Raw genomic sequence first — 72,089 nt, forward strand, 5'->3', positions numbered from 1 at the left:
AAATTCAGAGGTTCATGGTGACTTGATGGCTGGGGCTGCTGTCATCTGAGCGCATCTAGTTGAGACTAGCTGTGGGATGGGACCTGAGCAGAAATTGCTGATCAGAACATCTGCATGTGGTATCTGCACTGACCTGAGCTTCTTCACAGCATGGCGACTAGGTTCCAAGGGCAAGTAACCCAAGATTTGTGCCCAGAAACTGTCACTGTCACTTCCGCCACATTCTAATAATTAAAAGTAGGTTATAAGTACGCCCAGGTTCAGGGAGAAGGACCACAAACCCCACCTCAAAGAGTTTGTGGACATGATTTAAAATCACCATGTTTCTTTTTGTTTCTTTCTATCCTACTGACTTTTCACAATAAATGCCAACAAGTAGTAGTATTTTAAAATTCTTTTTGTTGTGGTGGTTGATCTTTAAATAAGTGCCCACTGGTGTTTGCAAGGGTTGAAGAAAGTTTACATGGTCCATATACTTTGGGAAAACCAGGGCACTCTACATGACTGCTCTATGCCAGGCACTGTGCTTGCTCCTTGACAAAAATCATCCCAGTTATTGCCTACAGCATAACAGTGATGTGAAGTATTAGCATTTCCCTGCATTAGATGAGGTCTTGCGTAACATAGTCACTGTATGAAAAACTTGATATCATAATCCAGGTCTCTATGATATTATATTCAATGCTATTGCCTTTAGCTTGGCTCTGTCTTTGAAGAGAACTCCTAAGGTACGATCAATAAAAATTTGAGAATTAACTCCATAAGTCATCTGTGCTATATACATAAATGTCTAATATGGTGGTATATTAATAGAGAAAGGACTATGAAAAGGCATTGTGTTCTATAAATTATATGTGTTCTGGAAATGGAAAATACAGTTTGGTTTTGTGTTGGAAAAACAGTTGAAAAAAAGGTTGAGTGGATTAGCTATGTTTTTGTGATCCTGGTGCTCCTGTGTGGGTCACACACTGGTTGTCCTGGGATCGATGTCTTGATTAATGACAATTTTATTGCATTAGTGTGTGGTATCATGGGAATGGAAGCCTACTTGGAAGAGCAATCTTGGTTTGCATGTTAAATTCTGGTGTTTGGTGAAGAAGGATAGAAATGCATTTCATTTCACTACATTGTTACTTGAGTGTAGTGAAAGGGCTTCCAGCTGAAAGAAGGAAGATACCATATATAATCCAGGAGGGAAGCTGATGGCTCTTAAGGCAATGGACACTTCATCATTTGATGGGGAATTGTGTGGACTCTCACTGGATACGATGCTAACTGGATTTCATTTTTGTAGGAAAATGATAACCAGTATGTTAATTCATGGTGCTTTAAACCACTTCCACATTTTTCTCATAAAGTGGAGCCCTACCAGAGCTACTGAACCCAAGGCCTCTGCTCTTGGTAGTAATTGTTCCCTATCAGCCTCTTGGTGCCACCATGCTTCAATGTCATGAACTAGAGGCATTTAATTAAAATCATTCAACTAATTTTCATGTTCTTCTCCTGCACAAACCTGGATATATGAGAAGCATGACAAGTGAAATTCATACTGATAGGTGAAGTAAGAAGAGAGGTGATGGGATTTATGCAAGGCTGTTAAAGAGTTACAAGGTGAGCTGCTGGTACCAGGAGCTAGAGAGGTCTCCTGAATTCACTCCAATGGCCTCTCTAGCAGCCAGTGTACTGGTTTTATTCTCTACTGGTTTTGTTCTTTGCTAAATGGTATCTCATCTCTCAAGGAAGTTGTGTGTGTGTGTGTGTGTGTGTGTGTGTGTGTGTGTGTGTGTGTGAGGGTGTGTGTGTGAAAAGACAGAGAGAGAAAACCTAGTGCAGTGGTTGAAGTCTCAGACTTTGAAGTCAGACAATTATGCATTCCAGTCCCAGTTCACATTATTTTCAACATTCAGTGGCTATAGGATAAATTACCTAATAGAGTTGGTAAAGAAAAGAATGATTATTATCATTTTCTTTTCTTTCATGTTTTTTCCTAACCCCTGATTTTATTGTATAGTATGATTTGGGAGAAAATTTCCCATTGATCTCCAAAAGCAAAAGATGGTGCAGAGAGACAGAGCATCATAGTGGGGCTGGTAAACAGAGAAATGGATTCAGGAGACAAATACTGTTGGGCCCATGCATAGCCAACATCATTTTTATTAATGAACACTAACTATATTAATTGATTGATCTAGTTCATTAATTATATTAATACCCCCTTCAAGTAACCATTTTGCCTTCACTATAGTAGGCTTCTAACAGGAACTGGCTAGGGCCAGCTGGCTTGTTTATTCTGTCTACGTGATTGTTTAATATTTCTTCTGTGGTAGGTGCTGTTTGTGTTTGTGTACATGCATGCTCAGTTGCTTCAGTCGTGTCCGACTCTGTGAGACCACATGGACTGCAGGCTACCAGGCTTCTCTGTCCTTGGAATTCTCCAGGCAAGAACACTGAAGTGGGTTGCCATGCCCTCCTAGAGGGGATCTTTCCCACCCAGGGATTGAACCTGCATCTCCTATGTCTCCTGCATTAGGAGGCGGGTTCTTTACAACTAGCGCCACTTGGTCTTCCTTGTTGTTGTTCGATTGCTCAGTTGTGTCCAACTCTCTGTGACCCCATGGACTGCAGCACGCCAGGCTTCCCTGTCCTTCACCACCTCCCAGAGCTTGCTCAAACTCATATCCATTGAGTCAGTGATGCCATCCAACCATCTCTTCCTCCCTCATCCCCTTCTCCTCCTGCCTTCAATCTTTCCCAGCATCAAGTCTTTTGTAATAAGTTGGCTCTTCATATCAGGTGGCCAAAGTATTGGAGCTTCAGATTCAGCATCAGTCCCTCTAAGGAATATTCAGCATTGATTTCCTTTAGGACTGACTGGTTTGATCTCTTTGCAGTCCAAGGGACTCTCTAGAGTCTTCTCCAACACCACAGTTCAAAAGCATCAATTCTTTGGTGTTCAGCCCTCTTTATGGTCCAACTCTCATATCCATACATGACTACTAGAAAAACCATAGCTTTGACTAGATGGACCTTTGTTGGCAAAGTGATGTCTCTGTTTCTTAATATGCTGTCTAGGTTTGTCATAGCTCTCTTTAGTGGGTGTTAATGTGCAATACAAAGAGGTTCACTTTGGGCCTGCTCCCATTCGTTCATCTGTCATCCATATGCCCCCTCTCCAGAATTTTTTGTATTGGATATTCTAGCTTTCTCCTTCCAGGACCCTGACCAACTTGACAAGTCATCTTCCACTGCCTCTGAGTTCATATATATTCTTACCCTGGGCCAATTCTCTTTAAACCAAGATGAATGACCAAGATACTCTCCCCATGGTGCTGCATATTGGGAAGCTTTACCCTTAAAATGCACATCTTTCAAGGCTACCTCAGAGCAAAGCATAGTGCAGAAGCATTCTATTTTCAGCTTCTACCCACATACTGGGCCAACCCATCCATGAATCAGTTTGTTTCTCCATCAAGCTGGTCATAAGGAACCTTCCATGGCCACAACTATGAATTGAGACTTGAGGCTCTGATGAAACAGATTGATAACTTGGGAGCCTTGGCACCCACATCAGTAGTTTAACTATGCTTTTGTGAGCTGCCCATGCCTAATACCAGCCATACCACTTCCAATTTACAATGAATCATTGCTGCATCCACTCAAGTTTATGATTTTGTGGGCCTGACAGTATTCAGCTCATGATGGGAAATTCTAGCTGTATATTCACTTGGTGTCAAAGGACCAGGTGCTATGTATCTATCAAGGCTCAATAACATGCCTGGGGTCTTTTTTGAATGGTATCTAATTCTTCATTGCAGGTGGCATGGCTTTGCTTCAGGACATTGCGATTATGTTGTAAATCTCCTGCCAAGGCTCGCCATAAATTACACGTCATCTACTTCCTCTACATGTACCTACCTTTAATACAATAGGATTCATTGGGTCATATGGGCCAAGCAGCAAGGCTGCATACACACAAGCTTGGACCTACTACAGAGCCTTTTCTTAATTAAACCCCGCTCAAAGTTGGTATTCTTGCATTGCATTTACCATTCTTGATAAATGGGTCAGAACAGTATTTCTGAGTTGGAATGTGCTGCCTCCATAGCCTGAAGAGGCCCATCAGGTGTCTCATCCATCCTACTTGACTGGTGGATGGCCAAAAATGCTCTAATTCATCCTGTGTGTTCATAAGATTGTCTGTGTATGTCCAAGATGACTAGATCCCTAAACACTTCACTGATGTGAATCTGTGATAGTTTTATCTCCCACTATGTGTTTTACTAAGGACTCAAATGTACCTTTCTCATCTGATCCAGTTAACATGATATCATCTATATAGTGGCCCAAAGCAATATTTTGCAGAATGTCCACATGTTTCATATCTCTTCAAACTATAACAGAATTGGAAAGTTAACATATCTCTGGGACAAAGCCACACATTAATTCGGTTGTCCAAATCATGTGAATGTGAACTGTGCCTGGGCGTTCTTCATGATAAGGTTGGAAAGAAGTCATTTGTTAGATTAGTGACCATGTCCTTTGTACTTAAAATCTATTCTAGCAAAGATACCACAACCAATATGGCAGCTGCAAATGGATCTAATACTTGTTTGAGTTTGTGGTGGTTTATTCTCGTCTTCTTTAATCCCTTTGGATTTTTTATGATTCAGACTCATAAGAGGGAAAATGATAGGCATTATTACCACTACATCCTCTAGGCCTTTAAGGATGGGACAAATTTCTGCCACTCCCCACAGGATTTTGTATGTTCTTTTTAAATTTACCCTCTTGGCCAGAGTGGTAGCTGTTTCAGAGGCTCCCACTTGGATTACCCCAGAATGATAGCTTTTTCCTTACAGGCTAAGGAACCAATATGGAGATTCTGTCACCTGCCATGTATATCTATTATATATTTGTGGATCAGGGAGATGACAAGCAGATTGTCTGATAGACTTATTAGAAATACAGTAAGTCAGATCTGGGATAACTTATATGCTCCCTCTCAGAGAGCCATGAATATACTTTAGGTTTTCAGGCAGCAATGTCAAATAGACCTCAGTGTCCAAGAGGCTAAATATGCCTGGGTAATTGTTCCCCAATGTACAATTAGCTAAGTAAAAGGCTATAGGTCCCTTTGGGGAAGGACTCTGTGAACTATTACCATATAAACTTGCTATAGAGTTGCAATATCCTTCCTTCTGGGGACCTCACATCTGTGCTGTCCCTAGAGGCTTACAAGACAAAATATTCAGGGGAGTAGGTCTGTTGGATTGAGTGTTAAAGTGAGAGTCAGCAGGTGTGTGTCCCATAGTCCAACCCATAAGTCTTTGTAGGACCTGAGGTAGGTCACATCCTCTGTCATGTCCAACACCCAATAAATGTCAACTCAATATTTTAGTGAAGTAAATGTCCTATGGTGCTTTGAGTAGTTTTACAAGATGCTGTAAAGATATTCAGATCCTCATCCAAACACTTATACAATGTAGCTATTTTAAAAGAAAATCTTTCTTGAAGAAAAGACTTGTGGTGAGTGCCTCTGTATAAGAGAAATTCAAAGACTGGATCTGGTTTATTTAGTACACACACAGACACATGCACGCATAGTAGGTATCATCAAGTAAATTCTCAGACACTTCCTGGAGCATAAAATCTCTCTGTAATAATACTAAATATTTTTTAAGTGCCCACATGGAATACCCCCTTTAGTAATAACAAAAAATGGCTAGCAGTGACATTTATTCTGACATTCTTTACATCCAGAAAACAACTATTGGCTGGCTGGTAAGATTAGTATTAAAATTTTAAAATTTGCTAGCATACACTATTAATATTACTTATGCAATTAATTTTTTAAAACTCCATTGTCATTTTAATCCTGAGATGTCTATAGCTGAAAGAACAACTCTAAATAGGACCTAAGAGGGCAGTGGATTGATGTCTCTGAAAGGAAGAACTGCATGGTAATGTAAAGAGGATGGATAACATAAAACGTAAAAATCAGAAGTCAGGAAAACACAGGAAACAAGTGGAGATGGGGTGCTGAAATTTGTCCCTGATTCCAAACTCCATTGTGTGGTTATGCGACCAACACTTAAGCTGCTCCTCCCTTAACCAATCACAGAAGATAAACTTGCTGCTGCTGCTGCTACTAAGTCGCTTCAGTCGTGTCCGACTCTGTGCGACCCCAGAGACGGCAGCCCACCAGGGTCCCCCGTCCCTGGGATTCTCCAGGCGAGAACACTGGAGTGGGTTGCCATTGCCTTCTCCAATGCATGAAAGTGAAAAGTGAAAGTGAAGTCACTCAGTCGTGTCCGACTTCGCGACCCCATGGACTGCAGCCTACCAGGCTCCTCCATCTATGGGATTTTTCCAGGCAAGAGTACTGCAGTGGGTTGCTGTTGACTTCTCTGAAAGATAAACTTAGGTTTAGGAAAACACTTCCCTATAGTTCTCAAACAGTGAGAATCTTCTGAAATTTTCTAGATGTTTATGTAACATAAAGAGCATTGTGTGATTCTGTTACATATCTGGACGCTGTCACATGGTAGGATGTTCCTCTCAGACCCTCTCTAGGCTGACAAGAAAGTTGTGTGTGTGTGTGTGTGTGTGTGTGTGTGTGCATCTATGTGATGGGGGTAAGGAGCAAAGAACAAGAATTAGAATACACAAAAGTGTATCCTGTGAGACCAAGACATTAGACATAAACAGATATATTTCCTGTAAAGTCTCTGTATAACTTCCTTTTCATTTAACTGTATGGATATTTGACAACTTTCATGTTAATAAAAATACAATTCCATAACATCAATTCTTTTTTAAATTAATTTATTTTAATTGGAGGCTACTTTACAATTTTGTGGTGGTTTTTGTCATACATTGACATGAATCAGCCACAGGGGTACATGTGTCTCCCCCATCCCAAATCCCCCTCCCACCTCCCTCCCCATCCCATCCCTCTGGGTTGTCCCAGTGCATCAGCTTTGAGTGCCCTGTTCATGCATTGAACTTGGACTGGTCATCTATTTCACATATGGTAATATACATGTTTCAGTGCTATTCTCTCAAATCATCCCACCCTCGCTTTCTCTCACACACACACACACACACACACACACACACACATACTGTTCTTTACATCTGTGTCTCTTTTGCTGTCTCACACATAGGGTTGTCGTTACCTCTTTCTAAATTCCATATATATGAGTTAATATACTGTATTGGTATTTTTCTTTCTGACTTACTTCACTCTGTATAATAGGCTCCAGTTTCATCGATCTCATTAGAACTGGAAAAATGCATTCTTTTTAATAGCTGAGTAATATTCCATTGTGTATATGTACCACAGTGTTCTTATCCATTCATCTACTGATGGACATCTAGGTTGCTTCCATGTTCTAGCTACTGTAAACAGTGCTGCAATGAACACTGGGGCATACAGGTCTCTTTCAATTCTGGTTTCCTCAGTGTGTATGCCCAGCAGTAGGATTGCTGGGTCATATGGCAATTTTTTAAGGAATCTCCACACTATTTTCCATAGTAGCTGTACTAGTTTGCATTCCCACCAACAGTGTAAGAGGGTTCCCTTTTCTCCACACCCTCTCCAGCATTTATTGTTGGTAGACTTTTTGATAGCAGCCATTCTGACCAGCATGAGATGGTACCACATTGTGGCTTTGAATTGCATTTCTCTGATAATGAGTGATGTTGAGCATCTTTTCATGTGCTTGTTAGCCATCTGTATGTCTTCTTTGGAGAAATGTCTGCTTAGTTCTTTGGCCCATTTTTTGATTGGATCATAGAACATCAATTCTTAATGAGATACATCTTGTGCTGTCATAATTTTATCTATATTACTGCTTCAACAATGGAGAAATCTAAAATAATCAGTATTTTGCAGATACATTGTATGTGTGTTTGTATATAATTCAATTCCTATATCTGTATATTCATATGCATATATTTTTGTTTAAAACTTTGTTACATTATTCATGCTATTTTATGTCTCTCTTATGTGTAAATATCAATGTGTCTGTTTGCTTTTCTTTAATTTTACTGGTACTGAGCAACTTTGGATATTTGATTGCAATTGTTTTTCACCTTTATTTGTTGATAAATGTGAATATTACTGTTCTGAGTCACGTTCATTTTTATGTAAATCACATTAATTATATGCCACCAAATTGTATTCTAATTATTTCTTCCATTTATGATACCTTTAAGTGTATTGTGTTTGGCAATAGAATTTTTAATTTCCCCATATTATTCTAAATAATGCATATTATGTTTCACCATAGAAATAGTGAAATAACTATTGGTATGCTTTTCTTTATTGATTTCTCAAATATTCAAAGATATACTCCTTTATTTATTTATTTATTTTTTTGGCAACTCTAACCTACGCCTTAGACCCACTTCCACACCCCCACACCCCCATCTTCTGTCTGTGATTTTAGGAGTCAGTAGTTAAAACTCATTTCAGCCAATACTGTCCCCCTCCCTGTGGTCCAGTGATATAAGCAGACCATTTCAATCACTAAATTGAAAACCAGGGAAAAGTTAGTTATATCCATGAATCTGAGTGCATTCTTTAAATGAGGTTAATGAACCCAATTCAACATCACTGTTGTGAGATGACTGGGAAATTATGGGAAAAGTCTAGCCCATAGGAGGCTTTCATTAATTGTCACTCTTTGTTACATTCCACCTCCTCTCTCTTGTGAAAGAAATTATTTTGCCATTCACTTAATATCATAACAGTCATAGAGAACAATGAGAAGTGTAGAGGAAGACAGGAAAGTAGGTGCTTATTGTCATAGTGTATTACTCAGATTCGGTGGCATTTTTCTTTTCTGGCATGTCACCAAACAGAGTTGGGGAATGGGGAGAAAACTAACTACTTTCTTTTATGTCATGCAATATCCTCTCCCCTCTTTTTACTGTTTGATTGAACAGAAAACACCAAAGTTTCCATTGTGCCTAAGAAGGAAGAAGTAACTGTATCTTAATTAGTATTTGTTGGCTGCTATAGTCCAAAGACAGGAAATTGTTAACTACCACACAGAGGTCAGCAGGTTCAAGTAAATCACTGCTAACCTTACAGATCCTCCAAAGCCTTTGGGTATAAGCTGTGCAGAATGTTAAGACCACTACAAAAACTCATGTTTTACATCTATTTGAGTGCATGTAAAGAATGGCCTCCATTCTATTCTAAAATGTGTACCACTGGTGAGACCTAAACCATACTCAGAATCCTAAACCATATTCAGAATCCTGCTGACCAAAAAGTCTGGGAAATGTCCCGCTTCTGCAACACAGAGGAGAACACAGAAGAGGATGGAAAGACTGTCCAAGACTAGTTGACAATATCTGGGAAAGTCATCTGAGTTTTATTACTCTAACCTTCCTGATTTTTTAAAAATACCTGATTCTCTATATTAAATAATTTCTGTTTGAAATACCTAGTGCAATTTCTCTTTTGCTGACTGAATCCTGAGGGATGCACACTCCCCAGATTCTGACTGAATAGTTCTTATACAGTTATATAGTTACATATGAACTGTGATTCATATTTTGAGAAACAATGCTTTTGAGGGATTCTCCCTCCCATACTGGAAGGGATATATTACACTCTTTTTTATGCATGCCTTGTCCTACTGGCTGTTTCAGCGGAATATTTCTTGTGTGTGATCTTTCCAGTAATTTCTTCAGTGAGTAAATGCTGCACTAACTTAGAGAAGGACAGGAAAGAACATTAGAGAAACCCAATGACTCAGGTAATCTTGGGTAAATTACTGAACCACAAAAACAACATAAAAATGTCCTTAAGAACCTAGCACTCCAAGTCTCTGAGTTTGCTATGCAGCTCCAGCCAGTTGTTGGCAGTTAGGAATGCACAACAAATACTGCTAAACCTTCAAATGTTTTTAAGAGATTTTTTTTCTTTTGTAAGGAATGCCAAATGTTTCAATTGTTGACAGGGAAGTAAATAAATAACTGTGCAGTTAAAACACATCTGTGGGCCAGACCTAAGGACTTAGGGACCTAGGTTTAGGGACTATTGATTTTTGACCTTTGCCTAGGACTTCACTGTGCTGGATTATGAGAAATCAGAAATAAACCATCTTTTGTTTCTAAATGGTCCCAGTCTATGGAGAAGAGAGGCACACATTCAAAATATGCACATGATATAGGTGTAGCACAGAAGAGGGTGGAATTAAGGCTAAGTAGGGACAGGACATGTTACCTGGGAGAAGTGATATATTATTTGGATTTCAAGGGGTGTATAGGGATTCAGTAGGAAGATGCCTAATTATAGGGGAAGGGGACATTTCAGGAAGAAGACGCAATATATACAGTAGCATTACATCATGAAATAACAGCTTTTATAGGAATCTGTAAGAAGATTTTAATCCTGCTAAATAAATTAAAAGCAGTGTGAGGAGGTGGGGACAGTGGAAGGGGAAGAGAATAGGAAGTGAAGGGGGAGACTACTAGTCCAAAACTGTGTCCTTTGACTATCTAACAAGCAAAGGCGAGACAGTGATAAATGGCAGGAATATGGAACTAGATTGGAGGGCTTGAGATCAGAGGAAAGGAGACCAGTGAGGCAAATTCTATAGTTCTAACAAGAGACAATGAGGATTTGAAATAGGGCTGTGGAAGTGAAAATGCAAAGGAGAGCTTACCCAAGAGAAACTTTTGCACAGATGCACCATGACACATACCCACCAACAGAGAAATGGATGGATATTTTACAGCATTGACAGCGAGTGAACTACAGCTACATGGATGAATTTCAGAAACAAAATTTTAGCGAAAGTAACAAGCCCCAAAATGCTACCTAGAAAAATACATACATTTTTGTCAAATTTGGAAACAAAACTAAACATGGTTTAGGCATATATCTATGTACTGGAACATATGTAAAAAGAGTATGGGAATAATAACTAATATGAATCAAGATGATTATTTCTTTGGAATTTGGGGGAAAGATGGTGAGGAGATTCAAATAGGTAATATTCTAGTTTTATGGTTGGGTCCTGGATTTCCAGTTTTTTAATTGTAATTTAGATAGGTAGATCCATAGTTAAGCAGGACTTTCGGGCTCGTGATGAAAATGCATCGTGACCAAGGCTTCTGCTATTTTTCTGTTCACTGAGGGCTATAAGAAAGGCGGGAGAAGATATATTTCAGAGCGATTTTGGTGATGGAGTAAATTGGTTTCCAGACATTCTTTTCTTTAAATTGGTTTTAGGTTAGCTTCTCCAACGGAAAAGACATCACCGTGTGAAGACCACGTGCTTTTACATCCCGCGCTTTTTGCCCTTTGCCCTCGGCCGCTGTCGCTTCCCCTCCAAAGGGAGGTTGGTTACGCCAAGCCGTGGGGGGAAGGGAGGGGTGGCCCGCGGGTCTGAACCGTTCCTATTGGTGGAGAGAAGGAGCGAGAAAGAGGCTTGAGCCGAAGCAAGGAAAAGAGGGGCTAAGGGGCGGGGCTAAGCGGGAGGCGGGGCAAGAGGAGCTTAACAGGAGTGAGGCGCAAGGGCCGTTGGCGGCGCCTCGCTGCGATGGCGGCGGCGCCGAGCGCTGTCACACCGCTGGCAGCGGAGTCTTCCCCTCAGGAAGCTACCGTCTCTGTCGCCTCCTCCTCCTCCTCCTCCTCCACCGCCACCGCCTGCGCGGCGGCGGCGGCGGCGGCGGCAGCGGCAGCGATTGTGCCTGCCTCCTCCGCCACCTCCACGTCTGCCTGCCCGCCTGCCGGTGACTGTGGCGGCGGCGGCGGCGGCGGCGGCGGCTTTGGCGGCTCCACTATGGCGGCGGCGGGGAGGGGGGGCAGTAGGTTTAAAGTAGACACCCGCCCTTGCCTGAGAGAAGGTGAGTTCCCGTCCCGGGGTGTGGGGGAGGCCCCGTCTCCTTTGCTGCCTCTCTTCTGCCTGTCCCAGAGCGGACTGGGCGCGGTCCGCCGCCGCCCCACCCCCCACCTGCTGTGGCGCAGTGAAGGCCAAGCTCGCCCCGCCCCGCCCCGCCGTTGTAGCCCCGAGTGTGCCAGAGGGACGAAGCAGAGAGGGCCTTCCCCACCTCCTTCTGCCCGAAAAGGATGGGGCCCCCCAGGAAAAGGAACGCAGGTACTCACAAGCCAGGAGTTCGAAGGGAAGGAAAAAAAACCCAAACACTTAATTTCTCTCCCAGCCAGGGCGCTTTAGTGTGCTCTCTCTAGGAATCCGAGGTGTGATTTGGCGAGAGAGGGCGAGGTAGAAAAGTGCGCTGGAACTAGAAGGTCAGGGAAAGGGAAGGGGGACTGACGGCGAGAGGGGCCAGAGGTGACAGAGAAACGGCCAAAGAAACGAGAGGGAGGAAATTTCCCTTTGGGGAAATTCAGCATCCTTCAGTGTAGAAACTTAGAGTAGTGTACTTAAGGAGAGCCGGGATTAGACGTTTGGGGAGGTTAGAGTGTACGTTGAGCTTTCAGGTAGGATCGGTTGGATTTTAGAGTCGTAGGGTCTGGTGGAGGGGGTTGTACTGAGGAAAGGAAAGTGGCAGAGGCACAGATTTCAGAATTTTCTCTGGCTATTTGAGGGTGTAACCTAAAGCAAGGTTTTCGTGCCCATCTTTAAGGTGGTTTTGGCTTTAGTAAATAATGTACATACCAACACACATTACTCCTAACATAAGATATTTCGTGACTATTTCGGCCGAAGTGGTATTTAGTTCACACGAAGTACTATATATTTGTGAACAGCCTACTAATAGCAAACTGTAAAATTTGCCATTGAATTGTGTTTTAAAGCAATTTTGGAAATGCTTCTTATCTGGGCGAGACCGAGTCCACCACAGAAGATCTCTGTAAAGCATTTTGCCATCGTAAATTTCGTTATTAATTTCCAGTATATTCTGTGTTACCGTTTGCTGCTAATTTGCCTCCAAAGTGAAAGATCGTGGACCCCAAAATAGAGTAAAATAATCAAAGTTACTTTTTCCTAGAAGTAGAAATAAAAGTATTCCATAAAAATAATTTTCACATTCTTAAATGATGTATCCCGTAACCTATGACATCTTTCAGTTTGGAGGAATGGCAAAGCAGAAGAAAATCCCTTACAATGTTTGTCATAGGCACATTACATAAATGGCACTTACTAAATATAGAAGTTAGAAATACACTGTACATGATGTTTTTTAAATTTATGATCTCTTTTACTGAAGGCAGCTTTTGAAAGACTTTTATTTAGTGTCTTCAGTTATCCTGAACTTAAACACAATTGCTTAGGGATGAAAGTATGAAACCTGGAATTTTTGTTTTTATACCAAAGTTTCTGTCTATAAGCAACACGAAGGAGAGAGCAGCTTTTCAGGAGTCAAGATCACAGTTCAGTTTGATTCACGTGGCCTTTTCACAGTAAGGTTTAGGACCAGCATCTTATGGAAAAGATGGCTTTTTGCCTGGCTCTGTGACTGACTTGGTTGCAGTATCTTTGAATATATGCAGGTATTAATGACTTTAAGAGTTATAAATTAAGAAAGTAGTGGCAATACCCTGTCTATACTACTTCTAGCTGGTAAAAATGAGGAGAGCCCTAAAATAGGAGTCTGCTGAATCTAGGTTCTGGTGTTAGTTTATCTGCTAGATTTTTCTGACCCTGAACAGATCTCAAGCTTCCTGGATTTGGATCTTGACATTTATGAAATACAGGTATTGAACTAGCCAAACTCTAGATCAATTTCAGATCTGAAAGTATGAACCGTGGTTTTGCAGTTCTGCATTGATATTCTTTCCATAGCATTTCCATGGCTGTGCACTAGAACAGTGGTTCATAAACTATAGAAACCCTGACCAAGATTTACGACCTGACATTCAGTGAGTAATACAATCTTTGTTGTTAGTGTTGATAACAGTTTACTAGGATATGAGAAACCAAATATAATTGCTACCTAAAAATTATCTCTTACCATTTCATTTTGGGTAAATATCCTTCATTAACGGTTCAGTCCAAACCAAAACTCCTGATGTTTCACTTAAATGATACATAGTTGATACACTGTCCAAAATGCTATTTAGATATCAAGTTATTTTTGTTTAGATATTTATAGAGGCCATAAATTGTCACCAGTTATGATAGTGGATAAAGGAGAGGAGAGAAAAATGTTTCTTGGTGGTGTGCCAATATCTTTTGCTTGTTTTGTTTTTGAAGTCCTAGTTAGATGACTAACAAGTGGCAAAGAATTGTCAAGATTCAGATTGACTTAGCAGCTGCAGCAGATAATTACAAATCCACTACAGATAGGACCATTAAAAGTTATTTGATAAAACCTTTGTTGATCCATTTTCAACTATAGTCAATACTCCTGAGGCTTTCATCTGTCTTGGGGTTGGTAATGAGCAAATGTCAGTGGAGATTAGAAATTGCTAAGCAGGGAAGATTAGAAGCTTTGAAAGGCTCCAAGTGGGAAATTGGACAATCAGCTTAAAAACAAATCAACAAATAAATGCCAAGTGAACACGTATGAAAAAACACATACAAAGAAACAAATTCATGGAAAGGGGCAAGTCATGAGATTTTCTAGGACCCTTCATATTTCATTCAGTGAAGTTTTTTCAAAAATGTATGAATGGCTCAAAACAGTTTTCATCCAGTATTGATGTTACCATGTGATCATAGTAAAAATCTAAACGAAAATAAACAGAAACCCTCTTGTTTATTTCCCTCTTCCTTTTAAGAAAAAGAAATTATTAAATAGATTCTGTTTTAAATTGGAGGACATCCTGGCATTTTACTTAATGATCTGTTTGCATAGCAATTACCTAACAAGGCTTTCCTTTGTCTTAATGTTCTTAAGTAAAGTTTCAAGGCCAGCATGAGAAAACCTAGTTAATAGCCTTTCTTTCATTTATTCAGGAATAATTTATTGAATGCTGTGTGTGTGTGTGTGTGTGTGCGTGTGTGTGTGTGTGCGGCCTGTGCCAAACGCTTGGCTCAGTGCCCAGAATATACAAGCAAACTAGACGTAGCTGTATTATAGAGCCCTAGATGTAGCTATATTATAGAGCTCAATAGTAGTGCTTGATAGTAAAATTATAAAGTAAAATAATTGGGGAAAAGACAGTTTTAAGTGTAACTAGTCAGACTTCTAAGCTGTCAAGACTGTGCCATTGTTCATTGTAAATCTGTACTTTGCCCACATTGTCTCAAATATTATAGGCACACTAAAGCAAATCATATGATACATCTAATGTTGGTACTAAGGAAGAATAATTAGCCACCTGTTAGAATTAATTTTTAATTCTCTGCTTTTGGCAGGGTGGGAATATCTGGAGAGAGGTTAATGACCATTTCTAAGTTTCTGATCCTCTTCTTTAGTGTCAGTATGTGAAAATATTAACTAAGCATCTAGATTCATAAACATTTATTAATATTATATTCATCATATATATCTGTTAGGATATGAACTTTGATTCTTTTCCACCTGAAACCAGTCTTGCAGATCCATTCTCATTTACTAACCTATTGGAATGAGGGGCATGATGACTTTCTGATGCAAAGTAGTTTTCATGGATCAAGTAAATTAGTGAATTTAGACAGGACTTGAATTCAGTTTCTAACTTCATAAGCATGACTGCTGGGCTAGCTGGCCACAGAGTGCTTATGATTTTGAAGGTCAAGAATTTAGTTTCAATATTCAATAAATATTAAACATACAACAAGCACTCCCAATTATTTTGTTAATTCCATTACATTTTATAATTGTTAATATGCCCTGAGAAAGCCTTCATTATTTTTTTATTATGATAATCTGTGTAAATAAAACTTGCCAAACTTGCCACCCTTGCCAATAGGTCAGGTACTAATTTTATAATCTGAGAAAGTAAAGGTACTAGATAGCATTATAGCTATGAGTGTTCATAATGCTGACAGGTACAGATCTGCATTTCTGGCACAATTAATCTATCTGAAAACTCCTTATATGGAGTGTGCCCTTTAGGGAAATAAAGAGTTAAAAAACTCCTTGGCAAGGTTAACATCAGTTCCCTGGTGTCCTACAACTTACTGTTGAGCTCTGCTTATTCTTTCCTAAGATAATGATGGTATTTAAAGATTGCAAGGGTCAAGTCAGCTATTTCTTAAAAATCCGTTTTAATCAAGAATGAGAAAGATTATTTCTAAAGGTACAGTCATGGAGAATATAGTGCATATACTCCTGGTAGAATTAAAATGTTTACTTCTTAGCTTTCTTAATGGCTCCTGATTTCAAATCTGTGACTTAAGAATGAGATATATGTTCATAATATTGCAGCCAACCCTTTTGAGGTTTGCTGCATTCTTGTCCCTATTAAAATAGAACATGTAAGGCATTCTTTACAATGCTGCTTTTTTTTTTTTTGCATCAAGATCAGTTGGACTATGAAATTCTTACTTCAGCAAAGCATTAGAACAGTTAGTAGCTAGTTCTTGCCATAAACATCTGATGAATTGTCTTGAGGAAATTTGATGTTTTGTACAACTAAATCTATGGTCATGTAACAAATGCAAGTAAGATTCATTTTAGTAAATATAGCCAATTATAAATGTCACCTAATTTGAATAAGCATAAACTTCTTATCACATTGTGGTGTTGTTCAGTTGCTAAGCCCTGTCTGACTCTGTGACCCCATGGACTGCAGCATGCCAGGCTTCCCTGTCCTTCACTGTCTTCCAGAGTTTGCTCAAATTCATGTCCATTGAGTCAGTTATGCCATCCAACCATCTCATCCTCTGCTGCTCCCTTTTCCTCCTGCCCTCAATCTTTCCCAAAATTAAGTTCTTTTCCAATGAGTCAGCTCTTGGCATCAGGTGGCCAAAGTATTGGAGCTTCAGCATCATCCTTCCAAAGAATATTCAGGGTTGATTTCCTTTAGGATTAACTGGTTTGATCTCCTTGCTGTCCAGGGGACTCTCAAGAGTGTTCTCCAGCACCATAGTTTGAAAGCATCAATTCTTCGCTGCTCAGCCTTCTTTATGGTCCAGCTGTCACATCCATACATGACTACTGGAAAAACCTTTGTCAGCAGACCTTTGTTACTACAGACTTTGGTGAGCAAAGTGATGTCTCTGCTTTTTAATATGCTATCTAGGTTCATCATCGGAGAAGACAATGGCACCCCACTCCAGTACTCTTGCCTGGAAAATTCCATGGACAGAGGAGCCTGGTAGGCTGCAGTCCATGGGGTCGCTAAGAGTCGGACACGACTGAGCAACTTCACTTTCATGTTTCACTTTCATGCATTGGAGAAGGAAATGGAAACCCACTCCAGTGTTCTTGCCTGGAGAATCCCAGGGATGGGGGAGCCTGGTGGGCTGCTGTCTGTGGGGTTGCACAGAGTCGGACACGACTGAAGCGACTTAGCAGCAGCAGCAGCAAGTTCATCATAGCTTTTCTTCCAGGAAGCAAGCATGTTTTAATTTCGTGGCTGCAGTCACCATCCACAGTGGTTCTGAAGCCCAGGAAAATAAAATCTGTCAGTTTCCACTTTTCTTCCATCTATTTGCCATGAAGTGATGAGATTAGATGCCATGATCTTAGTTTTTTGGATGTTGAGTTTTAAGCCAGCTTTTTCACTCTCCTCTTTCACCCTCATCACCAAAGAAAATTTAATTGGAGTGAACAAAGTTTCTCTTACCTAGAACTAAAGACATGTGATGATCTGGTTCTCTTCCTCAGAGGAAAGAGAAATTCTTTGCAAGGTTTTTAATTCCATTAGAGAGAATGAACCAAATTATAAGCACAGATTTCATTATTCTTTTCTGATTCAAGCCATATATGTTATTATTTTGTCACAAAAAAAATCTATTTCATCCTTAATTGTCTGGTGGTGTCTGATAGTACTAGAAGGAAATTTCAAGTATGATCATTTGGATTTCACACTCAGTTGCATTTTGTATACAGGAACTTTAGCATAATATTGCAGCTATTTGTAGTAGACACAATCCAACAAAGTCCCTTTAAAAATGAGTTTCTGGCAAATGAATCCTCTTTGCTTCCCCCCCCCCTCCCCCGCCCAAAGGCAGATATTGGTACAATCTAAATTGCATATATTTGTGTCAACACAGGGAATTTTAGTAATGCTCAAGTCCATGGTCCAAATGCACCTGTATCTAGAATCATATCTTTAAAATATTAACTTCTCCAGTCCTTTATTTCCTATAATCTTCCTGGGCCTTAGTTTCATCATTTAGAAATGAGGACATTAGACTAAATCAGTTATAAACTAGAGATAATTTTGCCCCACAAGGGACGTGGCAATATCTGGAGATATTTTTGGTTGTGACAACTGAGGAATGCTACCAAATTCTATTATAGTTAATAGAGGCCAGAAAGGAAAGAAAGAAAGTGAAGTTGCTCAGTCGTGTCTGACTCTTTGTGACCCTGTGGACTGTAGCCTACCAGGCTCCTCTGTCCATGGGATTCTCCAGGCAAGAATACTGGAGTGGGTTGCCATTTCTTTCTCCAGAGTAGAGGCCAGGGATGCTGCTAAATATCCTACAATGCATAGAACAGCCTCTCACAACAATGAATTATCTGGCCCAAAGTGAAAATAGTGCCAAGATTGAGAAACTCTAGACTAGATTATCTCTCAAATTACTCTGATCTGAAATAAAGCAATTATATGTAATATTAAGTAAAAGGCTCAAAGCTCCTGGAATAGTAAACAAGCATACTTTGAGTGCCTTTGTGTATTAAACACTTAAAATTTTTTTTATTTTATTTCATATTCACCACATCCTGAGAGAGGTCATATATTTCTAGATGAAAAAACTGGCTCAGAGTGACTAAATAATTTTCTCAAGTTTATATAGTTATGGGTAGAGATAGGATTTGAATCTGTTTGACCAACTCAAAAGCTGTTTTTTTTTTTACTACTACCCAATGCTCTACTACTTATTGTTTTACTACTACCTAGTACTGTAGGTCGTGGTTTTTTCTCCCATTCCAAGTTATTATGAAAGTTTTATTTTCTAAAGTCATGTAAACATTCCTTGTAGGAAGGAAGTAAAGAGATTAAGCACATTCATTAATAGAAAATTGGTTGATTGATTCTGTAGCCAAAGGCTAAACTATACATAAATATAATAAAATTGTAGGAGCATCAAATACATGAACTCTTTTTTATAAGATCCCATTTATAATTTGTCACAAAATCACTGTTTCATTTAAAATAGCCTTCATAAATGTTATTCAGTAGAAGATCATTTGGGTCAAGAATCTGCCTGCAATGCAGAAAACCAGGATTCAGTCCCTGGGTTGGGAATATCCCCTGGAGAAGAGAATGGCAATCCACTCCAGTATTTTTGCCTGGAGAACCCCATGGACAGAGGAACCTGGCAGGCTTCAGTCCATGGGGTCACAAAGAGTCAGACACGACTGAGCGACTAACACTACGCTACACTTGTGGCACTAATGGTAAAGAATCCATCTGCCGATGCAGAAGACATAAGAGACGTGGGTTCAATCCCTGGATCAGGAAGATTCCCCTGGAGGAGGGCCTGGCAATCCACTCTACTGTTCTTACCTGGAGAATTCCATGGACAGGAGCCTGGCAGGCTACAGTCCATAGGGTCACAAAGAGTTGGACACTACTGAAGCGACTTAGCATGCAGGCACACTACTGCTAGCAAAACAAAGGTTTATTACTTGTTTATGCAGTTTCTTGAGTGACAGGTTGGCTCTGCAGGTTGTCAACTGCCTTTCATGCCATAGTTCAGGGAGAAGAAGGATGCTTTGAATTTTTTTCAATATTTTATTTTTTATTGTCATATGCATAATATAAAGGTTTCCATTTTGAGCATTTTCAAGTGTGCAATTCAGTGACATTCATGTTGTTATGCCACCTGCACCACTATCCATGTCCAGAACTTTTTCATTGCCCCAAACTGAAACTTTTGTTATGTGACTGTATTTCTACACTCTATAGAACTTGCTGATTCTGGAAAAAACAGATATTTAAAAGTTATTCTTAATCTTTTCCATATCTATAAGTTTAAGCTCTCACTCCATTATCAGACTTAGGTTCTCTTCGCATATTGAACCTAGTTTTTGACAGTACTTCTTTATTCCCCATTGCTTTTGTTTTATGTTAAAACACAAAGAAATGGTATCAGCATCAGAAATTCCTGTATGCTTCAAAGACACTATATCCCAGTCCATATTTGAGAGTATACCAGTATATCATTAACATCTCACTACCAATCTGCCCTAAGGTGTGCTTCGACTCAAAGTATAAATCTTACAAAGCTATGGTTTTTCCAGTAGTCATGTATGGATGTGAGGGTTGGACTATAAAGAAAACTGAGTATCAAAGAATTGATGCTTTTGAAATGTGGTGTTGGAGAAGACTCTTGAGAATCCCTTGGACAGCCAGGGGAGCAAACTAGTCAATCCTAAAAGAAATCAACCCTGAATATTCACTGGAAGGACTGATGCTGAAGCTGAAGCTCCAATACTTTGGCCACCTGATGCGAAGAGCCAACTCACTGGAAAAGACCTTGATACTGGGAAAGACTGAAGAAGGAGGAGAAGGGGACGATAGAGGATGAGGTGGTTGGATGGCATCACCGACTCAATGGACATGAGTTTGAGCAGGCTCCGGGAGTTGGTAATGGATAGGGAAGCCTGGTGTGCTGCAGTCCATGGGGTCGCAAAGAGTCAGACGTGACTGAGCGACTGAACTGATGCATATTTTTTCCAGGATTATGATAGCAGGCAAAATATGTCAGGGAATGAAGAACATCTCAGAAGTGCTATGTTAGGAATATTAAAACAGTATACTTGAGATTAACTGGGAGATGTTTACCATCTATGTTTAAAGCATCTTATTTGCTGCATACAAAAGAGGAAATCACATTTCACAGCATTCAGTATTTTTCATTTGATATTCTAATATGTAATCTATATATATTTTAATCCTTGCTCTCCAACCAAATTAGATTGAAAGATGCAGGACCATCTGCTGTGAATATGGTGTATTCTTTGTAATTGAAAACTGAGCCACTTATACCTAAATTATAACTAAAATAATACTTCAGTTTGCTAAGAAGACGTTTTCTTTCTGACACTAGCTATAATGACTAAGACCTTACACTCAGAAGTATGTGTGTATTGCCAAGAAATATTTGAGAAAGAACCAGCTTTTGGGTTAGGACATAGACAAGGAGATGCTAATAATGGAGGATTAGGGGAAGAAATACTGGGACCTTTTGAAGTTTTAGGCCCATAAAGTGTGTATGAACTGAATAGCTGCTTAATACTTCAAATCATCTTTTGTGCTTTCCTGGTAGGCTTATTATTAGGAAAAAGCTAAGATATTTGGGTCCTTCTGTAAGTACCCCACCAAAATTTTGCTTCTGTATGTATTCTAAAATACAGTCTTTTCCCTTGACCATAAACCCATGATATAGTCAAGTACAAAAGAAATTACAGAAATGGTAACCTGATACATGGTATGTCTGTGATATGTTCTTAGTTATATGGCTAGTTAGTCACAGGGTAAAGTCTGTAATACAGTCTCCCTCTTTCTAGTGCTTTTTACAATCTTATTGCTTTTGGAATTAAAAATTTATATAAGCCCATATTTTAGCAATCAACCAATAAAAATACATTTGTTTCCTATTCTAACCAGTTTAAAAAAGACATGGTGAGAGTATAATGAAGAAAAGAAAAGAGAGGAAGATAGAAATCTCCAAGTTTCTTCAGCTATACCTTGGTTCTGCTTCCTATCAGAACCAGCTCTTGAAGTCTAGTTCTTTGAGAGAACACTTGAGTTCCTGGCATGTAGTGATTGTTAAGTAAACATTAGTTTCTCTCTCAGCCATCTTCCTCACAGCCAATGTCATTTACTCATCTGACCCCTAATTTAACATCTGCTTCCTGAAGTTGGCCTTCCCCCTGAAAAACATCTGTACTATCACCAGTTTTCTCTCCTATTTTCAGAGCTGGCTATAGGCCGTTTTTTTCTGGATGTCCCAAAATCATGTCTCAAGGAGTGGGGATTAGGGTAAAGCAGGGCCTAAAGGAATATTTATTTAGCATCCTGTGTGAATCAAACATATGTTTCTTATATATGCCAAACCTAGAGAGGAAGTTTCTCATTCAAGACTTCGGTCTTTTTAAGAGCCAGCTCGCAGGGAAATATTGGGCAGACTTAGGTTTGAATCCTGACTCACACTTACTAGCTGTGTGACTTTGTGACAATTGCTTGACTTCTCCAAGCCTCACATAGCACCTTTAGAAAGTAGATATTACATTTGTGTCAGATTTAGGGGAAATGCAGCTTGAGGAGAATTGGTAGTATGGCATGACCTCTGAAAAACAATACCCTATCATTTGTAATTGCCCTCAGTAAAAAGCCACCTTCCACAATCCTCCTGAGATAAATCTGAATGTATACAGGATCTGTTTGGGGGTCCAGAAAAATTCCTATCTATATAACTATGTCCTGGATGTACAGAGGTTATTCACTTTCAGGTGGAAAAGAAGTTTGTATTTTAGTAAAAAATTAGCATGAGTTAAACAGTATGATTTGACCACCCAAAGATGGTAAAGCAATATTAGGCTGAACTACTAGAAGAAATATTCAAAATAAGGAGCAGAATATACTTAATATTAGTGAATTGTACACTGAAGAATGATTAAGGTGGTAAAATTTATGTTATATGGGTTTTTTGTTACCACAGTTTAGAAGATTAAGGTGATTTCATTTTATTAGTTTGTTCTGAGTGTTTGTGTTACACTTTATGTATGACATGGATTTACTCAAACTAGTTAGAGATCTACAAATCATGCTGCATGACAGAACTGGGGTCAACTCACAAAGAGGCTCAAGAGGAAGGGAAGGAATAAAGATGTTATGATTCTCTAAAAATATTTAAGAAGAAAGTGTATGCTTTCAGTGACTTAAAGGAATAGAACTAGGACTAGTGGAAGCTCTAAGATGGTGATTCTCAAAGTGTGGTCCCCGGACCAGCAGCATCAGCATCACTAGGGAACTTTTTAAAAATGTACATCCTTGAGCCCCCTATCCTGGGACTATGGAATCAGAAATCCTAGAATGGGGTCCAACAGTCTCTTTAAACAAGCTTTCCAGGTGATTCTGATAGCATACTAAAGTTTGAGAACCCCTACTGTAGGAAAACAGATTTCAGTTCAACAAAAAGAAGTAAAAATTTGGCTGCTAAAAAAGATAGCAGTGATTCTCAACCTTTGCTGTGCAACAGAGTCACACACAAAGCTTTGAAAAAACGAAACTATGGCCGGGAACCACTCCCAGAGATTTGAGTTAATTGGTCTGGGATGGAGCCTGGGCATTAGTGTGTTCTGAAAACAACCAAGGTGATTATAATGTGCAGCCTGGGTTGAGAACTACCTTGGTGGAAGACTCAACAAGGATCACTAGGTTGGCTGTTTAAAGATATTACTTAGGGATCCTATTTACAAACACAGATTCTTGGTCCTCAATCCTAGAGATTTAAATAGATTTGAAGTAGTGCCAAAGAATATTTTCTTTTTATTTCCTCCCTCCCTTCTTCCTTCCTTCATTAAAAAAAATCTCTTCATGTTACACTACAACTCTGTTAGCTTGATAAGTATTCTAGATGACCAACCTTTGTATAAATCATCTTATTTACTAAAAAGATATTGTACAGTCATTATGGGTAAGGATCTGAGCCTGTCCTCTCGAGCATGGTTGATCATGAGAATGGCTTGTGGGTGGATGGGACCACCCACAGAGAGCTTTATTTTGATTCAGCATGTTTGATTTTGAAGCTGTGCCTGTGAATTTGATGTGAAACCCTGATTCAGAATGATTCTTACCTGAAGGTTTGTTTCTGAAATTTTGAACGTAGATTTAATCATCTTTGAATTAGGAAAGTGTGCTATTTAAGTACACCTTTTAAGTACACTCTAATATGCAACATCACTCTGATGTCGTCTTTTTGAATTTTAGATTTTTTTGTGTTTTAATTTTTGATTCACTAAAGTTAACATATTCATTATATTATACCCAAAAGGAGAATTTGCTTTTGACAAGTAATTGTAGATGAATGAATTGGATAAAAGGTCAGAGGTCTACATCTTGGGTCAGCAACAGCATCACTTAAGCTTAAATGCAATAAATGCTTATCATATTCATGGCAAGTTTTAAGCTCAGGCTATAATACCCTTTAGTTTCCCATAGATATGGGTGGCTCTAGTGGTAAAGAACACACCTGCCAGTGCAGGAGACATAAGAGATGCAGGTTTGATTCCTGGGTCGGGAAGATCCCCTGGAGAACATGGCAACCCACATCAGTACTCTTGCCTGGAGAATCCAATGAACAAAGGAGCCTGGCAGACTACAGTCCAGTTCAGTTCAGTTCAGTCGCTCAGTTGTGTCCGACTCTGCAACCCCATGCACTGCAGAACACCAGGCTTCCCTGTCCATCAACAAACTCCCAGAGCTTGCTCAAACTCAGGTCCATCGAGTTGGTGATGCCATCCAACCACCTCATTCTCGGCCATCCCCTTCTCCTCCTGCCTTCAATCTTTCCCAGCATCAGGGTCTTTTCCAAGGAGTCAGTTCTTTGCATCAGGTGGCCAAAGTATTGGAGCTTCAGCATCAGTCCTTCCAATGAATATTCAGGGCTGATTTCCTTTAGGGTTGGCTGGCTTGATCTCCTTGCAGTCCAAGGGACTCTCAAGAGACTTCTCCAACACCACAGTTCAAAAACATTGATTCAGCACTCAGCTTTCTTTATAGTCCAACTCTCATATCCATACATGACTACTGGAAAAACCATAGCTTTGACTAGACAGACCTTTGTTGGCAAATTAGTCTCTGCTTTTCAATCTGCTGTCTAGGTTGGTCATAGCTTTTCTTCCAAGGAATAAGTGTCTTTAATTTCGTGGTTGCAGTCCCCATCTGCAGTGATTTTGGAGCCCCCCCCCAAAATAAATTCTGTCACTGTTTCCACTGTTTCCCCATCTATTTCCCGTGAAGTGATGGGACCAGATGCCATGATCTTAGTTTTCTGAATGTTGAGTTTTAAGCCAACTTTTTCACACTCCTCTTTTGCTTTCATCAAGAGGCTCTTTAGTTCTTCTTCACTTTCTGCCATAAGGATGATGTTATCTGAGTATCTGAGGTTACTGATATTTCTCCCAGCAATCTTGACTCCAGCTTCTTCTTCATCCAGCCCAGCGTTTCTCATGATGTACACTGCATATAAGTTAAATAAGCACGGAGACAATATACAGCCTTGACATTCTCCTTTTCCTATTTGGAACCAGTCTGTTGTTCCATGTCTGGTTCTAACTGTTGCTTCTTGACCTGCATACAGGTTTCTAAAGAGGCAGGTTAGGTGGTCTGGGATTCCCATCTTGAAGAATTTTCCACAGTTTTTTGTGATCCACACAGTGAAAGGATTTGGCGAAGTCAGAAAAGCAGAAGTAGACGTTTTACTGGAACTCTGTCGCTTTTTTAATGATCCAATGGATGTTGGCAATTTGATCTCTAGTTCCTCTGCTTTTTCTAAATCCAGCTTGAACATCTGGAAGTTCACAGTTCATGTACTGTTGAAGCCTCGCTTGGAATTTTGAGCATTACTTTGCTAGCCTGTGAAATGAGTGCAATTGTGTGATAGTTTGAGCATTCTTTGGCATTGCCTTTCTTGGGGATTGGAATGAAAACTGACCTTTTCCAGTCCTGTGGCCACTGCTGAGTTTTCCACATTTGCTGGCATATTGAGTGCAGCACTTTCACAGCATATTCTTTTAGGATTTGAAATAGCTCAACTGGAGTTCCATCACCTTCATTAGCTTTGTTCATAGTGATGCCTCCTAAGGCCCACTGGAATTCGCATTTCAGGATGTCTGGCTCTACATGAGTGATCACACCATCGTGGTTATCCAGATCGTGAAGATCTCTTTTGTATAGTTCTTCTGTGTATTATCTCCACCTCTTCTTAATATCTTCTACTTCTGTTAGGTCCATACCATTTCTGTCTTTTATTGTGCCCATCTTTGCATGAAATTTTCCCTTGGTGTCTCAGATTTTCTTGAAGAGATCCTGTCTTTCCCATTCTATTGTTTTCCTCTATTTTTTTGCATTGATTACTGAGGAAGGCTTTCTTATCTCTCCTTGCTATTCTTTGGAACTCTGCATTCAGCTGGGTATATCTTTCCTTTTCTCCTTTGCTTTTTGCTTCTCTTCTTTTCAGAGCTGTTTGCAAGGCCTGCTTAGACAACCATTTTGCCTGTTTGCAGTTCTTTTCCATGGGGATGGTCTTGATCACTGCCTCCTATACAATGTCATGGACCTCCATCCATAGTTCTTCAGGCACTGTATCACAGCTAATCCCTTGAATCTGTCACTTCCACTGTATAGTTGTAAGGGAATTTGGTTTAGGTCATACCTGAATGGTCTAGTGGTTTTCCCTACTTTCTTCAATTTAAGTCTGAATTTGGCAATAAAGTGCTCATGATCTGAGCCACAGTCAACTCCCAGTCTTGTTTTTGCTGACTATATAGAGCTTCTCCATCTTTGGCTGCAAAGAATATAATCAATCTGATTTTGGTATTGACCATCTGGTGATGTCCATGTGTAGAGTCTTCTCTTATGTTGTTGGAAGAGGGCATTTGCTATGACCAGTGTGTTCTTTTGGCAAAACTCTATTAGCCTTTGCCCTGCTTCATTTTGTACTCCAAGGCCAAATTTGCCTATTACTCCAAGTATCTCTTGAGTTCCTACTTTTGCATTCCAGTCCCCTATAATGAAAAGGACATATCTTTTGGGTGTTAGTTCTAGAAGATCTTGTAGGTCTTCATAGAACTGTTCAGCTTCAGCTTCTTCAGCATTACTGGTTGAGCATAGACTTGGATTACTGTGATATTGAATGGTTTGCCTTGGAAACGAGCAGAGATCATTCTGCTGTTTTTGAGATTGCACCCAAGAACTGCATTTTGGACTCTTTTGTTGACTGTGATGGCTGCTCCATTTCTTCTAAAGGATTCTTGCCCACAGTAGTAGATATAATGGTCATCTGTGTTAAATTCACTGATACCAGTCCATTTAAGCTCACTGATTCCTGAAATGTTGATGTTCTCTCTTGCCATCTCCTGTTTGACCAGTTCCAGTTCACCTCGATTCATGGACCTAACATTCCAGGTTCCTATGCAATATTGTTCTTTACAGCATCAGACTTTACTTCCATAACCAGTCACATCCACAACTGGGTGTTGTTTTTGCTTTGGCTCCATCTTTCTGGAGTTATTTCTCCACTCTCCTCCAGTAACATATCGGACACCTACCAACCTGGGGAGGTTATCTTTCAGTGTCATACCTTTTTGCCTTTTCATACTGTTCATGGGGTTCTCAAGTCAAGAATACTGAAGTGGTTTGCCATTCCCTTCTCCAGTAGACCACATTTTATCAGAACTCTCCACCGTGATCCGTCCATCTTGGGTGGCCTACATGGCATGGCTCATGGTTTCATTGAGTTAGACAAGGCTGTGGCTACAGTCCATGGGGTCACAAAGAGTCATATGTGACTTAGCTTACATGCACCTCTTACATTCGCTTCTTCCTTTCTATGCCTACTGCCCACTTCTGGTTTAACTTCATGACCTTTTGCCTGTGACAGATTCCTAACTCATAGCCCTATTTTAAGTCACTTCTTTTCCCTTGTTGAATGCAGAATTAAGTCTAAATGCCTTAATGAAGCCATTTACGAGTTAGCCTCATTCCAAGCTTTGAATTATTGTCCTTCATATCCTTGTTGTTGTTCAGTTGCTCAGTTGTATTTGACTCTTCATGACTCCATGGACTGCGCACGCCAGGCTTCCCTGTTCTTCACTGTCTCCCAGAGTTTGCTCAAACTCATGTCCATTGAGTTGGTGATGCCATCCAACCATTTCATCCTCTGCTGCCCCCATCTCCTCCTGCCTTCAATCTTTCCCCAAATCAGGATCTTTTCCAATGAGTCAGCTGTTCGCATCAGGTGGCCAAAGTATTGGAGCTTCAGCTTCAGCATCAGTCCTTCCAATGAATATTCAAGGTTGATTTCCTTTAGGATTGGCTAGTTTGCTCTCCTGGCTGTCCAAGGGACTCTCAGGAGTCTGCTCCAGCACAGAGTTCAAATGCATCAGTTCTTTGCCGCTCAGTGTACTTTATGGTCCGACTCTCACATCCATACATGACTACTGGAAAAACCATAGTTTGAACTATATGGACCTTTGTCAGCAAAGTGATGTCTCTGCTTTTTGTTTATTATTTTTTAATATAAATTTATTTATTTTAATTGGAGGCTAATTACTTTACAATATTGTATTGGTTTTCCCGTACATCAACATGAATCTCTTGTGGCTCAGCTGGCAAAGAATCCACCTGCTATTTGGGAAAACTGGGCTCAGTCCCTGGGTTTGGAAGATCCCCTGGAGAAGGGAAAGGCTACCCACTCTCAAGTATTCTGGCCTTGATAATTCCATGAACTGTGTAGTTCATAGAATCACAAAGAGTTGGATATGACTAAGTGTCTCTGCTTTTTAATTAGCTATCTAGATTTGTCATAGCTTTTCTTCCAAGGAGCAAGTGTCTTTTACTTTCATGGCTGCAGTCACTGTCCACAGTGATTTTGGAGCTCAAGAAAATAAAATCTTTCACTGTCTCCATTTTTCCCCATCTATTTGCCATGAAGTCATGGGACTGTATGTCATGATCTTTGTTTTTTGAATGTTGAGTTTTAAGCCACTTTTTCAGTCTCCTCTTTCACTTTCATCAAGAAACTCTTTAGTTCCTTTTTGTTTTCTGCCATTAGGATGGTGTCATCTGCATATCTGAGGTTATTAATATTTCTCCTGCCAATCTTGAATCCAGCTAGAGCTTCATCCAGCCCAGAATTTCACATCATGTACTCTGCATATAAGTTAAGTAAGCAGGGTGACAAAATACAACCTTCAAGTACTCCTTTTCCTATTTGGAACCAGTCCATTGTTCCATGTCCAGTTCTAACTGTTGCTTCTTGACCTGCATACAGGTTTCACAGGAGGCAGGTCAGGTGGTCTGGTATGCCCATCTCTTTCAGAATTTTCTACAATTTGGTGTGATCCACACAGTCAAAGTCTTTCAAGTAGTCAATGAAGCAGAAGCGGATTTTTTTCTGAAATTCCCTTCCTTTTTCTATGATCCAGTGGACATTGGCCATATGATCTCTGGTTCCTCTGCTTTTTCTACATCTAGCTTATATGTCTGCAGTTTGTTGATTCATGTACTGTTGAAGCCTAGCTTGAAGGAGTTTGAGCATTACCTTGCTAGCATCTGAAATGAGCCCAGTTGTGCAGTAGTTTGAACATTCTTTGGCATTGACCTTCTCTGAGATTAGAATGAAAACTGACCTTTTCCAGTCCGGTAGCCACTGCTGAGTTTTCCAAATTTGCTGGCATATTGAATATTGCAACACTTTAATAGCATAATCTTTTAGGATTTGAAACATCCTAAAATATTTCAAAGAATGTCCAAATGACCACACAATTGCACTCATTTCACATGCTAGCATGGTAATGCTCAAAATCCTTCAAGGTGGGCTTCAATAGTACATAAACTGGAACTTCCAGATATTCAAGCTGAATTTAGAAAGGCAGAGCAACCAGAGATCAAATTGTTAACATCTGTTGGATAATAGAAGTAGCAAAGGGATTCCAGAAAAACATCTGCTTTATTGACTACACGAAAGCCTTCGACTATGTGGATCACAACAAACTGGAAAATGTGGAAGAGATGGGCATACCAGACCACCTTACCTGCCTTCTGAGAAACCAGTATGCAGGTCAAGAAGCAACAGTTAGAACCAGACATGAAACAAAGGACTGGTTCTAAAATGGGAAAGGAGTACGTCAAGGCTGTATTTTGTCACCTTGCTTATTTAACTTATATGCCGTGTACATCATGTGAAATGCTGGGCTGGATGAAGCTCAAGCTGGAATCAAGATCGCCAGGAGAATTATCAATAACCTCAGATATGCTAATAACACCACGTTAATGGCAGAAAGCAAAGAGGAACTAAAGAGCCTCTTGATGAAGGTGAAAGAGGAGACAGAAAGCTGGCTTAAAACTCAACATTCAAAAAACAAAGATCATGGCATCCAGTCCCATCACTTAATAGCAAATAGATGGGGAAAAATGGGAACAGTGACAGATTTTATTTTCTTGAGCTCCAAAATCACTGTGGATGGTGACTGCAGCCATGAAAGTAAAAGATGCTTGCTCCTTGGAAGAAAAGCTATGACAAACCTAGATAGCTTATTAAAAAGCAGAGACATCACTCTGCCAACAAGGGTTCGTTTAGTCCAAGCTATGTTTTTTCTGTAGTCATGTTTGGATGTGAGAGTTGGACTGTAAAGAAGGCTGAAGGCCAAAGAATTGATGCTTTCAAACTGTGGTGCTGGAGAAGACTCCTGAGAGTCCCTTGGACAGCCAGGAGATCAAACCAGTCAACCCTAAATGAAATCAACCCTGAATATTTATTGGAAGGACTGATGCTGAAGCTCCAATAGTTTGACCACCTGATGCGATGATGTTGGGAAAGATTGAGGGCAGGAGAAGGGAGCAGTAGAGGATGAAATTGTTGGACAGTGTCACTGACTCAATGGACATGAGTTTGTGCAATCTCTGGGAGATAGTGAAGGACTCAGAAGCCTGGTGTGCTGAAGTCCATGGGGTCGCAGAGTTGGACCCGACTGAGCAACTGAACAACAAAATATTTGAAATATGAAATCATATTCTTGACCCCCCCAGTTCCTTTATTCCACTCTTCTATGTGAATTTTATACATTGTTTAAAGCTAAGTTCAAAGCCTGTTTTCCTCTAGAAAGCTTTCCCCAAACTTCTCAGCAGGAATACATTGTACCTTATGTCTCATATCACTTATGACATTTTGATCTTTGGATCATAGTTCTTTCTATACACATCTTCCCTGATAAATTGTAAATTTCTTGAAATTAATAGTTATTCACTTGCTGCATCATTTCCAACATGTGGGACAGTTCTGTATGTATAATGGAAAAGGTCAGGATAAAAAGGTTAAATTCCAGCTCCAGGGAATAACACATGTGATAAGTTTTCCTGATTTCAGTGAATCCTAATTTCCTAAACTTCAGAATTTGGGAAATAACACTTACCTCGCAGATTTGTTTTAAGGACTAAAAGAGTAAGCTATTATCTTGTTTACACACACACAAAGGCCATCAATAAGTACTCTTTTTTTTTTCTTTATCTTTTTCCAAAATGTATACCATAGTATTTTGAAACTAACCTCAGTAAATAACAATAAATCTTAATGATGCCCGAGACATTGAGGGCCTGCACTCGGATAGTGTTATGGGAAATTTAAAGGAAGAGATGGATATAAAATAACATTATGAGTTAGAATGGACAAGAAACAGTGATTTGCTGTGGCGAATAATGGCTGAGATTTTGAGTCTGGGATATCATACCATTTAATAAAGAAATACAGACGAAGAACTTGTTTGAGAAAATGAGTCAAAGGCAGTAAGTTTAGGCAATACCATTCTAAAGGAAAAGTTGTAGGGGTACCAGTAATTTCATGGGTTTCATGGAAATGATTTGGGTCACCAGTAATGAAAGACTATGTTTAAAAAACTCAGCCTTCATATTTCCCAACTTGACTGTCCGTATCAGACCTTGACTATTGGAAGCAGGGAAATCTGGAATTAAAGTTTGATCTAGGAAAGAAGTGAATGTTAAATCTTAGGAATTCTTAAACCTCTAAATTAGTAGTTTCCTTTTGCCTTCTTAATGGAAACTTCCCCTCTGTAACAAGTTATGTTGCCACCAAATGATAATATTTGCTTATTATTACAAATTTTAATAGGAAGTTCAAGATCTTATCACTGTGCTCATTGCATATAGTAGTTAAGGGAAGTCCTGAAATATATTTAACTCTTTACCTTGCTGACTTTACAGTCAAAATTAGAGAAATTATATATTTTAGAACAACCTAAAAATAATTCAGAGGGGATACTATACATTATAGGCATAAATTTATAACTGTTCAACTTGTTTTTGACATGTTCCTTGTTACAATTATTATTATCTTGAACATGCAATTTAAGTAAGCCTTTTTAGTCCATACAGTGGTACTAAAAACTAAAGCTCAGTTGAAGATATCCAATATAACTTTTAAAATAAATACTTTTAAAGGTTTTTAAATAGAAAGTCCTACATACTTCTTGCAAAAATTAAAACAGTTGTACAGAAATTAAAATGTTACATTTTCTCCCTTTCATCCTTTTCTGGCCCTCCTTCCCAAAGTTAATCATTTTTAAAATTAATTTATATCTTTCCACATATTTATATGTGATGTATATTTAATTTTTCTTAGTGTTGGAAATGAATGTATTATATTTATTGTTCTACAATTTTTTGTCCATTTGATATGTCATGGGCATTTCACCATGAAAGTATGTGTAGTATTGGTTTATTCATTTAAATAGCCAAACAGCAAGCAAAATTTTGATGTTTTGTGATTTATACCTTGTAGATACACTAATAAATTTTGGCAGAATACATTGTAGCTGTTAGGAAGCTTAGACCGAAATGTGGACCTCAAGTGTAAATACAGAAATTTTTGACTTGTGTTATTACAGTGAAAAATGCAGCATAAGTTGTGGATGTTATTAATAATACTTTGGGGCCTTGTGTGAGACTTGTTTGGCCAAATGAGTGTGCCAATGTTTGTATAACAATGGAAAATGTTTGCCTACTATGGACAAAGTTTTTCTGTGGTTCCGTGTGATTTTGTGTTAGTTGCTCAGTTGTGTCTGACTCTTTGCGATCCCATGGACTCTACCCCACCAGGCTCCTCTGTCCATGGAATTCTCCAGGCAAGAATACTGGAGTGGGTTGCTGTTCCCTTCTCCAGGGGATCTTCCCAACCCAGGGATCAAACCCGGGTCTCCTACATTGCAGGCAGATTCTTTACCGTATGAGCCACCAGGGAAATATGATAATATTGGAGCCATAGCTCCAGATAAGTGACAGTATTATAACAATGCCTTTTTAAGGATTATGTATGTGAGTGCTCAGTTGCTCAGTCTTGTCCAACTTTTTCAAGTCTTTGCGACCCTGTGGACTGTAGCCCACCAGGCTCCTCTGTCCATGGGATTTTCCATGCAAGAACACTGGAGTGGGTTGCCATTTCCTTCTCCAGGGGATCTTCCCGACCCAGGGATCAAACCCCCCCTCCTGCATTGACAAATGTATTCTTTACCACTGAGCCACCAGGGAAGTTATGGGGGTACCAGTAACTTCGTGAGCTTCATAAAATGATTTGAGGCACCAATAATGAAAGGCAGGATTAAGAAACCAACCCTTGGAATTTTGTGTTTCACATGTGGCATAGTGATAAAAGAAAGAAAATCTGCCTGCCAATGCAGGAGATGCAGAAGACAGGGTTTGATCTCTGGGTCAGGAAGATCCCTTGAAGTAGGAAATGGCAACCCACTCCAGTATTCTTGCCTGGAAAATTCCATGGACAGAGGAGGCTGTGAGCTACAGTCCATGGGGTCGCAAAAAGTCAGAAATGACTGATTGAGCATGCATGCACAAGTACCCATGTAATCATTAAAAAGGCTTTGTTATAAAACAGTCACTTACCTGGAGCTATGGCTCCAATGTTACCTAAAAATCACACAGACTTATCATATTAAATAACTCTTGCTATATCCTACATTAGAGGCATGCTTATTATGCTCGTATTAAATTGCATACTCAATAAGCAAAATGCTTTTACTGTGACCTCACAAGGACTCAGATTTGAAGTGGTGTTCGATCCCTGAGTTCGATCCCTGGGTTGGGAAGATCCCCTGGAGAAGGAAATGGCAACCCACTCCAGTATTCTTGCGTGGAAAATCCCATGGACAAAGGATCCTGGTGGGCTACAGTCCACGGGGTCGCAAAGAGTCGGACACAACTTGAGCGACTTAATCTCATCTCATCTCATGAAACGATATGTATTCTAACTATTCATTGATGTGATATGTCTCACTTCCCTTTATTTTATTCATAGATATGACTTGGAATGAACAGGAAAAGACTGAACTTTTTGCAGATAATTTTTGTAATGTATGTGGAGTGGTGCTTCAGTTTGAATCACAAAGGATTTCACATTATGAGGTAGGTTAAAAACAATGGGAATTGAGTATAAAATAGATTTTTAAATGCAGCAGATAAACTTCATATGTTATCTGGTTTTGATACTTATGAGAATCCTGTGTATTATTTCCCTCTGATAGATGAAGAGCCTGGCTCAGTGAGGAACAGTCATTTACCAGCTTAAGTTTGGGGAATTTGGGTTTAAACTCAGTCTCTTTTGACTCCAAAGCATATTTTATTTTCTTCACGTCATTCTGCCTCCCTTTCTATCTATCAATTCACTGTATGCTTCATGTCCTTGTAGTAAATATAAGGAAAGTTTTATAAGGCTTGAATAGGAAACTATTAATGTGAATCAAGGGATCTCACTGAACTCCAGAATTTTCCTTTACAGTAAATGAAGGATAAAAACAAAATGAACTAGTCTTGCACTTGATTTAACTGCATATTTTTAAGCCCAATACTATGGAATTCTAGAGCTAAAGGAAGGAATATTTAATGTTCTTACTTCTTTAGCTTATTGATTAGAAAGCTGAAACCCAGAGGAATAGTGATTAACCATAGCTAATCTTGGCATTACTAAGCTTAAAGATGATCTCCTCTGATTTCATATCTAGTGTTCTTTCCTTTCATTTAGTGTTGTCTCCCATTTCTACATCATGTTATCAACTATTGGATTTTTTGTCATATGTGGTATCTGTATTAACAAAAGTACCAGATACATTTACTTAAATATAATGCCAGTTCTACTTTAAAGACTAGAAACACCTGATCTTGTTTTGCCCAGTACTAATCTTTTTGGCAATTATATCTCGGTCCTTATGTTGATTTGGATTCCACTATTAATACTATAATTATAGATGGTGAGATTGTGTTGGCTGTCGATTGAGAGGACCTAGGTTCACTCAGTCAGTAAAGAATCTGCCTGCAATGCAGGAGACCTGGGTTCGATTCCTGGGTTGGCAAAATCCCCTGGAGAAAGAAATGGCAACCCACTCCAGTATTCTTGCCTGGAGAATCCCATGAACAGAGGAGCATGGCAAGCTACAGCCCATGGGTTTGCAAGAGTCAGACATGACTTAGTGAGTAAACCACCTCAACCAGGGTCAAGCCATTGTTGTGTAACCCTGGCCAAGTCACTTTACCTCTCTGAGCATGTTTCTTCAGGCTGCAAAATGGAAGCTAAAATCTCTCTTACTATTCTTGTGAAAATTAAATGAAATCAAACATTTGAGTGTGCCTAGCACATCCTGGCACCCCAAAGCTCAAAGAGTTAATAAAGAGAAACACATAATCAAGGAGCTCTGTGATAACCATGGTTGGAACCATTTGAATTTAAATTTGAAAAATAGCTTTTATGAGCTAATGAAGTACTTACTATTCAGTGCAGAAAATGTACAAAATTATGAGAAAATGCGAATCAATCATAAGTCTGTCACTTGTGGGTAAGCATCATTTAATTAACTTCTCTTTAGCTTATATGATTCCAGTATGCTTTCTAAACCCATATACATTTTTACAAAAGAGAATTGTATATGTTGTTTTGCCCTTGCTTTTTCATATAAGAACATATTCTGAATACTTTGTCCTATCATTACATCTTTTTACTTTTCTATAATAGTTTAATGACTATAAAGCATTATGTTATATAATGTTATAGCATATTTTTAATTTAAATTCCAGTGCCATCTATAAATTTAGTGTTTAAGCTTGTTAAATAACCAACTCAAACTATATATGACTTTCAAACTATATTTGAAAGCACTTCCTTACAGATATCCTACTTGTAAAGGTGATTTTTTTCTCTCTTTAATATACAGCTTGGTTAATATTGTCAGACTATCTCAGCATAGTATTTATTGTGCATGTAATATAAGATAGTACTGCAAAATTTTTGAATTTTAATAAGGTTGCACTTATTAATATTTCCTTTTGTATTTATGTTTATACATGTTTAAGAAACCATTCTCTGTATTTTTGCCAGACAAATAGTTCCTTCTATTCTTTTCTAATACTGTTAAAAGTTTTATTTCTTGGGTTAATGTGTGTGATCCATCTAGTATTTATTTTCATATATGCAAGGTGATAACATTGTTTTCCATACAGATAGTAGGTGTTCCAGCACTATTTATTTAACAGTTCATTTTTGCCCCACTGATTTGCAGTGGCATCTCTGTCATAACTACTTTTCATATATACTTTATTCTCTTATTATGTTTTATTATATATTACTCTGTTTGCCTGTCTCTAAAATAATTTCACCTTATTACTGTAGCTTTAAAATATATCGTGATACTTGATAGGGGAATTTATATGACAGATAACTCATTATAAAGTTAAAAGACAAGCCATAGATTGAATGGTATTTATATTCCAATAACTAACAAAAGATTAGTATCTGGACTATATAAAGAACTATATATCAAAACAAGGAACAACCCAATAGAAAAATGGGAAAATGATATGAACAGGCTAGAGTAGAGATACTTAACTTCAGAGGTGATCATATGGGAAATTCAGGTTAAAATGATAATGAACTATCTTATCAAAACCATCATACTCGCAAAAATTAAAACCTAATAGCACTGAACACTTAAGAAACTATAGGAAGTCAAAAACACTCATACGTGCTACATTTGGAGTTGTAAACTGCTTCAGCATCTTTGGAGATAAACTTTATAGTACCTATTAAAGCTGAAAACCCTCATATACGCCAGATAGTCCATATCTATGTATCTACTTTAAAGAAACTCTTGGCCATTATATGAGGAGGTGCATTTACATATGTTCAGTGCAGAGATGTTTATAATAAGACAATAATCAGAAACACAACTGCTTCATTAGGGGATTTGATGGGTAGCATATGGAGTAGAATGTTATGCAGCATGTAATATGAATGAACTAGAGCCATATGTATCAATATGGGCAAATCTTAGATAATATTGAGTTATAAAAAGTTGAAAGGATAGGAATAGGCTGATTCCATTTTCATAAAAAATTTTAAATGACAGTAGTACGTATCACTGTTTATAGGTGCATGCATATCTGCTGAAAGAGTAAGAGGAAGTGATACAAAACAACTTTAAGATAGTAGTCACCTGCTGGGGAGAGACCAAGGAGGAGGCGATTGTTGAAATGAGGAGCTAGGACTTTCTTGTGTAAAATTTTACCTCTTTTGAAAAGGAGATCTGAAAGAAATAGAGAAAAATGTTAAAATCTATTACAACTAGGCAGTGGGTATATACTTCAGCTACATTCCTGCACACACTTCACAAGTTAAAATGCTGTAGATAGAGTAATTGCCTCACAGTATGTGCTCAGGCATATTAATGTGTCCCTTCTATTGACATCAACGTTTTGGTTATTATGTATTTTGTTATATATGTGTTCAGAGATTTTTTTTTAATATGCTTAACCTAGAAAGGTTAATTTCCTCACAGAAAAGAATTTGAGAGGTAAGCAATACAGGGCTGATGTGACAGCTTCATAACACTATCAGAGATCTAGGCATTTTCTGTCTTTCTACTCAGATGAGCTAGCCTCTGTCCTCAAGAGCCCCCATTGTCCTAGATGACCTTTACATCTTAATTCCAGAAGGAGGAGAGAAGAAGATGAGACGAGTTCATCCCCCATTCTGTTAGGAGACTTCCAGAAGTTCTACCCAACATTTCAGATTACATCTTATTGGCTAGAATATAGTCACATGGTTACATCTTGCTGAAAGGGAAGCTGGAATATGCAGTCTTTTAGCTGGGTGTATTGCCTAAGATGTGTAACTAAGGAAGAAGAAAAATTTGATATTAGACAAAAACTAGGAGTTTCTGCAGAGAAAGCAATGGCACCCCACTCCAGTACTCTTGCCTGGAAAATCCCATGGACAGAGGAACCTGGTAGGCTGTGGTCCATGGGGTCACGAAGAGTCAGACACGACTGACCAACTTCCCTTTCACTTTTCACTTTCATGCCTTGGAGAAGGAAATGGCAACCCACTCCAGTGTTCTTGCCTGGAGAATCCCAGGGACGGAGGAGCCTGGTGGGCTGCTGTCTATGGGGTCGCACAGAGTTGGACATGACTGAAGCGACTTTGCTGCAGCAGCAGAAGGAGTTTCTGTCAAAAACTAAGTTATTGGTCTCTAAATTGTAGTGTTATTTTCATTTTAACTGAGATTTAGGGCCTTGAAAGCATGCAAAACCTTTTTATAAACTAGGTACACACTAAATATATTCCAACTCACAGGTGCTGTCCTCAGAGTCAAAGAGGTATAAATTTGAGGTGCCTGTGTTGTTGAATAAACAAAGTCATATTGTATCTTTTTCCAGAGTGAAAAACATGCTCAAAATGTTAGGTTTTATTTTCAAATGCCTGGGGAACAAAATGAAGTGCCTGGTAAGAAAATGAAGATGGATGTGAGGAATTTTCAGGTGAGTGGCCTGTGTTGGTGTTGTTATTCAAAACTTAGTTATTGAATCTTTCTAACAAGATTGTGCTTATTTCAGGAGCATAGAAGTGAAGTAGTGGACAGAAACAAATTTTGTGGTCTCTGCCACATGGTTTTTAGCTCCTCAGTTGTTGCTCAGTCTCACTATGTGGGGAAAGTCCATTCTAAAAAACTGAAGCAATTAATGGAGGAGCATGATCAGGTATCTCCATCAAGATTTCAGCCAGCAACGGGTAAGATGACATTCACCTCTTTAGCTTCAATACAGAGTCTCTCTATAATTTTTTTCCCATCTCTGCTATCCATTTTTTATTGGAGAGAATTTTACTCTGCCACAATAACTTGGTTCCTCTGCTCAGTTAATCTCTTTCTGTGCCCTTGACATTTAATATAGAGATCATGATTGCTAGCTAAATTTTAAGAAATGTTGTGACCTCTCCTTTTCAGTTTATTAAATCCAAATAAAAACATATTTGCTATAAAGAAACAACAATAAGCAACCTGAGCTCTCCAGTTTCTAATCAAATTATTAAGTCATAGTTTCTTCTTACTCCTTCCCCTTGGCATTTATCTCATTCTTTTATTTTTTTTTTTGCTTTAGTACTTTGCAAAACATTATCTCATAATGTATGTTCAGACCAATGTCTTCACCATAATATAGTTATGTTGCAGCATTTTCTGACTTTAACTGTAGACAAAAAAAAGTGGTATGGAATCTTCTTCTACCCTGATAGCTCATTCCTTTCTTCCCATGAATGTAAAGAAAAAGTACCATTAGCTATATCAATCAGCAGTTATTGAAAACTTACTTTATGTTAGATCCAGAGATCCAGAGAACTATATAACATGTTGCTCTGTCCTCCTTCCAGTGATTTTGGGCCACCAGCACATGAGAGAACTGACCCACAGATCTCACTTTTGGCCTGAAGTGGCAGAGTATGCTCCAGCCTGTATTTTGAAAATGTTGTGTGCTAGAACAAAAAATAAAGATTAATCCTCTGGAGTAAATAATTTACCATATTCTCACTAGCTTCAACATTTTAGGAATAAAGTGTGCCTGGCATCACAATTTTACCTACATTAATTTCCAACTCATAGCATAGGCCACACCAGCATTAAAACAGTTTTCTTAATAAATGAAATGAATTATTTTTAAATTTATTCTAGTCTCTCTGATTTTTTATATTTGTTTTTCTGCTGTCAGTGGCAACCCACTCCAGTACTCTTGCCTGGAAAATCCCATGGATGGAGGAGCCTGGTGGGCTGCAGTCCATGGGGTCGCAAACAGTCGGACACGACTGAGTGACTCCCCTTTCACTTTTCACTTTCATGCATTCGAGAAGGAAATGGCAACCCACTCCAGTGTTCTTGCCTGGAGAATCCCAGGGATGAGGGAGCCTGGTGGGCTGCCGTCTATGGGGTCGCACAAAGTCAGACACTACTGAAGTGGCTTAGCAGCAGCAGCTGTCAGTCAAGAGGGACAGAATCAGTGTACCACACAAAAGAAAGCATCTTATAAAGCCTTATCTTTAGTCCCCAAATTCATAAATTTGGGCTCAGAAAGGAGACTACATGAAAGAGCTCTGAAATAACTGTAATTGTGGGAACATATAATTGTATAGCCTTGAACAACTGCATAAACTGTATTTTGATATGAACGTCACTGAATAGATGATCTACTTACTATGCTACTCAAGAAAGACATCAACTTAGAAGTTGGTACCTGTCTCTTTTACCCTCACTAATTTCAAGGGCCATCCTAATACAGCTCTCATGCCTTCATTGATTGCTGAATATTGCTTCCTGTATCTTTGTTGGATACACTTGGTGACAGACTTATATTCAATAATTTTTACCTTTCTCCAACAGTGCTGTGTGGAAAAAGTCCAGAGACAGTAGGTTTTAAAAGAACTCTAACTTTCTCTAATACTTTATAATGAAAACATGTGGATCACTTTTCATTATGACTGTTTCAGCAGGTGTGCCTATTACTACCTCTGCAGAGTCAACTTTTCTGAAGCCCCTTGCTGTCAAGCCTCCTCCAGGTGGGATTAAAGACAAGATTATGACTTCCTCTTCCAGCAGTGCTTTGGATTTGAATAATCCAAACAAGTATTGCAAGCTCTGTCCTGCTTCTTTTAATAGTCCATTAATGGCCCAACAACATTATGTTGGGAAAAAACACAAAAGAAATGAAGCTAGAAAGAAGTTTGTAGACAAGATAAGAGAGAAACCTCTTCCTGCAAAATCAGATGCAAATGGTAAACAGTAAGAATATCCCAAATTTCTTTCTTAGGAAGTTTATAGTTTATAAAACATACTGGCTTATATGTATACCGTTTTACTCTTACTGAATAGGAGGTTGATAATACTCATGGGATCATAGAATTTTCAGTAAGTAAGGACTTCTGAGTCCATGTAGGTTTGTCTGTGGTTTTCTGGAAAATGAGACCCAGAAAGGTTTAAATGACTCTTATTTATCAAATATAGGAATTACCATGGTTTCATGTTATACTATAGGTACTTACAGAAAGTATTTTAAATTAGTATTATATAGTTATTTCATTCAATCACTAAGTATGGCTTAAGTGTCTCTTGGGTGCTAGGCTAGTCATTCTTGGGAATACAAATGAAGATACACCACTTTCCCTGATAAGGGCAAGTGTATAAACTACTTGGGTTAATAGCACTTCACTGCAAGAGGCTGCAGCCATTTATTTTTGTGTACATATTTTTGATAACTAGAGGAGTGAAATAAAATGACTCAAAAAATCTTTTTAAAGGAAATGTATGATTTGCATTGATAGAAGTGGGAAGGAGAGAGGATGAACAAAGGAACTTAGGAAGAGTGGCAAGAATTCCGGCACAATAAAGATTCTGATCCTGACTGGAGTGATCCACTTGCTTGTCTAACCTTTTTTTTTTTTTTTTTCATTTATCCCCCACAGGCACCTTCTCACTACTAGTGTTTTTTATTCCCTTTTCATATTCTCTCTTCCACCCACTTCTTTTCTCTGCTAACTATTATTTTTCAATTCTTTCCTTACTAGACTTTTCTGCTTCATGCAAAAATGTTCATTACTCCCTCCTTGAAGCTCTATTTTGCTTTATGTAATTCTTTATGCATGTGTTCTTTTCTTGTGTTTCTCTTTCTTTTCTGTTTTATTTGGGGGCTCTTTTAAAAATGTATTGCCTACATGTCAGTGTATGGCAAAACCCACTACAATATTGTGAAGTAATTAGCCTCCAATTAAAATAAATAAATTCTTAAAAATTAATTAATTTAAAAATATTATTGCCTAAATGTAGGCATTCCCATGATTACATTCTTGACCTTAAAGTGTAAAATAATCTAATCCATTCCCTTGATTTCTTATCTCATCTATATGCTTATGACCTTTCTGTAAAGCTTTAGACTCATATATCCAAAGAGCAGCTACCTCTTCACCTGGACACCTCATAGCCATTTCAAATCCACTCAGTCATTCCAAGTAGAAACCTGTAGTTAACTTTAAATCCCCCAACACCATCTACTTCACTTTCTGTATCTAATGAAGCACCAAGCCATGACAGTTTTACCTTCTGAATATCACTATTACCTTATCTCCTGCTCTTCTTTTCTTATACTAGTTCAAGCCCTCAATATCTTTCATAGAGCTTTGCTATTCAAAGTGTGGTTTGTAGTCAGCATCATCAGCACCACTTCAGAGCTTATTAGAAAAAAGAATCTCAGGCTTTACTGCAGACCTACTGAATCTGAATCTGCATTTTATGCATTTTAACAAGATCCCTGGGTGGTTTGTACTCACAGTAAATTTTGAGAAGCATTGTTCAAGAATATTGACACAGCCTCCTAACTATTCTCCATCCATCAATTTTGTCTCCCCAAATCCACCCTCAACTTAACCACTAGAGTATTTCACCTAAAGTGCATATCTTTCTATGTCACTTCCCTGCTTAAAAATCCTTATTTTTCTATTTTCTAAGGATAAAAATATAAGCTTCATAGTTCTCTACCATCTTGTCCCATCTTCCTCCTCCAGGCTTATTCCCTGCTACTTCCTGCTGTGATCTATGTAGGTTAGAACCTGCAAAATGCTTTTAGTTTCCAGAAACGATTACCCCATTTCTTGTCTCTGTGCTCTTCATGCTGCCATTTTGCCTGGAACATCTTCATGTCCCTCTTTTCTTGACCCAACTCTTACTCATACTTTAACATGCTACTTCCCTGTAAGTCTTTTTACTTCCTTCAAGGCTTGTCTTCTCTGCTTCCTTAACCTGCATATATAATTATCTCTTCCTGTGTCTATCTCCCATTAGAATGTAAGGTCTTTGAGGAAGGGGATTTCATCTAACTCATCTGTATTTCCATTCCCAGATAGAAAGTGGCACAGAGTAGGCCTACCTCAATAGAGATTAGTTTAATGTATGAATCAGTGAACTATTCACCTTTATTTATTGAATGCTAACCCTGTATTTGTATTATTAAGTTTGCTGCTTATTGTGATTCAACATCTCACCAAAAGTTACATAGAAATCTGTGTTTTTATCTAGAATTTTAAAGAATGTCAATTTAGACAAATGTAGAAACAGAAGTGGTAGGGCTCCTGAAAGTCATGGAAGTTAGAAGATACGACAGACTTGATAGGTTATTTTTCCTGTTGCCATGCAGAGAGTTCTCTGAAATAAGTGGCTTCTAGTTTAGCGGCATTGGGTAAATTGGAACTGAAAAGTGTGTCAGCTCTGAGAGATATGTGTACTCTGGTCACTTCTGAAAGGAGGGTTATTTTAGACTCTGAAGTTGCAAGATTATTAGAATGAGAGAAAGAGGATTTTGGTGAAATTTTCATCTGGCCAGGGAGGGGGGCTGCTGATCATCAGCATAATTAAATCCAGTCATTGAAGTCATTTTACATTAGCCTCTGAAGCTGGAAGCTCAAAAGATTTTCAACCCTGCCTTGACTATTTCATTTTGATTACAGTAAACATTGAGGATTAAAAAATAGCTGGAGCACTGTTGTACAGCAGAAAGTAACAACACTGTAGAGCAATTATATTCCAATTTTTAAAAAAAAATTAAAATAAAACTAGCTGGAGAATTTAAATTAGCCGATGAGAATTTCAAAGAACAGCAACAGCAGAAGCCCATATAAGTGAGCAAGCAGTAAGACAAAAGCAGTTTAACATGTGCCACTTTAAATATTTTTACCCTTCACCTATTTTCTCCCTTCTTGCTGTCTTTGCCTTCTGTCTGCTATTGTTTATATGTGTTTCTACTTATCTAATCTCTTTCTCTGTTTCTTCATCATTCTTACTGCTCTCTTCATGTCCTTCATCCAGCCCAGATCTTATTAGCACAGGAATGGCTACCATAATGATATGGAGCTAAAGTATGTCTGTATTTTTTATTTATTGTATTTGTTTTATTTTATTAATTTATAGCCCCATTGTTGTACTTACTTTCTCACCTTCACCTCTGACCTTTTAGTCCTACTTAGTACTTTTCCTTTTCCTTTCAGCAGTAGTTTTTAAACCTACACCACCTTCCAACACTTTCTTCTGCTATTCAACACTCCCCCTCCTCACATCCTTTAGACAAGCTTATTCCTTATGCCATCAAGAAAAATGTGATCATCACATGTGGATACCAAGCATCTTACCCTAACCAAATAATCCTTTAACCTTGAGTTTCCCTTTCACTATGATACTTGCCCCTTGTTTTCTTAGCCAAGGCTTTTGTTGTTGTGTTCTTATTTTTCAGATATGCTCTTACTGTCCTCACTGATATTCGCTCCTCAACTCACTGTCATTTGTTGCCACACATCCCCCCAGCCCTCCACACCACCACTCTGCTATTTCACTGAAACTGTTCCTCGCAGGGTTGTTGTGACTTCTAAATGCCTAAATCCAATAGACATCTTTGCTCCATTCACTAAGCATTCCTCTTTAAAAATCTCTACTTCCTTAGCTCCTTTGACATCACTTTCTCCTGTTCATCCTTGCAACTCCGTGCTTTACTTCTTGACTTTTCATGGACCCCCTCCTCCTCTACCATCTAGTTTAAAGAGTGACACTATCCAGGGTTTTTATCATTATGTTGCTATTCCTGTGCCCACCCATTGTCCTCAAGAGATCTTATCCACTCTGTGTTAACTACCCTTTATCCTCAGATTCCTCCAAAATCACTCTAAGCTATCCTTTCCCTTTCAAATTCCCATATCTAACTGCCTGTTGGACACCTGTATATGGAAATCTCAGAGATATAGCAGACTCTGTGTGTGTCCAAATTCAAACTCACCATTGATTATTCTCCCATGTCCTTAAACAGTATTCCTTATGAAATTCCAGTTCAGTTAGGATCACCACCCGCTCAGTCATCAAACTATCCTGAGTTATTTTAGACCTCTCTAGATTCCTCCTTCTCCTTTATCTCTCATATTTAATCAGTCATTACATTTTGTTAGATTTAATGGTAAATATTTCACCAATATCTCTGCTCTTATCAGTCCCTACTGTGACCTTTCTAGCCCATGCCTCCTTATCTCTTGCCTGCTCTGGTATATTTATGTAACTGTGGTCTCCTTACTTCCAGGCTTGCTCCTCTCAAAATTACCTTCCATATTGCAGTTAGAGAAGAGATTTCTCTAAAACACACAGTTGACCGTGTTACATGCTGGTTAAACCACCTGATGGGTTCCCAGCCACAGAATAAAAAGTCTAAACTCTTGTGCTCTGTGTGCTCAGTTGCTCAGTCATGTCCAACTCTTTGCAACCCAATGGACTGTAGCCCGCCAGGCTTCCCTGTCCATGGAATCTTCCAGGCAAGAATACTGGAATGGGTTGCCATTTCCTACTCCAGGGGATGTGCCCAACCCAGGGACCAAAACCGCTCGCTCTCATATCTCCTGCATTGGCAAGCAGTTCTTTACCACTGCACCACCTGCTAGACTCCTTAGCATAATATGGAAGTCTCTTTGATCTGACACGTTCTTGCCTCTCCCATGCCGTCCCCTTATATTTTATTCTACAATTCCAAAGTTCAGTAAGTTCCTATAAATATTTCTATGCTCTTTTCAACTCCTTTCACCATTAACTATTTTTCCAAATTTAACTAAGGCCTCATCTCCTTCAGTAGCACTCTTCAGACTCCCGTATTATACTAAGTGTGTCTGCTTCCTTGAATTCCCATACCTCTTAAGCATACTTCTCTTCTCTTTTATGAAATGAGATTGAAACCCTCTCTTCATGTATCTGTTTCTCATTTGAATTTGTGAGCAACCTGCCCATTTTGTTCATCTTGTACCCCTAGCATCTAGCATGATACTTGGTGCCACAGAGGTGTTTAGTGTTTAGTGTTTGTTGAACAGATTATTTGAATTTAGCACACCATGCTCATTTCCCTGGTGGCTCAGACGGTAAAGCATCTGTCTGCAATGCGGGAGACCTGGGTTGGATCCCTGGTCAGGAAGATCCACTGGAGAAGGAAATGGCAATCCACTCCAGTACTATTGCCTGGAAAATCCGATGGACAGAGGAGCCTGGTAGGCTACAGTCCATGGGGCCGCAAAGAGTCGGACACGACTGAGCGACGTTCTTGTTCCTGTATGCTCATTTCTGTCTCTCCCATATCTGATATTATTTTCATCCCCTAGAATGCCCTACCTGCTTTCCCTATAATTCAAATCCTTTTCCTCCAAAGTCCATCACACCTTCCCTCACTGCTCTCACTCTTGGTGTTCTCCCCTTCCTCTGATTTCTCATAGGCTTCACTATTCATTGACAGTTGTGTTATAGTCTCTTAACTGAATTGGCCCCTTGAGATAGGGATTGTATTTTACTCTGAAATATATTTCTCAGTGCTTTATACTCCAATGAATATTTTTCCTCAATATTTGATAATTGTTTATTGAGAGGCAGAGTCGTGTAGTGGTATAAACATAGATTTGGAGAGGTGTTTGAGTCACTTGCCCAGTTGTATCTTAGATTCCTCAGGTATAAAATGAAAATAAAGCTACTTCACAGGATTGAAAAAAGGGTGAAATGAAGCAGTATATACCATACCCATCACAGAATAGATCCTCAACAAATGTTAGTTTTCTTAAAATACTGTTTCCCTGTCATAATTTTAAAACATATAAGTTGTACATTTTCTATTTTTCTTCATAAGCTAAATGCCATGTTAAGTTGCACTTTTGCTTACATGTAGCTCTCAATTGATTTTCCCCACTTAAGATATTAGACCAATGATTCTTATTCTTGACTACATACTAAAATCATGTAGGGATCTTTTAGAAATCCCAATGCTCAGGCCATCCCTCAAATCAATTAAATTAGAATCCCTGGGACTACATTAGTGTTTTCTTTTTCTTATTAACTCCCCAAGTGATTACAATATAGAGCCAAGATTGAGAACCATAATGTTAGACTATAAAGACATGCATCCCCCTAATCTCTCCTTTGAAATCAAAGACGTTAGTCCAGGGAGTTACAAGATAGGACTGTGATTAGGAGAAAAGTCCACCCCTCATGTGTTAGGTTATGGATGATTTTGAAAGTTACCAGATATAAAGAAACTTGAGTTTCTGGGTGAAGTAGAAACAAGGAATCCTAGCAGGGCTGAGGGGAGCAAAATTTGACAGGCCAAAGGAACAGACTCGGATAGGAGAATGGACAGTATGAGAAATAGTAGAGGCAGGTTTCAGTAGGGATAGACCAGGAATTTTTATCTTGAGACAAACACATAGGCTTCGTGTCTTCACAGAAAGGGTTTATACCATTTTCATATGTTACCTCCTCAGAAGACTGTATCCTAGAAAAAGAATATCAATGTGTTAAAAAGACAAGGGCTAAGGTAATAGAAGAAGACCATACTTTTCCAGAACTGCTTCTAGGTCTTTCATATGTGACCTGCAGCTCCTCTATACTACTGTATCGCCTGTACTATAATCTTCTGATATAACTTGTGAAGAAACCACGGAGGAACTGAAAAGAACATTATATATACTCTATAAGCACTAGACAAATGTGTAAAACCTCTGAAATATAATCTGTTTATAATCATTGGAGATCATCTAGGCAGTGGTGCTTAGCAGTGTCTGCACAGAAAAATCAACTAGAATGCTTTCAAAAAGTAAGAAAGCCTAGTTCTACCCCTAGAGATTCTGATTAAATTGGTTTCATGTTGAGCTGTAACATGAATATTTTTAGAGTTCTCCACATGGTTCTAATGTGTAACTAACATTAAGAACCACTAGTCTAGGGGAAACCAGGAGTCCTACTTATCTTGCATAACTTGGGTGCCCTCAGAATACATATCCAAGTGAATCTGAGCCTTAATTTTCCCACTTGTAAATAACGTTAGCTATAATCTCTGGAAAGAGATTTTATAACCATGCAGAGTCCTGGATTCAGTTCTCAGCTTTGCAAGAAGGCCAGAATCTTCAAAGGTGATTAGCCTCAAATGAAGGACTTCCCAAACCAAAAACAAAATTGCAAGATGGTGATAAATAACGAAGGAACTGGAAAGACACTCCTTTAAGGTTTTTTCCACCCATTCTTTGACAATAATTAGCTGGGGTGTTGTTAAAATACAAATTCCCTGTCCCAATGTATCATATTCTCCAGAGGAAGGGGTCTGGGGATCTATATATTTTTTAATATAAATTTATTTAATTTAATTGGAGGTTAATTACTTTACAATATTGTGTTGGTTTTGCCATACATCAACATGAATCCGCCACAGGTATACACGTGTTCCCCATCCTGAAACCCCTCCCTCCTCCCTCCCCGTACCATCCCTCTGGGTCGTCCCAGTGCACCAGCCCCAAGCATCCAGTATCATGCATCGAACCTAGAATGGCGACTCATTTCATATATGATATTATACATGTTTCAATGCCTATATTTTTAACTCACACTCCAATTGATTCTTTTCAGAGAAGTCTGGGAAACATTGCAATTTAATTCACTGTCTTCTGTTATTGATTTATGGTAGGAGCATAAATAGATATTTCAGTTCCCAGGTTTGTAAAAAAAATCATTTATATTATCCTCTTTTTGGTATCAATAATATAGGAAACCAAATTATAATCAGAAGTGGCTTGGCAAGTGCAAAAGTCAGCACAGGAAGAGAGGATAGTTTTGAAGAATCATTTATTCAGACTTTGATGTAACCGGCTGAGCTCTCCTGGGCCCACCGCAGAGAATACATCAATAGTGAACATAGTCGTCATGTGCTTCAAAGTCAGGATCTTTCTTTCCCGTTGACATTAGTTTCCTGTTTCTATGAATAATCTTTGCTTGGACATGGCCAATACACCTATTAATGATTAATTTAGTGTCCTTTAAATGATCAATTTGCTGTTTGATTTAAAAGAAGGTAGCCTTGCTGGACCCTAAAATCTCTGCAGCCATGAATTTATTGCCTCTTCTTTAGAGTGAGATTGTTTTTATATTTAGCATAATGAAATTTATTAATTTGTATCTTCTGACTGAAGAGAAAGTGGAGGGATGATAAGATTAAGAAAATAAAACTTAACCTATCACCTGCTTCCAGTTCTATCAGTCAGAATAGAGAGGTAACTAGCATACCTACTCTAGAGTTCTTGACTCTTATGAAGTGGTAACTAAGTTTTATTTTAGAATTTTACTTTCAGCATTTATCTTGAGAGTGGGGCTCACTGAAACTCTCTAAAATCTGGCTATGGAAATCACTTTTGGTAAACTAATGCATTACAGTGATTTCAGGTAAGAGAGTAAACATTTGCCTTTATTCATCTTTAATATTTTGGGATGTTTCAAGTTTTAGTTGGGTAGAAAGAAAATTGGGGACAAACAAAAAGAGGTTGGTCGAGGGATTAAGAGGCAAAGATAGATTAGGCACACTACATTTGAAGTGTCTGTTGTGCTTTGACATAACAGAAATAAACAAACAGATAGCATTTTCTTAAAGAGACCAAGGCTGGAGCAGCAGTCTGGTGTAGTGTGAAGAATTTTGGACTTTAAGAGACATGGGCTCTGAGAAGCTATCTCTGTTACTAACTGACTCTGACTTCAATCAAATCATTTACCTTCTCTAGGCCTTATCTTTAAATTGGGAAAGTTCAAGTAGATGATTTCTAGTAAACTGTCCAGCTATGTGATTCTAAGTATATTCCTATTGACCTTTTTAACTTGAACTCTGTTTTTTCCAGCATTTAGTATGAGAACCTACGATTGTCGTATTTGTAATATCACCTTTACATCTTTAGAAATGTTCCGGTCTCATATGCAAGGAAGTGAACATCAACTTAAGTAAGAATTTCTTACCAAAGTGCTTCTATGATACCAAAAAAACAGGGGTTCTGTCAAGTATCTTTACATGTATTTTACAAACTTTCTAGACATTTATTTCCCTAAGAGTTGATCCTGGGTATGATTGGTAGTATTTATAGCATATTGTATGCTAGTTCCATCTCCTAGGGAGTTCTCTAGCCATGATAGTGTGCTGAAAGAGCTGGCTCACAGGCAACCCTCCTGTCCAGACATCTTTGGAAAGATGCTAAAGGATCATTCTCAGGCTAGCCAGATAATTCAAATAATCCCTGTAATCCTTGGAAGGTTGGCTAGTTCCAGAGATTCAGCTATCCATTTGTCATCCTTCCAGTGAGGTATAGTGGTTAAGAAAAAAGGTCTTGCTGTTAAACAGAACCAAACTGGAATACCAGATCTTTCTACCAAGTAACTTTGGACAGCCCTGACATAAAGTGGTTATAATGAAGTATAAAAATATGGGCAAGGTCCCATTGTAGGAGCTTAGTACACATTTATTCCAATTTGTTCTGTTATTTTAAGGAGGAGAAGATTGATTCTACAGTTGGGGACTGGATAAGTCAAGTAGTGGGACAGAAGGGCACTTAAGAATTGTATATTTATTTTGTTGCTTTTAGTATAACTTACATTATTCTGGTAGAAAATATTTGTATTATTGAGTCTGAATACTAGGTAGCTAAATTGTATAACTAACCAAATTAACCTTCATTTACACTCTTTGTAAAATTTCAGAGTTCCAGAATAAATAGCTGTCACATTTATAGATCTATACAAGGAACTGATAATTAGAACTTTTTACAGCAATGTGACATGCAGATCAGACCACCTTTAGGGCATTAAATATTATTGGTCCTTTCCCACACATCCCAACATGCCTTACATTTTTAAGTACTACAACAGTATCAGATATGTCTGCTTCTTTGTACCTATCTTCCCTTTCATCCCAAGTGTGAAAATTTTTTATGTATAAAAAATTGTGAGGTGCCTAGGAGATATGTGACTATTCCGGCTTCTTCTCTTTCACATACAAAGTCATGATTTATAGCTTTTATATTAAGGTAGGTTTTAAAATTTTGCTTGGGCTTCTGTTGTATTTGTTTTTTTCAAACTAGTATTTTTGAAAGCAAAGCAAATATTCCAAATAAAATAATCTAGTAACAAGAACTTTCTACTGTCTTATTTGCAGAGAATCCATTGTTATCAATCTAGTGAAGAAATCAAGGAAGCCACCAGACTCTTGCCAAGATGAATCTACAGATTACATCAAAGTACAGAAAGCCAGAGGATCAGTACCAAAGACTTGTTTTAGAAAGATGGAAGAAAGTTCTTTGGAAGCCCGTAGGTACAGAGAAGCAGTTGATTCCAGATCCAGACATAGAATGTTTGAACAAAGATCCCCATGTGAGACTTTCTGGACATATCCAGGACCATATAGTACTCCACAAACAGTGGAAAACCAGTTACCTCATTGCTTACCAGCTCAATCAAAGAAAACATATGACTCTTTTCAAGATGAACTGGAAGATTATATCAAAGTGCAGAAAGCCAGAGGACTAGATCCAAAGACTTGTTTCAGAAAGGAAAGAGAGAGCTCTGTGGAAACCCATGGGTACAGAGAAATTTATTCTGGACCCAGACCAAGAATGTGTGAACAAAGATATTCATTTGAGACTTCTCAGACCTACCAACGACCATACACTATTTCACCAGTGGAAAGCCAAGTATATCACTGGTTACCAGCTCCTTCGAAGAGGACATATAACTCTTTCCAAGATGAACTTGAGGATTATATCAAAGTGCAGAAAGCCAGAGGACTAGAGCCAAAGACTTCTTTCAGAAAGATAAGTGATAGCTCTGTAGAAACCCATAAGCACAGAGAAATGGTTGATTCCAGACCCAGACCTAGAATGTTTGAGCAAAAACTCCCATTTGAGACTTTCCATTTCCAGGCTTACCCAGGATCATACAGTATTTCACAGGCAGAAGAAAACCAGTTACCTCATCCTTTACCAACTCATGACAGCAAACAGAGATTAGACTCTGTGACCTACTGTCAACCCACCAGAGACTGTTTCCCAGAAAAACCAGTACCCCTGAGCCTTAGTCAGCAGGATAATAACTCTGGCACATACAGTGTAGAATCTGAAGTTTATAAGCACCTCTCCTCAGAAAAGGATACCAGTGAGCATCAAGTAGGTCATAAGCGGAAACATCAGAAGAGAAGAAGGCACATGGAGAAAGGTGAAGAAAGGCCAGAGAAGGAGCAGTCCAAGCATAAAAGAAAAAAGAGTTATGCGGATACAGATCTAGACAAGCACAAGGGCACTGGGGAAAGGAAAAGAGATGGAGATAAATTCAGAGTCAGTTCAGGAAGGCTCAAGCATCGAAAAAAGAAAAAAAGCCATGGTGTACCCTCTGAGAAGGAAGAACGTAAGCACAAGAAAGAGAAAAAAAAATCTGTTGAAGAAAAGACGGAAGAGGAAATGCTTTGGGATGAGTCTATTCTTGGATTTTAAACTTTTAGCCTTGTTTACCCCAAGAGAAATAGAATGGGGGAATTTAGACAAAGACAGAAACATCCAATGAAGAAAAAGAGAGGTGAGTACAGTCAGTGTCAGTTCAAGAAAGCTTAGTTTTTTGTGTGTAAAAATTGAAATTGACTTGAAAGAAGAGACAAACAAGCCTAAACCTCACCTCTGAGAGAGAAGAACAAAAGAACACAGTAAGAACATAAGAGAAAAGGAAACCAGTTAAAAGATAAACATGTCAGTGCTTTAGGACGAGTCTTCTCTTGGATTTTGAACTTTTCAGTTGTGTTCCTTTAAGGTTGAATTGATGAAATAAGTTGAAGAGTTTGGTTTCATGAAACTCATGTTATTTGATTTTCCCTAAGTGAACAGTTACTTTAACCGTTAACAAAAGCCAAGTGAAGTAAGAGTATTCAATATGCCTTTTCCTCAAGTTATGTTTCCTCATTTCTTAACATGAAAGAAAAATTACATATTTCCTGCGTATAAAGTAATTTATCTTAATGAGGCTATCTCTGCTCCTGTTCATCCAGTTGCTCTGATAGTGAATTATTTACCTATGGGAGAAAATTAATTTTAAATGAGAAAATCAGCAGGCATCAGAATCCATCCTCTGTTTGGGTTGTGTTAGTGTTGTTGGTATTTTTTATTGCTATTATGTTTGTTTATGTTTCTTGGTTTTCTCCAAGGAAAATACGTGAAGCAATTTAGATTGATTTTTTGTTCATTTGTTAAATATAATTTGCAGTGTATTTTTGTATTTTCTAGTTCTGAAAGTGGGAAATGAAACAGTCTATAATAAATGTAGATGATATATAGTTTTAAAGAGTTCTCTCAAAAAGTACTGATAAAAAATCAGTCTATATTCTGTAAATGTTTATATTATATTAAAGTGTTTTAATTTCTATATATTGCTTTTTGTAAATAATTATTTACAACCTGAATATTATTTTACTTTGGGAGTGAGAGGGGAAATAAACAATTTTCACCTCTGAGGAGATCACACTGTAAAGTTTTTTGTTTTGTTTTCCTTTCCAGTAAGGAAGTATTTATTTATTTATTCATTTTTTTAACACCAAAAACATTTTGTATTGGGGTATAGCCGATTAACAATGGTTGTGATAGTTTCAGGTGAACAGTGAAGGGACTCAGCTGTACATATTCATGTATCCATTCTCCCCCAAACCACCTTCCCATCCAGGCTGGCACATAACATTGAGCAGAATTCTATGTGCTATTCAATAGGTTTTTGTTGCTTATCCATTTAAAATATAGCAGTGTGTACATGGCCTTCCAAAATTCTCTAACTATCCCTTCCCCCTGGCAACCATGAGTTCCTTTTCTAAGTCTGTGAGTCTCTTCCTGTTGCATAAGTAAGTTAATTTGTATCATTTCTTTTTAGATTCCACGTTTAAAGGATGTCATATGATATTTCTCCTTCTCTAACATACTTCATTCAGTATAACACTCTCCAGGTCCATCCATATTGATGCAAATGGCCTTATTTCATTCTTTTTAATGGCTGAGTAATATTCCATTGTATACATGTACCACATCTTCTTTATCCATTCCTCTGTCGATGGACATTTAGGTTGTTTCCATGTCGTAGCTGTTGCAAACAGTGCTTCAATGAATATTGGGGTGCATGTATCTTTTCAGGCCATGTTTTTCTCTGGATATATGCCCAGGAGTGGGATTGCAGGGTCATATGGTAGCTCTATTTTCAGTTTTTTGCAGAGTCATATGGTAGCTCTATTTTTATTTTTTTAAGAAATCTCTATACTGTTCTCCATAGTGGCTGTACCAATTTACATTCCCACCAACAGTGCAGGAGGGTTCCCTTCTCTCCACACCCTCTCCAGCATTTGTTGTTTGTGGAGTTTTTGATGATTGCCATTCTGACTGGTGTGAGGTGATATCTCATTGAAGTCATCAAAACAGTATGGTACTGGCACAAAAATGAAAATATATAGATTAATGGAACAGAATAGAAAACCCAGAAATAAGCCCTATAGTCTTATGATTGGTCTGTTCATATTTTCTATTTCTTCCTGGTTTAGTCTAGGAAGACTGTACCTTTTCCATTTCTTCCAGGTTGTCCATTTTATTGGTATATAGTTGTTCATAGTAGTCTCTCATGATTCTTGGTATTTCTGTGGAGTCAGTTGTAACTCCTCATTTCTAATTTTACTGATTTGAGTCCTCTCCCTTTTTTTCTTGATGAGTCTGGCTAAAGGTTTATCAATCTCATTTATCTGTTCAAAGAACCAACTTTTAGTTTCATTGATCTTTGCCATTGTTTTGTCTCTCATTTATTTCTGTTCTGATCTTTATGATTTCCTTCCTTCTACTAACTTTAGGATTTGTTTGTTCTTTCTATAGTTGCTTTAGGTGTAAGGTTAGGTTGTTTATTTGAAATTTTTCTTGTTTTTGAAGGTAAGATTGTATAGCTATAAACTTCTTTTTTAGAACTGCTTTTGCTGCATCCAGTAAGTTTTGGACCATTGTACTTTCATTTTCATTTGTGTCTAGGTATTTTTTTAATTTCTTCTTTGATTTATTCAGTAATCAAATGGTTGTTGAGTAGCATATTGTTTAGACACCATGTGTTTCTTAGAGTTTTCTTTGAAGTTTATTTCTAATCTCATAGTGTTATGATCAGAAAAGCTGCTTGATAAGATTTCGACTTTCTTAAATTTATCAAGGCTTGCCTTGTGGCCCAGCGTGTGGTCAGCCCTAGAGAATGTCCCATGTGCACTTGACAAAATGTGTAATTATTGATATGTATGATCCTATTACCATTTTGTTAATTGTTTGGGATTTATTTTTTGCAGATCTTTTCCTTCTCTTGTGTTTCTTGCCTAGAGAAGTTCTTTTAGCATTTGTTGTAAAACTGGTTTAGTGTGCTGAATTATCTTTTGCTTATGTGGAAGGCTTTTGATTTCTCCATCAAATCTGAAGGACAGTCCTGCTGGGTAGAGTATTCTTGGTTGTAGGTTCTTCCCTTTCATAACTTGGAATATATTGTTCCATTCCCTTCTGATTTGTTGAGTTTCTGTTGAAAAATCAGTTGACAGTCTTAAGGGTTTTCCCTTATATGTTGTCTTTTTACCTTGTTGTTTTTAATAATTTATCTTTGTCTTTAATTTTTGTCCATTTGATTACTATGTATCTTGGTGTATTCCTCCTTGGGTTTATCCTGCCTGGGATTCTCTTTGCTTCCTAGACATGGTTGACTATTTCCTTTCCCACACTGGGGAAGTGTTCAGCTATTATCTATTCAAATATTTTCTCAGGTCCTTTCTCTCTCTCTTCTCCTTCTGAGACACCTATACTGTGAATATTGGTGCATTTAATGTTGTCCCAGAGTTCTATTAAGCTGCCTTCATTTCTTTTCATTCTTTTTTCTATATTCTGTTTTGCAGCATTGATTTTCATCATACTGTCTTCCAGGTCACTTATCCATTCTTCTGCCTTAGTTATTCTGCTATTGATTCCTTCTAGTGTATTGTTCATCTCTGCTTGTTTCTTCTTCAGTTCTTCTAGGTCTTTGGTAAGCATTTCTTGCATCTTTTCAATCTTTGCTTCCATTCTTTCTCCAAGATCCTGAATCATCTTCATTATCATTATTCTGAATTCTTTTTCTGGGAGGTCGCCTATCTCCATTTCATTTAGTTGTTTTTCTTGGGATTTATCTTGCTCCTCCTTCTGGAACATAATTATATTTCTTTTTGTATCTTTCTATGATAGTGGTATTAGTTCTGGAGGCTAATGGGAATGTTGTTCTTACTTCCTCTGTCTGCCGTCTGGTAGATGAGGATAAGAGGCCTGTGCAAGCTTCCTGATGGGAGGGACTGGCTGTGGGGAAAACTGGGTCTTGCTCTGGGGCTCAGTAAAACTTTAATCCAATTGTCTGCTGATGAGTGGGGCTATGCTCCCTGCCTGTTAGTTGTTCGGCTGGAGTCTATATGCTTCTGTTGTTACTGTTCAGTCACCCAGTCATGTCTGACTCTTTGCGACCCCATGGACTGCCACACACCAGGCTTCCCTGTTCTTCACCATCTCCCAGAGGTTGCTCAAACTCATGTCCATTGAGTCGGTGATGCCATCCAGCCATCTTGTCCTCTGTCATCTCCTTCTCCCACCTTTAGTCTTTCCCAGCATCAGGGTTTTTTCCAATGAGTCAATACTTTGCATCAGGTGACCAAAGTAATGGAGTTTCAGCTTTAGCATCATTGCTTCCAAAGAACACCCAGGGCTGATCTCCTTTAGAATGGACTGGTTGGATCTCCTTGCAGTCCAAAGGACTCTCAAGAGTCTTCTCCAATACCACAGTTCAAAAGCATCATTTCTTTGGTGCTCAGCCTTCTTTATGGTCCAGCTTTCACATCCATACTTGAACAGCATATAGGGCTATTGGTGACCTCCAAGAGGACTTATGCTGAGATGCATCTCCCAGGACTGCTGCTGCCAATACCCCCATCCCCATGGCAGGCCACTGCTGATCCAGACCTCTCCAAGAGACCTTCAAATAATCACAGGTAGGTCTGGCTCAGTCTCCTATAGGGTCACTGTACTTTTCCCCTGGGTTCTGGTGCACACAAGATTTTGTTTGTGTCCTCCAAGGGTCTCTGTTTCCCCCAGCCCTATGGAGGCTCTATAATCAAATCCTGCTGGTCTTCAAAGTCAGATTCTCTGGGGATTCCCAGTTCCTTGAGTAAATCCCCAGACTGGAGAGCCTGATGTGGGACCTAGAACCTTCACAACAGTGTGAGAACATCTTTTGTATTATTGTTCAGTTTGTGAGTTGCCCACCTCGTGGGTATAGGATTTTATTTTATTGTAATTGTGCCCCTCCTACTGTTTTGTTGTGGCTTCTCCATTGTACTTGGATGTGGAATATCTTTTTTTGGTGGGTTCCAGTGTCTTTCTGTCAATGGTTGTTCAACAGCTAGTTGTTATTTTCATGCTCTGGCAGGAGAAGGTGAGCTCATGTCTTATTCCACCATCTTAAATTAATCTCTGTAAAAGTTTTAATAATTTCATTTCATCTACATCTTGCTTAGAAGAAGCTTATATTCAAACTTGAACTCAGTCTTAAAAAAAAAAAAAAAATGACCAAGTAAATACTTGAAACTGAAGAAGGAAGAATTTATAATTAGGAGAAGACTATGATGAAACTTTAAATTGTTTCGTCTTGATTTTTTTTTTTTTACTCTGGTGAAAAGTAATTTTTTTTACCCTTTTTTTTTCTTATTTATGTTTTATGATAAACACCACCTATAAGCATTTGAACATCACCATGGTACAGTAGAAAAAGTAATAGCTTGGGAATCTAAATACCAGGATTCTGGTCTCAGTAGTGCCATCAAGTTGCTATGTGACCTTGTAGAAATACCATCAAAATCCAACATGGAGTCATCAGGAATAGGAAAAATATGCTATAGTATTCCCTTGATATGTTAAAACATATCAAAGCAAAAACATCTATTAAATTTAGATGGTGATTTATCTGCACTTGTGCTGTGTGCTCAGTCACTTCATTTATGTCCAACTCTTTGTGACCATATGGACTTAGCTTGCCAGGCTCTTCTGTCCACCAGATTTTCTAAGCAAGAATACTGGAAAGGGGATCTTCCTGACTCAGGGATCAAACCCACATCTCCTGCGTTGCAGGCAGATTCTTTATTGCTGAGCCACCAGGGAAGCCCTTATAGGCAAGGCATTTAATAGTTGCTTTTTTTTCTTGAGATTTGAATAAAATGGTAAATATTAACCAAAGCATAATATGATTGGTTGGGCTCATACCTGATTGAATGAATAGTCCAAAAGGGAGTTAGATGGTCCCCAAACTAACTTTTTCCACAAGACTGTTAGTAAAGATTATTGATGTTACAATATCACTTCCTCTCTTTTTGAAAAACATAGCTGGTATACTGGTGAAAGGAGAGGGGAAAGAACAACCACAGTAGTGCAAATAGAATGTCAATTAGTCACAAAACAGCAAATTCTCTTTTCCAAACAAAGTAGCTTTTTTTTTCCACAGAAAGTACAAATCAGTTCAACTGAATTGTAAGCATTTTTAGAATTGGTAAATTCTTTTTCAGAAGTCCATTTTGTGTTTAAAGCTGCAGGGTTGGAATTCAAACTATATACCGTAAGAATATTCACAAAGATACCAAGTTACTCTGATATTTCCAAAATAGATAATTATTCATTAAAATTAGCTGCACACATTAAAAATTAAAATTTTAGTCAACACTGGGTAAATCATTTAAATTGCTGGTGTGGCAAGTTTGATGAGAGATAAGGATGTGGTGTTGACTGCATTCTTGGAGAAGTTATCGGTGACTTGCTCTAGTAAATGGTTTTGAAATCTTCTAGGTGGGTGTTTTTGGCCAAAAAAAAGCTTTTTTGGCCAAAAATGAACTTTATCTTAACCCCACCATAAAATAAATTTTCTGTTACCTACTGTGGCACATTTGCTTTGCTTCCAGCTTCTGCAGCTGAACACTTGGAGGTAACAGTATTTTGAGATATTTAAATATATATTCAGGAATCAAAAATGATCTCGACTTCTGGAGTTGAGTGTTGAATATAGCAAGATAAAAGTTATTAGTATAAATATTAAATCCACATTTGGCTATGGAAGACAATACAAAAACATGTTTAAGGAGACATTGTTTTTAAGATATTACATGTTGGGGGAGAAAAAAGATATTACATGTGAAAACAATGTTGGGATTTTTATCAGGGCTTCCCTGGTGGCTCAGAGGTTAAAGCATCTGCCTGCAATGCGGGAGACCCGGGTTCGATTTCTGGGTTGGGAAGATCCCCTGGAGAAGGAAATGGCAACCCACTCCAGCACTCTTGCTTGGAAAATCCCATGGACGGAGGAGCCTGATAGGCTACAGTCCATGGGGTCGCAAAGGGTCGGACATGACTGAGCGACTTCATTTCACTTGGCTTGAAAGGCTAATATGCACATACACACACACACACACACACACACACACACACACACACACACACACACACACACATGCTGCTGCTGCTGCTACTGCTGCTAAGTCGCTTCGGTCATGTCCGACTCTGTGCGACCCCATAGACGGCAGTCCACCAGGCTCCCCAGTCCCTGGGATTCTCCAGGCAAGAACACTGGAGTGGGTTTCCATTTCCTCCTCCAATGCATGAGAGTGAAAAGTGAAAGTGAAGTCGCTCAGGAATGTCCGACTCCTAGTGACCCCATGGACCACAGCCTACCAGGCTCCTCCATCCATGGGATTTTCCAGGCAAGAGTACTGGAGTGCGGTGCCATTGCCTTCACATATGATTTAAGGCAACTTATTGAACTCAATATTCAGACAAGTAAATTAATAACACTTAGCTTCATAGGTGTATCCTCAACTGAATAGAAAGTAAAAGGAGGCAAATTTTGACTGAATTTAGAAACTAATTTTCAATGATTGTAGCTATGGAGAAAAATGTAATTGGCTGCCTGGTTATATGCATGCATTGGACAAATAAGAACTGACTCATAGCATATATCCAGGAAAGAAATTTGAGAAAAAAAAAAGACGAAGAAGGTAAGTTCTGCTCCACAAAGAGCTCACATTCTAACAGAGAAAATGGACTAATACAGAAGAAACTGTAGTAGAAATTTGATAAAGGCTACAATGGGAGTGATGAAAGATGCTGTGGGTAGCAAGGGTAATGCTTCATGAGATGGGAAGTAGGTATTCAGGAAAGGCTTCCCAGAGGAAGTGACATCTAAACAAACCTTTTCCTCTCAGTTCAGACCTACTTCTTTGATATATCCACTTGGCTATCTAACAGGGACTTCAAATTTCACATAGCCAAATAGAGTGCCTGCTTGTTCCATTATCAGTCATTCATCTCCCAGTGTTCCCCATTTCTATAAAACCTTCATCCAGTTACCCAAGCCAAAAACCATTTTAGAGCACCTCTTCACTCCTACATTAGACCATAAGCAATTCCTCTTGATAATATCACCAAGATATCTCTCCTAATGTCCAATTCTCTTCATATTCAGTTACCACTGTCATCTAAGACATCATTATTTTTTGATCAAACTGAGAAAATAGGTTTGAGAGTAACTGAAACATTGAAAGAAGTCATTACAGGCCCTGAATTGCAAGTGAGTGGAAAAAACTGTACAGAATCAGCAAGAGATCATAGAGCACTCTGGTGAAATAAGCCCTGAGGACTTCAGAACTATCCAGCATAAAGTTTTCTCCAGAAAAAACAACACAAATATAAAATGAAAACTCCGAGTTTCAAAAATCAAATATAACAGGCAGAAACATAATGGGTAAAGTAAAGGAAAAGTTCAGAGAGTAGTAGAGGGGGAGGAGTCTGAGAAAGTAGATCCCAGGAAGTATGACAGCAAAATAAACTTAAATTGGAAGGAATACAAGAGAGAAGAGACTGTGGTAAAGATAGTAAAGGAAATAATAGAAAATAAAAGTTTCAAATTATATAGATTGACAGAATAGATAACAGCAATGGATATACAAAGAAATTTGTTGTAATAGGTGCAGTGTTGTGCTCCCCAGAATTGCCACACTTTTCAAGACAGAGACACTTATCTCCCCTTCTGGGGAATTGGCCTTGTCTAAAGGGAACTGCCTCTCCTTAGGTCATGCCCTCTCCTGGGCATAGCCCACATTGATGGGATAATGTAGGTATATAAATGTCAGGCTTCCTGTTTCAATTTTGGGCAACTCTGAAAGGCCATTGGAGCCATTGAGTCCTTTGTTGGGACTGTGCTAAGTCGCTTCAGTCGTGTCTGACTCCGTGCGACCCCACAGATGGCAGCCCACCAGGCTCCACCATCCCTGGGATTCTTCAGGCAAGAACACTGGAGTGGGTTGCCATTTCCTTCTCCAATGCATGAAAGTGAAAAGTGAAAGTGAAGTCGCTCAGTAAGTGTCTGACTCTTCATGACCCCATGGACTATAGCCCACCAGGCTCCTCCATCCATGGGATTTTCCAGGCAAGAGTACTGGAGTGGGTTGCCATTGCCTTCTCCGTTAGGACTGTATTACAGTTCAATTTCTCTGCTAATCCTGCTTCCCTCAGAAGTGTTCTTCTGAGCATGTCCCCTGTAAATTACCTACAAACAAATCTGTCACCAATTTCCCCCAGAAATCTACCCCAGACAGGAGGTACTGGGAGTAGTCTTAAGGAACAGACTCTATTCTAGCACAGACTATGAGATTCTGTCATGGGTAGTGAAAGAGGACAATGGAAAAGGTGACTTAAAATTCAACCTTCAAAAGACGAAGATCATGGCATCTGGTCTCATGACTTCATGGCAAATAGACGGGGAAACAATGGAAACAGTGAGAGACTATATTTTCTTGGGCTCCAATATCACTGCAGAGGGTGACTGCACCCATGAAATTAAAAGACCCTTGCTCCTTGGAAGAAAAGCTTAGACAAACCTAGACAGCATATTAAAAAGCAGAGACCTTGCTTTGCCAGCAAAGGTCTGTCTAGTCAAAGCTATGGTTTTTCCCATAGTCATGTATGATTGAGAGAGTTGGACCATAAAGAATGCTGAGTGCCGAAGAATTGATGCTTTTGAACTGTGGTGTTGCAGTAGACTCTTGAGAGTCCCTTGGACTGCAAGGAGATCCAATCAGTCAATCCTAAAGGAAATTAGTTCTGAATATTCATTAGAAGGACTGATGCTGAAGCTGAAGCTCCAGTACTTTGACCACCTGATGTGAAGAGCCGACTCGTTAGAAAAGACCCTGATGCTAAGAAAGATTGAGGAAAGAGTAGGGTTAGACCTGGAAGACTGACAGAGAGGGTTCTTGTCATTAACTGTTTAGGTAAAAAGGGTCATTGAGAGTTTCTAGGCAGAAAAAGGAAATGAGAGGGAGTTGAACTGGATGGAACTAAGTGAATATAAAATATAATGTTCTCATTAAAAAATTAGTGTGAAGCTGGAAAGGTAAACAGGAGAGATCAGACACAGGATGTGTGACATCAGAGACTAGGGTGGTATCAGAGGAAACTGGGAGTAAGAGACAGATGAAGTCTGTGAGGTTCTCTTGGCAAGACTCTGAAATGCCAGAGTTGGGTCATAGATTTCTGAGAAATATATGAGCTCAGAGGCAAGAAAGTGGGAAAGCAAAGCTCAGCTTCGGACAGGTGAATTTCACAGTGATATCAAGAAAGTGAAAGAAGCATCACGATGTCATTAGAGGAAAGAGGTAGCCTTAAGATTGAAAAAAAAAAAACAACTAATTTTAAAACAGAGTGAAGTTTCTTGCGACCTTTTAATCAAGTCCAAAGAGAATTAAAAACTAAATATTAGGACTTACCTGGTGGCCCAGTGGTTAAGAATCTGCCTTGCAATGTAGGGGACACAAGTTTGATCCCTGGTCCGGGAAGATCCCACAAGCCATGGAGCAACTAAGCCAGTGTGCCTAAACTACTGAGTCCATGCTCTAGGGCCCATGAGCTGCAACTACTGAGGCCCATGCACCTAGATCCCTTGCTCCACAACAAGAAAAGCACCACGAGGAGAAGCCAGCACACTACAATGAAGAGTAGCCCCCACTCGCTGCAACTAGAGAAAGCCCACGTGCAACAACAAAGACCCACCATGGCTAAAAAAAATTAAAATTTTAAAAAAGCTTTAAGTACTAACACATAACAATTGACCCATGAGACTTGGGGTCAGTAAAGTTTCACTCTGCACCTCAGTTTAAGATAGTCACTTGGAAAACAGGTGTTTGGGAGTGGCAACGATAAATCATATTCTGGAAAGATAGAAGAGGATTCCCCACAGATCTACTATTCTATAAACAAAATTAAATTATTAGCATAACCTCACTAGAGGTGAAAGTTCGTTGCTGAACCACAAAAGATGCTGGGATTCTTGGCCTCTGGAGAAGAATTCAGTCTGGGGCCAGTGACAAGGCTTGATTGCTCAGAGCTTTAGTGTAATAAATTTTTATTAAAGTGTGAAAGAGATAGAGAAAGCTTCTGACCTAGACATCAGAAGGGAGTAGAAAGAGTGCCCCCCCACCGCCCCACCTCCCACCCCCCAGCTACTAGCATTCTGCTAATTAAGAGAAAAGAAATGTCTCAAAACTCAGAGGCTGGTACCAGGCCCCTCACCCACAATATGCATTTTGAGATAACATCGGCACAAGGTGAGTTGTCCAGGGCCATAAAATGACTGACAAGAATCTTGAAGACAGGCAGTTTTCCAAGCAAATACAGTCTCATCAACATAGCTTAAGAGAACATTTGCGTGAGTAAAACATACTGGTTTGTCAAATCTGTTCTGAGTCTTAATTAATTCCCAAGGCTGAACAGACTTGAAGACAGAGTCTAGGGTAAATACATAGCTCATTAACATAGCTTAAGACAAACAATTCCATTAAGAAAAACGCATTGGTTAGCTCAAGGTTTAAGAAAAGTTAAGTTCAGGTGGAGCCAGGTGTCATCATGGCAACACAGAATTTTAAGAGAAACCTCTTTTTAAATTTGTATAGAGAAGGGGGAAAAACACTAACACTTGTTTACTTCCTCCTGCTGCTTCAAGTGAAAATGAAGTTGTTCAGTCATGTCCAACTCTTTGTGACCCCATGCACTGTAACCTACCAGGCTACTCCATCCATGGGATTTTCCAGGCAAGAGTACTGGAGTGGGTTGCCATTTCCTTTTCCAGGGGATCTTCCTGTCCCAGGTATCAAACCCAGGTCTACCCACATTGCAGGCAGACGCTTTACCATCTGAGCCACCAGGGAATTCCTGCTGCCTAAGAGAGAGATAAAAAACGTCTGACACTTGTACCCTATTTCCTCCCTTTGGAGACCCTTGGCCTTCCTGCCTGTTACCATCTCAGAGGTTGGCTCCATTTATGTTTTCTTCCATTTGTTTTTGTACAATTTTGAAGTGTATTGTGGCAAGATTCCAGAGGAAGAGTTCATAACCTTTTTAATTGGCTTACTGAGGGTAGAACAATGGGTCAGGAAAATCTGTGCTGTATTTCTTTTCAAAAGATTAGCTGTACTTCAATCTTACCTCACCTAATATGTATACAAGGAAGGAGATAAAGCATAAAATAACCAAGAAAGTAATCATTAATTTGGCATATATATATACTCCACATGTTTTTCTTTTCCAAAGCTGACAGAGCCCTAGTGGAACAGGGCTCATTCCTATCCCACTACATCCTATAGCCATGAAGTCAGGAGGTGATTCCTGAGGATTTCCCTGAATTCACTTCAGTGTAATATTTGCTATTCAATGATTGGTAGCAACCTGTTATCGAGTACCCAGGTAGCTTATAGTGCAACAGGGGGAGAAAAAACCATACATTACGGGGAGATGACATGGAGTGGTGCAGGCATTGGATTCAGATTCAGAAGATCTATGTTAGGAAGAACATTTTAAGCTGACTGCCTTAAAGTAACTACGGGCAGGTCATTCAACCTCTGAAATCTTACTTTTCCTCATCTGTAAAATGAAGATTTAAAAACACTCACAGTGTTACTTAAAGATTAAATGAGATAATGTATCAACATAGTTTCTGATGCATATTGAACTCTCGTTGAATGTTAATTAAATTAGAATATCAGGTAGACAGTATTAGGGAGACCGTGACTAAGTGCTAAATTACATGGTGGTGATGCTAAGAAAAAGCCCTTTCTAGTGGTCACAGTTGTTCAACAGTAAACTGAGTTATATCAAGAAGTACTGAATACTGGCAGTGTTCAACAGCTGGATGATTATTATGCTAGATTTACAGGGTGCTCTGAAGGATTAAATATGGGGTTCAATACCAACCTTACCCTTATATTTCACTAACTTCACTCTTACTTTTTCTACTTTCTTTTATCTACAATTTAATCACTTAAAAATTTTTTTTACCATCAAGCCCCTGTCTTTGTAAGCTGCCTTGACAATTTTTGGAAATGAAGCCTGATATAAACAAATAAATTTCACAAAAATTGTATGTGGAATTAAACCTGGGAATTAAAATTCTGTGGTTTCATTTTTTGTACTAGGAGAGATTTGATAGAGAAAGTCTTCCTTTAAGAAAGCTAAAAAAATGAGTATAAGTCGCAAACTCTGCATTGACACTGTTTTCAGACTATTGCTTTGTGGGAAGGCACATTTTAAACTTTTTTTTTTTGGCTACTCTGGGTCTTTGTTGAAGCATGCGGGCTTCTCTTGTTGCAGTGCATGGGTTCTCTAGTTGTGGTGCGTGGATGGGTAGACATTTACTATTAGCTAAGATTTTATAACAGTGACTATATAAATGAATAATTACACTGCCTCACATTGGTTAAGTTTGAGTTTGTAAAACATTTTCATGTCAACATCATTATCCTCAGTTAATAGATGAGCAAATTAAGTTTTCCTGCGATGTGCCCCAAATCACACACCTCCCTATCTGTAGGCAGTTATTACATAATATCTGCATATCCATCATAGTGTGTCTAATTTATCAAGCTTCATATCCTCTGCAAGAGTGGAACATCATCATCTACCAAATTAAAAACACATGCAAACACCCAAAGTATCTGTAAAGGAGACTAGTCCCTCTTCCTAAACTGTGCTTCTCCCCCAAAGAATTGACTTTTAATTCTATCAGAAAAGTTTAAATCCTATGGGCTAAAGAGTGTCCTTTATGAGAATGCAAATACTCTTCAAAGAGTACCTTATCCAGCCATTACCAGCCACTAATTTCACCTGTGGAAAAGTGGCAAGAAAGAAAATAGACAGCTCGTGGAAGATTTGAATGTGAGAAGAGGAAACTGGAACTAGATTTGAGTATCAGTATTGGGCTAGGCAGGCTTCCCAGGTGGCGTTAGTGGGAAAGAATCCTGCCAATGCAGGAGATGGAAGAGACGTGGGTTTGATCCCTGGGTCTGGAAGATCCCCTGGAGAAGGAAATGGCTACCCACTCCAGTATTTTTGTTGGGAAATCCCATGGATGGAGGAGCCTGGAGAGCTACAGTCCATAGGGGCACAAAGAGTTGGACACGACAGAGTGACTTAGCACACATTTGTTATCTTTTTAATTTATTGCATTCATTCTGAGACCCAAATGGAAAAAAGAGGAAAAGTGAATCTCAGAGTAGTTAAGTCCATTAGTCCAGATCATAGAGGTAAAGGCAGAGCTGGGAACTGACTTCCCATGTTTGTGACTACTGAAGCTGACAGGAAGTTCACTATCCCTAGGGAAGGGCTGGCTCAGAATGGCTTCTAGGTACCAAGATTCTTGGCAGGCATAGGGACATCTTATCAATTAAGCACAGTAGTCACAATGGCTAGACCCCATGGTACTTTCAGGGGTCCATGAAAGCGGTTTAATTTAGAGAAGTGGTGTCATTCAAAATGGTAGTGTGGCAAACTCCTGTTCACGTGTGGATACAAAAGCAACTAAACTGGCAAAACCTCAGACTCAACTTTCACAGAACTCTGGAATCTAGTCAAAATCTCACAACAACCAGAAGAAAGTTTAATGAAGAAAGAAGCTGTGGCATTTTAGTAAGAGAGAGCTATGGCACTTACAATAACTCTCTTACCATCCCCATTTCCCAGACCAGCAGCAACCATGAAGATTCCTAGGGAAGGTCGCTAAGTGCCACAGGGATCAGTACAATCCTTATCCTCAAAGACAGTGGTTGCACGCTTTGACTAGTATGACAGCTCTCTGAAAGACCATCTCAGGGACTTCCCTTTGTTTTTTTGACTTGGAGAGTTCCCAGGGCTGGAGAGACTTCTCTGGCAGCATTTGTGATGGTTAATTTTATGAACTTGACTGGACCAGGGTTCCAAGACATTTGATCAAACATTATTCTAGATGTTTATATGAAGGTGTTTTTTGTGTAGAAATAATCAATAAACCTATCTATAGTAAGAATAGAGGATAATTTTATTGGAGCCAAACTGAGAACTATTGCCCAGGTGACCTCTCAGATAGTTCTGTGGAACTGCTCCAGCAAAGCATAGTTTTCAACAGTTTTATGTCTTATCAGAACGAAGAACATCAAATATGAGGTACATTTCTTTAAGATTACAAAAAATACAGATCAGCACATACACAGTGAGTCAGTATGGCATTGGCGCCTGGGAATGGAGCCTTATCCTTGAAGGAGTAGTAGCAATGATGTCCCAGAAAGGGAAGCATTTATCTTTATATTCCAAATGACATACTTCTGGACAACACATGCTTTTCTTTAATGGTTAAAGCACATGTACAATGTATGTTTAATAGGCCACAAAACAGGATGTTCTGGTTAGCATAAAGTTTAAGTTAAATCATGAATAACCTAGAATGACTTCCCATACCTCAAGATGCAAACATTTCTTCCATCATTTGTACGAATTTAACATTGAAATCAGTGAACTTTGAGTAGGGCACATAACCTTTCATAATAGATAAGCCTCATCCAATCAGTTGAAAAACTGGCTGGCCTCTTACTTTTTATTTTTTGGCCATGCTGTGCAGCTTGGGGGATCTTAGTTCCCCAACCAGGGTCCAAAACTATGCCGCCTGCAGTGGAAGCTCCTAGGACCTCCAGGGAATTCCTTCCAGATTTTTTACTTACCAAACCTCCACCATTATGTGACTCAATTTTTTAATGTAAATAAACATCCTGTTGGTTCTGCTTCTCTGCAGAATCCTGACTAATGTGGATTTTGGCACTGAGAAATGGGATACTGCTTTAACAAATGCCTGAAAATATAGAAGTAGCTTTGTATCTGAGAATGGATAGAAGCTAAAAGAGTTTTGAAGTGCATGTTAGAAAAAGTGTAGTGTGCCAGGAAGAAACTGTTGGTAGAAATATGAAACTAAAGGAGATTCTGATGAGAACTCAGAAAGAAAAAAGGATCATGTGGTAGGAACCGGAAGGAAAGATGATTTTTGATAACTTGGCTGAACTGTGTCCTAACGTTTTGTGGAAAGTAAACATTGTAAGCGACAAATGTGGATATTGAGCAGAGGAGATTTTAAGCAAAATGTTGATGGCATTGCCCAGTTTCTCCTTGATGCTTATAGAAAAATGTGAAAGAGAGAAAGAAAAACTGAAGAAGGAATTGTTAAGTAGAAAGGCACCGCACTTTAAGATTTGAGGAATTCTCAGTCTATCCATATTGCAAAAAAATGAGAAAACATATTCTGAAGAAAACACTGAGTTCCCTGGTGGCTCAGACAGTAAACAATCTGCCTGCAATGCAGAAGACCTGGGTTCGAGCCCTGGAGAGAACACAAAGTATATGATTAGACAGTCGCTCCATTAGACTATGGATATGATTCTTGGTCTAATCAGCCATCTCAGCAGAAGCTACGGATAGAGACAGGGTTATACCATCAGAAACGTTGCCAGCTTCGACTGAAGAGAAGAGGGATAAGACGAAGTGAAGGAAGACTGTCAGATGTCTGGGATTCTACAGGACAGGATAATAGACATATCCAACTGTGAACGTGTGTTATCCTTCAAGAAAAGGTAGAAATAACCCCAAAGCTGGGACTATCTCCTCCTTGGCTTCAACGAGTCAGGCCTGGGACCTCACGAGTGGAGCTGCTACCCCAACAGATCCAGAAGGTAGAGCTTCCATCCCTGTGAGCCTGGAGGACAGAGCATTGAACCAAACAGGATTATTCTTAATCTTCGAAATCTAATGGAATTTTTTGTCTAGGTTTTAGACTTGCTTATGACCCTTGACAGCTCAGTGGTAAAGAATCTGTCTGTCAGTGCAGGAGATGCACAGGAGATGCCAGTTCGATCCCTGGGTCGGGGAGATCCTCTGGAGTAGGAAATGGCAGCCCACTCCAGTATTCTTATCTGCAAAATCCCATGGACAGAGGAGCCAGGTGGGATACAGTCCATAGGGTCACAAAGAGTTGGACGTGCCTGACCAACTGAACAACAACAATGACCCTTGGCACCTTTCCTCTTTCCAATTTCTTCCAGCTGAAATAAGACTGTCTATGCTATGCCTGTCTTACTATTACATTTGCTAAGCAGATAACTTATCTGGTTTCACAGTTTCACCACTGGAAAGGAGTTTTGCCTCAAGATCAAGCATCTCCTGAGTCTCCCCTATACTTGATTTAGATACTATTTAGACATGGGACTTAGAGTTGAACTGTGGTGGGTTAAGACTTTAGGCTGTTGAGATAGAGGTAAAAGTAATATGCATGTGAGATGGACATGAAATTTGGGTATCTCAAGGGTGGAGTGTTATGAACCGAGTTGTGGCACCTCAAAATTCAGATGTGGAAGTCCTAACATCCCCTGCTTCGGAATGTGACTACACATGGACATATGGTCTTTAAAGAGGTGATTAAGTTAAAATGTGTTCCTTAGAATGGGCCCTAAACCCATCTGACTGGTATCATTATGAGACGATATTTGGACACACAAAGAGACACAAAGGATATGTTCACACAGAGAAAAGGCTACGTGAGGACAGAGTAAGGAGAGAACTATCTGCAAGCCGAGAAGACAGGCCTCAGGAGAAACCAAGCCTGCTGACAACTCGATTTTGGGCTTCTAGCTTCCAAAACTGTGAAAAAATTAATTCCTGTTATATAAGCCACCCAGTCTGTGGTATTTTGCTATGAACGTCTTAGTAAAATAATATAACATTCAAAGGTAAAAGTATCGACTGCTGTTGTTTTTCAGCTGCTAAGTCATGTCCAACTCTTCGTGACTCCATGGACTGCAGCATGCCAGGCTCCTCTGTCCTCCACTGTCTCCAAGAGTTTGCTCAAATTTATGTCCATTGAGTTGGTGATGCTATCTAACCATTTCAACCTCTGCTATCCCCTTTCCTTTGGCCTTCAATCTTTCCTAGAATCAGTCTTTTCCAATGAGTCAGCTCTTCACCTTAGGTGCCCAAATTATTGGAGCTACAAATCCATCCTTCCAATGGATATTCAGGATTGATTTCCTTTAGGGTTGAGTGGTTTGATCTCCTTGCTGTCCAAGGGACTCTCAAAAGTCTTCTCTAGCACCAGAGTGTGAATGCATCAGTTCTTTGGTGCTCAGCCTTCACTCACATTCATACATGACTACATGAAAAATCAGCTTTGACTATATGGACCTTTGTTGGCAAGTGATGTCTCTGCTTTTTAATACACTGTCTAGAGTTTAATGACTCTACACATGGACATCTCCATATGGTCAATACTGAAATCAGACTGATTATATTCTTTGCAGCGAAAGATGGAGAAGCTCTATACAGTCAGCAAAAATAAGACCTGGAGCTGACTGTGGCTCAGATCATGAGCTCCTTATTGCAAGATTCAGGCTTAAATTGAAGAAAATAAGGAAAAACACTGGGCCATTCAGGTATGACGTAGATCAAATACCTGATGATTATGCAGTAGGGTTCAAGAATAAATTAAAAGTATTAGATCTGGTAGACAGAGTGCCTAAAGAACTACAGGTGGAAGTTCATAACATTGTACATGAGGTGATGGCTAAAGCCATCCCACAGAAAAAGAAATGCAAGAAGACAAAGTGGTGTGTAAGGAAGGTTTACAAATAGCTAAGGAAAGAAGAGACGCGAAAGGCAAGGAAGAAAGGGAAATATATAACCAACTGAATACAAAGTTCGGGAGAACAGTGAGAAGAGATAAGGCCTTCTTAAATAAGCAATGCAATGAAATAGAGGAAAACAATAGAATAGGAAAGACTAGTGAATTCTTCAAGAAAATTGCAAATGTCAAGGGAATATTTCATGCAAGGATGGGCACGATGAAGGACAGAAAATGTAAGGACTTAACCGAAGCAGAAGAGATTAAGAAGAAGTGGCAAGAATACACAGAAGAACGAGACAAAAAAAAGGTCTTAATGACTGTACGACCACGATAGTGTAGCCACTCACCTAGAGCACATCCTGGAGTGTGAAATCAAGTGGGCCTTAGGAAATATTTACAACAAACAAAGCTAGTGGAGGTGATGGAATTCCAGCTGAGCTATTTCAAATCCTAAAAGATGATGCTCTTAAAGTGCTGTACTCAATATGTTAGCAAATTTAGAAACCTCAGCAGTGGCCACAGAACAGGAAAAGGTCATTTTTCATTCCAATCTCAAAGAAGGCTAATGCCAAAGAATGTTCAAACTACTGTACAGTTGCACTTATTTCACATGCTAGCAAGGTCACGTTCAAAATCCTTCAAGCTAGGCTTCAGCAGTATGGGAACTAAGAACTTTCAGATGTACAAGCTGGATTTTGAAAAGGCAGAGGAATCAGAGACCAAATTGCCAACATTAACTGGATCATGTAGAGAGCAAGGGACTTCCAGAAAAACAGCTACTTCTACTTCATTGACTATGCTAAAGCCTTTGACTGTGTGGATTACAACAAACTAGAAAATTCTTAAAGAGATGGGAATACCAGACTACTTTACCTGTCTCCTGAGAAACCTGTAAGCAGGTCAAGAAGCAACAGTTAGGACAGGACATGGAACAACAGACTGGTTCAAAACTGGGAAAGGAGTACCACAGTTTGTTTAGCCGTTCCTCTGTTGAAGGATATCTGGGTTATTTCCACTTTTTAACTGTTATGAGTAAAACTGTTATGAACATTCCTGTAAATGTTTTGGTGTGAACATAAATTTTCATTTCTCTG

The 72,089-nt window shown here is 38.9% G+C and overlaps 1 protein-coding gene across 1 annotated transcript; it reads left to right on the forward strand.

Annotated features, from left to right (window-relative positions):
* Positions 1–11,564: 11,564 nt before the first annotated feature.
* Positions 11,565–52,433, forward strand: ZMAT1 (zinc finger matrin-type 1). The gene is made up of 6 exons (XM_052663755.1): positions 11,565–11,871; positions 34,083–34,189; positions 38,489–38,590; positions 38,666–38,840; positions 49,800–49,899; positions 51,104–52,433. The coding sequence occupies exons 1-6, from the start codon at positions 11,565–11,567 to the stop codon at positions 52,431–52,433; spliced, it is 2,121 nt and encodes a 706-aa protein (XP_052519715.1).
* The last annotated feature ends 19,656 nt before the right edge of the window (positions 52,434–72,089 follow it).

This window comes from Budorcas taxicolor, chromosome X (assembly GCF_023091745.1).
Source record: "Budorcas taxicolor isolate Tak-1 chromosome X, Takin1.1, whole genome shotgun sequence".
In the NCBI taxonomy this organism is placed as follows: Eukaryota; Metazoa; Chordata; class Mammalia; order Artiodactyla; family Bovidae; genus Budorcas; species Budorcas taxicolor.

Coding starts and splice junctions, on each gene's coding strand:
- ZMAT1 (XM_052663755.1), top strand. CDS start 11,565: ATGGCGGCGGCGCCGAGCGCTGTCACACCGCTGGCAGCGGAGTCTTCC. Junction 38,841..49,799: donor AAGATTTCAGCCAGCAACGG/GTAAGATGACAT, acceptor TGTTTTTTCCAG/CATTTAGTATGAGAACCTAC. Junction 49,900..51,103: donor GGAAGTGAACATCAACTTAA/GTAAGAATTTCT, acceptor TCTTATTTGCAG/AGAATCCATTGTTATCAATC.